The 71202-nt window shown below is 50.5% G+C and overlaps 1 protein-coding gene across 3 annotated transcripts; it reads right to left on the minus strand.

Moving 5' to 3' along the window:
* Positions 1-8718: 8718 nt before the first annotated feature.
* Olfm1 (olfactomedin 1) lies at positions 8719-46396 on the minus strand. Of its 3 annotated transcripts, none has more exons than XM_029474395.2 (6): positions 45927-46396; positions 31442-31591; positions 26983-27138; positions 24841-25060; positions 16768-16874; positions 8719-10397 (listed from the first exon to the last, which is right to left on the minus strand). In XM_029474395.2, the coding sequence occupies exons 1-6, from the start codon at positions 45990-45992 to the stop codon at positions 9723-9725; spliced, it is 1374 nt and encodes a 457-aa protein (XP_029330255.1). In that variant the 5' UTR covers positions 45993-46396; the 3' UTR covers positions 8719-9722. The 3 variants fall into 3 exon arrangements, with proteins under 3 accessions (XP_029330255.1, XP_021040062.1, XP_085691207.1); XM_021184403.2 differs by lacking the exon at positions 45927-46396 and adding an exon at positions 33598-34051; XM_085835081.1 differs by lacking the exon at positions 45927-46396 and adding an exon at positions 32755-32889.
* Positions 46397-71202: the final 24806 nt, after the last annotated feature.

A 71202-nucleotide genomic window follows, 5' to 3' on the forward strand; every position in this document is an offset into this window, starting at 1 on the left:
TCTCTTCCCACAGGTATAGAGGATGCATACAAGGAACACAGCCTTGTCTGGCGACATTGGCTCCTCAGAGGGTTAAGACTGGAGCATTTGCAAGCTTGAGGTCAGCCTGGGTTATATATGAGTTCAAAGTCAACCTGAACAGCTCAGGGAGTCCCAGTCTCAAGCTAAATAGAAATGAGCTAGGGATGTGATCAGCAGTACAGCAAGCAGAGCCCCTCAGCAGCCCTTGGTGTGTCTGACAGGCCTCCCAGGAGAGGACAAGAGCCAGAACCTCAGTATCTTGTGCCTCAAGGGAAGACAAACTATTCCTGGCTCCCCTCAAGTTGAGCGCACAGTGGGTGTCTCTCCAGCTCTAGACATGTCTGTTAAGCTGTAATGAAGGTTCTGGAAGCCAAGTGTAAACTCCTGCTGGATTTCAGTCTTCCCAGTGGGAAGCAGTAGTCCTCCTCAGGGAAGCAGTAGTCCTCCTCAGAGAAGCAGTAGTCCTCCTCTTCTTTTGTGCACCCAGTGGCTACTCATCCTCCATCTGTCCTCCTAATCAGAGGTTGTCAGCTTGGGCCCCACAGCATTCCAGAGCAAATTCACTTCTTGGCTTTCTATTGGCCATTCTGATACGAGTGGCAGAAATCTAACAGCAGCCCTGTATATCCTGCAGGGTGTGAACAGTCCAATGCCCAGGGTACCCTGGGGCTACTCATGAGAGTCTGCTACCAGAGTGACACCTCTGTATGGTGGTGTTTGTGTTTATGTGATGCTGACCTTCCATGGCCATGGTCCTAAAGCAACCATGGGATGCAGAGCAGGTGCCTGGCATCCTTCCAGGAAAGACATAGTAACTCAGGTGTGGCGGGACACGTGCAGAAAAACACAGTCCTCATGGGTGCCCGTCTCCCCTGTAGCTCCAGATCTCACTGTGGGGGTACATGGACTCTACTAATGGGTTGGCTGTACTGAGCCCTTCCCTCAGGCCAGGACTACTATGGGCCCCTGGGAGAGTTGAGGACCAGGAGAGAATTTCTGACTTCTGCTGGGTCGGCATCAACATCTGTAGGGGGACGGGCACATCCAACCACCATCGGGTGGCTGGGTGAGGAGGTGATTGATGGGCAGTAGTCTGTGCTCCTGGAGACTGGTGTTCCCACGAAGGCTGGAAGTGAGGGATCTGACAGCCGAGTTTTCCTTTCCGACCCCTTGCTTTGGGACTCCACAATAGTGCCATTGCTTTGGCAGAAAGGCAGATTCACCCATCAGGATAGCTAGGTAAGTAAGTCTCTGTGTCCACATGCAGACTTAATTTTCTAATGTGAGGAAAGCGGGGGATGTTTATCAGTGGACAAGATATTGAGCGCCAGAGGCTCAGTCTAACGCCATGCATTGTGATTGGCCAAGAGGAAAGGGACAGCAGGTAGCCAGGCCATCCTGCCCAAAGTAGGTTCTATCTACCTCTGCCATCCCCACCCTGTTCCTGGAGATCCCCAAGAGGCATCCTGGGACAGTCTCTGAGTTATTACTTGCCAAAGGGTTGGCCCAAGTACTCCTTAGGAGGGTCTCTGAGTGAGTCCTTACAAATCTTACTGAATAGGTTGCACCCAGGGTTTCACACAGGTCAGCGTGTAGTTGGGGCTGTTTGGTTTTGCAAGCATCCTCCACCCAAGTCAGTGCCCCAGGCCCTCATGCCTATGATGTTCCTTTTAAAAGATCCTGATGGAGAGTAAAAAATTATTTAAGCCCCTAGACCAAATGTGTCCAAAATAGCCCCATTGTTTCAGGATGCCAGGTGTTTGAGGTTTTTGCCAGGTGTTTGTGGTTCATGTGTCTATATAAAGCCCTTACCCCTTGAGCTCATTGTCGGCTCCTCTACCCCCTGCACGGGATACGAGTCGAGTCGTTCCCAGTGCACTGATCTTTCTCGAATAAACCTCTTGCAGTTTTCATCAAGACCGTTTCTTGGGAGTGATCTGGGGTATCGCCTCTCCTGAGTCAGAACATGGAGGAGTCCTCATGTTGTGGGTCTTTCACTTTCTGCTTCCTTCATGGAAGGAGGTTCCCTGGGATATCTGTATTGGTGAGGGGTTGCAGGGTGTGTGTGTGTGTGTGTGTGTGTGTGTGTGTGTGCAGGAGTGTAAGGAGGAAGGGTAAGGACTTAGAAAATTATCATTAGGCAACTGGGCCTCCATTTTAGGACTGATAAGGTCCGGAAGAGGCTGCCTGGGTGTCTCTTACACCACACTTTTATAGCAGTGAGCAGTCTTCATAGCCAATACTGTCAAACTGACTCTCACTATCTTGCCAGGGTAGTCAGGGCCAGTGGATCTAGGAGTTCTCTGAAGACAGGGCCAGTTCTGTCCCCAGCCTCCCTCCGCTGGCGCAGATGGGCATCTTTCCAGAAAGGAAGGGATAGGGAGAAGGAGCGTCCACACGGCCTAGCTCCAGTAAAAGGAACAGCCGTAGCCTTTAATTGAATCTCTCCTCTCCTGGTCCTTCGGAGGTAGCACCTGAGGATGATCCTATGCAGCTGCTGTTTGTCTTCTTTATTATGGCTTTGCCACAGCCAATTTAACAGGGACAGTGCCAGACTGGGCAAGACAAACAGCCTGGAGCTGCTAGCAGACCCATCCAGCTAATTATAGGGGTGGCTTTTAGGGCAGGAAGCAGTTAGAGAGGAGTCACCTGTGCCCGTGTGCATTTAAGGCCTCTTGCTGGTCCGAGTGGGACGAGAGCAAGGGTCCTCCAGAAATCACACAAATTCAGTCATCAGAAATGAGACTACCTGGAACTCGTGTCCAGGACATCATTCTTGGCGACCTTATTTTCCAGGTTTTGGTGGGAAGAAAGAGATCAGTAAGGAAGTCTGTTCATGTCTCCAGTCTGCTGTGTTCTTCTGGTCCCTGTGGGCCTGACTCAGAGTGGAAAACAGGCCTGGGCTGGGGCTGGGGAAACAGTCTTAGTCCTCCAGGACTCCTGACACCGGCCAATTAGCAAGCAGTTGCTGTGTGACAATGCAGCTGGTATCTCCAGCTTGAGCCAAGGCCGGCATCAAGGGACTTGGGTCCCTCCTTGAGTTTGCTCCAAACTAGCTGTTCTAAGCGGAACAGGTGTTAAATGGTCTCTCTGGGCCTTTGTGTCTCCACCGGCAGAGTAAGGACAACAGTGACTCAGGAACAGAGCCAAGCACTCGCATTAGTTAGTGGTGGGTGGGGGGTCACCTTCCCCTGGCTGGCCATGGAGGGGTGACTGTGACACATCTTTCTTGAGACTATCTGTGCAGGCAGAGTACTCTGCCATGCTACTTGGCAGAGATGTTGCAGCTCTACGGCCCACCCTCCTGAAGAGGATGGCTGCTCGCATGGGCCTGGAGCTCTCTCAGGGCCCCTGCCATGAGGCCAACATTGGTATTCCGGGTGTTGGGTGATGATAGGGCCAGCAGGTGGGAGAACAGATGGGCTAAGATGTGGGTGACTTCCTTTACCAGTGTGGTGGTTTGAATATGCTTGGTCCATGGAGTGAGACTATTAGGAGGTGTGGCCTTGTTGGAAGAAGTGTATCATTGTGGGCATGAACTTTAAGACCCTCATCCTAGCTGCCCGGAAGTCAGTCTTCTCCTGTTTGCCTTCAGAACCAGATGTAGAACTTTCAGCTCCACATACACCCTTGCCTGCCTGGATGCTGCCATGCTCCCACCTTGATGATAATGGATTGAACCTCTGAATCTGTAAGCTAGCTCCAATTAAATGTTGTCCTTTATAAGAGTTGCCTTGGTCATGGTGTCTGTTCACAGCAGTAAAACCCAAACTAAGACAACCAGTGTTTCACTACTCCTAGCCATAGCCACATGGGATCAGATTAGACAGGAAGTCCCTGAAGCCCTGGGCAAGTGGATGGTAGGAGAGTGATATCCTGGAAGGAGATGGGTGCCTAGAGGCAGGAGGGTAGAGGGACCACTCTGCTGCTGGGAAAACACAGTCCTGGAGGGAGCAAAGTCAAGATCTATGGCTCACTTGTTAAAATGGATGGGCTCCGCTCCTGGCTTTGCATGGGAGAGAGAGGGGGGAAGAGAGGGAGGAAGGGAAGGAGGGAGGGAGAGAAGGAGAACAGGCAACAGGATAAAAAGGAGTGAAGAGAGGCCTCCCTGCAGAGGCAGAGGAGAAGGGAGATGCCCAGCTCTTGGCTCCATGTTCCTTGGCCAGGATCTTGACACCTCAGTGCCAGGCCACAGTGACTCAAAGGCTCCTGGGGTTAGGGGACAAACCTTTTTGTGTGAAGGCTCTTGTACCTTCTACTGCCTGTGGTGGGATGAGTGAGCAGGTCGTGACTCACCTGCAGAGTGCTCTCCTGTGTAGGGCCCAGAGGCTGGTTGGTGGCTTTCCTACCACCTGTCAGTCTGATTCTGGCTTCTGCTCTATTATTTCATTGTCCATTTCTTGAAGAGGAGGCAATGCAGCCATACACAGGTAAGGGAGACCCTGAGAGATTGCATAGAAGAGAACTCAGTTTGTCTTTGAAGCCCTGTGTAGTCTCAGGAACCTGGCTTGGATCCCTGGGAGTATAGAACACATACTATGTGCAACTCAGATGCTCAAAGCATAAAACAACTGATAATTCTGAGCACAGTAGACAAACCCTCAGTCAGAGCTGGGAAGATGGGCTGGTAAGGTGCTGCCTGCACAAACCTAAGAACCTGAATTCAGATCTTCCCAGCACTGATATAAAAGCCATGCAAGGTGGTATATACCTGTCATCTCAGCCTGGGGACACAGAGAGATTCTGGAATTTGAAGCCCAGCCGAATCTAATTGGTGAGATCCTGTCTGAAAAATAACATGTGGGGTTGCTGAGATGCTGCTAAGCCTGATGACGCAGTTGATTCCACATAATGGAAGGAGAGAACTGATTCCAGGAAGCTTTGGGCTTCTGCCTGCATGCTATGACATGCACACAGGCAAGTGTATGTGCCTGCATGCAGGCACACACGCATGGACACATGCACTCTGAATAAAAATTAAATTTAAAAAGATGAAGAGTATTTGAAAAAGACACCTGATTTTGGCCTCTGGGCTCACATGTGCCTTTGTTCACAGGTGCACATACATACACATATGTGTACACACACAACACATACATACAGCACACACACATACAACACATACATACAGCACACACACACAACACATACATACAGTACACACGCAACACATACAGTACACACACATACACACCACATACATCAGCACACACACACATACAACACATACATACAGCATACACACACACACAACACATACATACAGCATACACACACATACAACATACACACACACACACCACACACTACACACACACACACACACACACACACACACACACACACACACCCATATGTTACCAGAATCAAGAGCTAGATAACAAACCTGACAATATTTACAAGGGATACCAAAGAACCACAAAGGTCAACTGCCCCACCCCGGAGCATCTGATGGCTCAATGCTTGTCTAGAGAACCCAGGTTTGATTCCTGGCTTCACACAGTGGCTTCCAACTTTCTTTAACTCCAGTTCTAGGGGATCCGATGCTCTCTTCTAGTCTCCATGGGCCCTGCATGCACAGATGCATACACACACATGCAGGTGACTAGTTATGCGTCCTTAAGAACACTTTGAGAACAAGAGCAATCTTTCTAGCGCTGACTGTACATTTGTCTACTGTGCTCAGAATTATCAGTTGTTATTTTATGCTTTGAGCATCTGAGTTGCACACAGTATGTCCTGATTTCCCTACTCCCAGCTTATGAGGACCCAGGGATCCACTGGGATATGCAGGCCCCTGTGCTGTGTTAAGACCATCAATACTTTAGAGATTCTGCAATGAAGTGGGGGCCATTCCTTAAGAAACACGTGTTAAGACATGGAAGTGTGCAGTAAACACGACCGACTGCATGACGGCCTGCTGAATCCTCTGCCCTAGATGAGTGCCTAGTCTGTCCATGTCCAAGGCTTCTGGGAGCACCAAACTTCCCCAAGATGGGTCACTGAAGCCAGCAGCTGCCTTCTTCAGCTCCGGGATGGAGCATGGGTGTGGAAACGAGGTCCAGTACATCAGACCTCTGTAACTTCCTCAGGAGCCAGGCAGAGGGGGAGGAGAGCCACAGCGTACATGAGGTGAGGTGGGTGACTAGGCACAGGCTTGCTATGGAACAGAACCCCTGTAGAGATGGGCAAGGGGAACGCCTTGCCCATCTGTGAACAGAACCTGGAGTTTCATGCTCTGATCTCTGAGCATCTCAAAGAACTGCAGGATTTTGATTCCAGGCCAAACTTTTAATAAAGAAAATTCATCCACAGACGATAGGTTATTGACTGATATATCCAGTTATTGGAATACGGGAGATTTAGTGGCAAGGAGCTGTTTTATTTGCTCTTCAGATGAAGCCATTTTTTCTTAGGTATTTAATCTCCTAGCAGTATATTTTCCTTAGCAAATACCCTGTCTGGGACAGCAGATCCATGTGGGCTCGTCATGTCCTTATTTTGTCTTCTGGTGACTCACAAATGGGCATTTGCTTGCTTCTGATTTTTAAAAACTGTGTCATTAAGGAGAAATTACACAGAAATCAGCCCACTATTGGTGATCACCGCTCCAGCTGATGGTGTGCATACAAGACTCCATCAAATCAGGGATCGGGGAGAGGCCTCGCAGCTTGAGTGATCGCTTCATTGAAACTTGGGCTTTTAGATGAACAAGCACCCTATGTGTCTCAGGGGGTGGGGTTCTGCATGCTGTCTCACCCCAAGATAATTTGTAAACGTATAATTCATGAAAGTATGAAAATGCCTCCCACCTCTGGAAGTTTTAACTGGAAGCTCCTCCACTCTGTGGCCTCAGCCATGACTTCTCAGGGAGCCTGCAGCTGACTGTAATGAGGATTAGCTTTCCCCAGACCACCCCCTTTTCTCCTTACTCCCATCACCCCAGTGAATGAATCCTGGGAACCTCTAGGCAGAAGAAAAAGCAAGAAAAGATTTCTTCTTTCGTCTTTTTTTTTTCTCTCCCTCCCCCTCCCCCTCTCCCGATGCCTCCCCCTTTCTTTTTTTCTTTTCGGTTTGCATTTGGAGACTCACCTATTTTGGATACTTGAACTACTTCTCTCAGATCCCAGAATATGGTGGATGAGATTGGCCACAAGGATGCAGAGCCCGTGGGAGGAAGATTCTCTAGCAGGTGTGTGTGGGGGGCTCTAAGATGTTTGTGCAGTGGTGGGATTGATCTGAGGCCAGAAGAGAGGTGGTCAGGGGGCATGCTAGGGCTCTGTGCCTGGTGATCCCAGTGAGAGAGGGTCAAAGCAGGCCCTGTCTCTTACAGAAAGCTGTCCAACCTGCAGGTTGAATTTGGTTACATTCAGAGGAGAACAGCTATGAATGTGGCCAAGACAAACATCAGGAATTTACTTCAAATATTAAGAGATATTTTTGCAATTTCATTTTTGTATCTTGAACCTTGTAGCTAACACTGTGTCAAAATGTCAAAAGGTTGGAGACACCAGATGGACCATCGGTATCAGCAACCCACTGAGGAAGGGCACTGGGATCCAGGTTGTGGCCCCCTGAGTTGTAGCGGCTGGGAACTCCACATCAGGCCTGACTGATCTGTGCTCAGAACCCTCCCAGACCCCTTCCCACCACTGTCCTGTGGCTCTAACTATTGTCAAGGGCTAGATAATAAGAGAGCCTCCTATGCCCAAGCTGGACACAGTCCCCAAATGCCCACAGCTACTTTGTTCCTAGTTGCTCACCATGGAAGTGATGCCAAGTTCTGTGTGAGCACCAGGACTGCTGTCTGTCCTTAGACATCCTCAGACTCTCAGTTCTACAGTACAACCACACATCATGGGTATCAGCTTGTCCTGAGCACCATCAATGTCTTGCTTGGAGACCAACCAGCTGCTGTCCCAGGACATGGATGGGAATGTGGGAGACTAGTTTACTCACTGATTGGGGAACACATAACCTGACCCATGTCACCAGTGTCCACCCTGAGTAGGGTGACAGATGCCCAACTGTGGAGGTGAGGTGAGAGGAGATAGTTCACACCAAACCCACACGTAGAACATAGACAGCAACCACCCATCAAATCTGATGCCAGTCACATCACCATGTACAGGAGAGCCCCTCTCATGCCATCACCTCTCTGGTTGGCATTAAGTTCCAGGACATTCCAGGAAGGCTCTCAACCTGAGGCTGTGACTTGTTCTACAAGAACCTCTGGTCTACTTGGGTGTTCTAGGATGTTATCTGCATGTTGAGTCCTTTGGAATTGCTAGGGTCTACATACACATCTTGGGTTCCCAGGGCACCTCCTCTCTAGGTCTGTGGCAGCCCTTGGTGAAAGGCTGGGTTGGAAGTGGGGTGGGTTCACCATCATGGTCTTATCAGCATCAGTGAGGTCTCGGCTGACATATACCAATGGCACCAGAGCTGTCTGACATGGGTGGGTACCTGCTCCAGGGAAGAAGAGTCAGAGAAGGGGGTGAAGGGATGAAGGGTGGGGTCTCTGGGGCAGCCCTAGGTCGGGGGAACTCCAAGCATTTTTTGGCTTTGGGAAGTAGGAGGTCATGGTCCACTGTCCTCTTTCCCTTCTGAGTTCTCATGACCTAGAGGGTAGCTACGACATCCAGGGTTGCCCATCACATATGTCCCTCTTGCCACAGACAATAAGCAAATCGAGGCTATCTCCTAATATCTTTATTGTTCCTTAGATAACTGAACAGTACAAAGTTGCCCTCTTTGACTTATTTCTTTAAAAAATGATCTTTCCACACATGGCTGCCCTTGGGGAGTTCCTTCCTGTAGGAAACTGAAGTTTCCCACGATGCGTCCTTCCCATCCATGGTTACACAATCCAGATACCTTGACAAGATAAGAGTTCCACTGGGTTATTATCAACATGAACTTGACTATGTCTCCTATAAGGGCGAACACTGATTTTTTTTTTTTCTTTTTAGAAACAGAAACCATCCACTTATCAATCCAAACTACAGCATTGCATGACAACATTCATTGCATAAATTGAACACACGGAGTTACCACCTTGGGGGATAACAGACGGACACCTCACGATCTAGCTACAGGGTACGCAAGTTCAACAACGTGGGTACAGCAACTTCACCTACGCACACCCACCATCGCTTCGGGAAAGTACTAGACACAGGTCCATGAGCTACCGGGAGTCTCAGCACAGTTAATCTAAGAGACAACAACACGGTCAAAAAAAGGCAGCTGCGATATGTGTGGGCTGAAGCAGCCTACACTGAGCGAGCGCCTCGGGGGCTGGGGGAGCTGGTTGGGGAGAATGGCCATCACATCGTCTCGCTGGGCACAACCTAAGGAAATGTCCATGCAATCCTAACAGTGGGTTGTTCTTGGGTGAGAGGGGCCAACAGTCATCGCCTTGCTTCTTTGAGTTATTGGACCAGAGAGGGATGGGGTGGGATGGGGACAGCCAAGGAGCCTTGGGCTGCAGTTCCATCCACGTACATAGCGGTTTCTTCTGAAATCTGTGGCCCACCTGCAGGAGTAGGAGGAACACAGAGAGGACACCATCTCTCGGTGTCAAAATTGCGCTGATTTCTCAAAATCAGGACTGTTAGTATTCTTGGAATCATTTGGCAGCTGTTTCATGGAAATGTCCTCGGGGTGAGGACTTGGACCCTTGGCTTCTGGAAAAGCGGGAGCTACAACTCATCGGAGCGGATGACGTGGAAGAGGGTGACATTATAGAGGGTCTGATGGCCATTGTTCCAGGCGTACAGCGCGCGGTCTTTAGGGTTGTAGTCCAGCATGGAAATGTGAGAGTATTTGTTCTGGAAGGGGATGTCAATGTACTCGTAGGTCGAGGCGTTGGTTTGGTAGGCATAGTGGACCTTGGTGCCCCCCGAGTAACCGTTGGTGACGTAGAGGGTGCCGCAGATGATGAAGGCCTCACCGGCGCTGCGCTTGGGGTAGCTGGTGTTCCAGGTCTGGAGGATCTGCAGTGAGACAGGATCTAGCTTGCTGATGACAATGTTGCCTGCATTCTGGTTTGTGGCATAGACAGCCCAGAGCCCATTCTCGTCCACCATGAGGTCGATGTCTGAGTGGCCGCCCCAGGCGTAGTGATACATATTGTTGTAGCCAGCGTAGTCCAGGCTGCGTGTCTTCAGAATCGTCTCTGTCTTCAGGTCAAACCTAATGATAATGTGACTCTGGAATTTGTTGAAATAGATGGAGCCATTGTAGACCACCTGACCTGTACCTGACCAGGGGTGTGGGAGACGGTGAGAGGTAAAGTTGTCCGTGTTCATGAAGTCCACCATGGACTTGTACTCACGGACGAAGCGGTTGTTGTGATAACCATCCATGTACCAGACCTGTGGGGAGAGCAGACATGGTTAATGTCCCGCTGCAAGTTGAAGACATAGAGCATCCTGTCCTACCTTCAGGAACACTGGACTGCCCCTAGTCTCCACTCAGGACTATTTTCCTACCCCTGGGAAGAGTGGGACACAGTGGAGGGACAGATGTGGTCACAGACAGTTAGGGCTCTCCTACATATACAGTCCACAGCCAGTCTATGTAATATACAACAGTTGGTAGTATGGGAAACCCTACCATGTCCCCAGATGGAGCCCTCACTACTTAGGATAGCACCATGTTATAGGACAATGGCCATGTCTTTTTGCTCACTGTTGGTTCTTGGCCAAGGGATTGAGAGAAAGGAGTGTCATCAACTCGGGGACTCAGTTGATGCTAGAATCAGTGTTGCAGAGAGTACAGCTGCTAGGTAGATGCTCACACACTGGGGAGCTTCTGTCTGCAAGGACAACTGTCTCTCAAGGTGACTGGGAAGGGCCCTCTTCCAGTGTGCGGATGGCACGCTGTGAGTCCTCTCCATTTCACCAGCTGTTACTGATGTACAGTCTGAGTCTCTGTCGGCTGGCGTGTGTGTGTGTGTGTGTGTGTGTGTGTGTGTGTGTGTGTGTGAGAGAGAGAGAGAGAGAGAGAGAGAACACCAAGTGTGAGCAGGGGAAGGTAATTAACCAGGGCTTTGGTTTGCTGTAGGGGGCAATGGTTCATTCCCTAATCTGGGGAAAGCACATCTCAGACTGGACTGTGGGTCTCCCAGCCATGGAAATCACCCAAGTAACAAACTCAGCCTCGACCTGAGTTTGAAGGGTTACAAAGAAAGTGATTTCTGATGACTTGCTTGCATGCCAGTTAACCTGAGAACCATCTAGACTTGGAACAAAAACCTTTAGTAGTCTTGAAGCAATTTTGGAGCATCTGAGAAAGGGGCAGGGTTAGGAGAGAGACCTGGCAGCACGCTCTGCTGCCAGGCTTTAAGACAGCTGCGTTATCCACAGAGAGCTGGGGAAGCTGGGCAGGGATTAGGGCTGTGGCAGCAGCTCCCAAGCTTGGTTCCTGAGACATCTGATCAGATGCCGGGAGGCAGATGTGCCTTTGGTTTTTAATGAGATTAAAAACACCAACAGCAACAACAGGGTCTCTGTCTGAGGCTGTTGCTATCCTGAGTCCATCCCTCAACAATATGGGTCATGGATTAAAATGGAGATAGCAACCTCTAGGTCTCCCGGGGCAAAGCTACCCGCCCCCTACTCCCTCACTGGGCTGCCTCCTAGGATGGAGAGTTCTCCATCTCTCTGCAGCCTCTGCTTTAACCTCCCTCTACAGCCCTCCCTGTCCACCTGTGAAGCAAGCCCCTCCTTTGTGCTTTGGAATGGGCTCTCCACAGCACGAAGCTAGTGATTGGTTTCTGTGTTTCTTCCGTCTAGTGTATAACAAGATGATACCAGTATCCAATTTCTAAGGATTTTTAAGTGGTCTCTTCTCCATATACTGGCAAATCAGTCACAGGACCCAACTGCTTTCTGAAGACACAGACTGGGTTACATTAAGGAAGTAGGCTCCAGAGGCCAAATATTCAACTACAGGCTATGGAGGCTGCTTGAGACATGGGCCATTCTACAGAAGAGAGCCACATGGCTCAAAGCCCAGAGCATCATGGGAAGAAGACCCATTTCCAAAGGGCCGCTCTTCCCCTCAGTGTTGTGACCTCTGCTCTGAAATGCCTTTGTTTTCTGTCCTTTTCAAGGCTAGTGTTGGCTCTGGGAAGTGACTCCAGAGGCAGTTGCTGGCTCCCAGAGACATGGCTCTCATGTCCTCTAGAAGGATCAATGGTTCTTTCCAACTAGACTCAAGGATGCTCGGCTAAAGGTGAAGGGCAGAGTGGAGGGTGTCAGGGTACCTACACCATTTGGCTTTAGTTAGAGGACACAAGTGTCGTCAGAGGAGCCTAAGCGCCAGCGGAGCTGCCTTTGATGCAGGACAGCTGCTTAGGAATAGAGGGGACCAGTGGACAAAGAGCCACCCCACCTTCACTCGGGGACCAGTGGACAAAGAGTCACCCCACCTTCACTCTTCTGGTCCTGATTTCTGTCTCTCAGTAGCTGACCCTGAGAATTTTGGCATAACTGACCAGACCACCTAAAAAAGAGATACATACACTTCTTTTTCTAAGTAAGTTCACAAGTGAGACTGTTAAAATGGCTCGTGTACACGCCTCAAATCCAACTCCACTGTGACCGATGTCTGAGCAAAGATTCCTTTGATCCATGCCTTCGCTCTCATATTACCCTTCTCAGGCTGCAGAGTGGACCTATAAAAAGTCTGCTTGCCAGGGAATGAACTCTATGGCCAAGAAAAAGCTGTAGGTCGACATACACTAACATCAAAACTTAGTTAACAGATTTAGTAGTTTCTAAGTCCCCACATCACATCTGTAGCTGGTGCCCAGGCACACAGGGGCATCCTTCTAACATCTGTGCTTGATTCTGCATGACTCTTATTTTTCTGCCTCAGAATGAACTTGCTCACTTTGCATCTGTCTTACCTCATTCTCTCCTTTGATGGATGTCAAGGGCTTGCCTGCTTGGAGGTCCCCGAGGCTTTGCGGGGCTCCCTGAGCTCTCCTGCACACGTTATAGCTCTGCTTTAAGTCTCCCCATGTTCAGACATGAAAATGGAGGCTACTTAACCAAGTTCAGTTCCTTTTCAGCTGGGAGGGGAACCAGGGCAGAGCTGCCAGGGCTCTACACATCATCTTATGGTGCAGCGAAGGTGTTGGGTGATGCTATTTAAAGGACCGTCTTGCTAACAGGGCTTTAGTTTTGCTCTTCTCTCTGGCTTGGCAAGCATCTGACAAGTGTCCTCCTGAAACCGCTAGCATCAAGGAATTCAGCCTTGGAAACCATGTTCTAAAGGGAGCAGTTAGTGAAGGGGTGGAGAGAACCCCAGTGGGAGGCTGGGAGGAAGTGGCGGGATGCCAGACACCCCAGGAATGTCCCAGTCCCTACTCCCACTGAGAAAGGATTAGAAAGGATGTCTGAGCTGCCAGCAGACAGAGCTGCAGGCACCAGTAGATCTGTGTAATCTAAAGCATTCTGGATAATTCCACCCTCTGTTCTAAGGATCATCTGCTGGTTTTGATGCTGTTTAGATGAGAGGAAAGAGCCTTTGCACACAGAGCTAAGTGAGAGTTTGAGGAATATGCCACCCTTTTGAACATGAGCCTCCTGGGGCAGTGGGTACAAGCCCCCTCTCTGATGTCTTGTGTAAGCTATACTGGACTCCTGAGGTGGCAAGCCAGTTGGAAGCAGAAAGGGAGGTGGGTGGGACACAACTCTGTCAGAGTGTCTCAGTCCAAGCAGACTGTGAGCCTGAGAATCCAGAAGGAAATCTCTGGAACTCCAGGGACTTGGAGGTGTGGTAGAGAGGTAGGGACTCATGCATCCCGCACACAAGAAATACAGCTCGCACTGCTTCTAATGTTGGGGACTGAGGGTCTGTGGCTCACTGCTGAGTAAGGTTCATTTGCATAGCATGTTACATAGTTGGTGTTTGTTAGAGGGGAGCCCATGCAAAGGTGTCCCAAGCTCATTTTGCTCTAACAGTTTACACAGAGGCAGTGGGGACTGAGCTGGCTCAGCACGAGGCCCTCAGTACACACACTGATGTGGGGCTCTGCAGCTTCCTGAGGTCTTCTCGTGGGTCCCATGCAGTCCTCCCCTCCGTTTCACCCCATCCTCCACGGGGGCCTGCTCTAAAGCCAACATCAATTTCTCTTTCTTTCTCTTTTTTCTTTTTTTTTTTTTTTGCATGTGTGTGGCGAGTTATTGGTCTCCCGTGTGTATGTGATCAAAAGTAAATGGGAGATTGGAAGAAAGCAAACAAAACAAACACTGCTGGTGTTGATCAATGGTTGAACAAGGCAACATGTCACTTAGCAGGCTAGGAGCACGTGGTTCAGAGTGGTTAGAGCCCAACATGCCCAGAGCAGCACCCAATACTGTGTGCCTGCTGCCAGCCAGCATCCAGCCACTTCCCCTGCTGTCAGCCCTCACGAAGTCCCCTCCTCCTTCTAGCCACTGCCTGCCACCAGAGCCTCCTCTGCCGGAAGGCAGTCACGAAGCAGAAAATAGATACTTAATTGTCACAGCACCCATGGGTGTCCTGACAAGTTTGTGAGCCTACACCCTTGCTATGCCTTATATCCTAGACACTGAGGCACACATATGTAATGTCAGAAGGCTCCAGACTTGGGTACTTCTCTTGGCCTTGGCTAGCCAGGGTGGAATTGATGGTGGGGAGAGGTCCTTAGTGGGTGGCATCAGGAGCCTCAGTCCAGAATCTCACAGATTCAGTGACACCAGGCACCAGCCTCTGAGGACCATGGGTAGGTCCTGGCCCATTTGCATGAGTAGTGGTTAACAGTTTCTCAGAAGCCTGGAAGGAGGTACTGGTGCTAGAAGGTGTATAGAGAGCTGTGTGTGTGTGTGTGTGTGTGTGTGTGTGTGTGTGTGTGTGTGTGTGTGTATGGGCAAAGAGGCAACTATATCATTCTCTGCAATCCAGAGCTGGTAACTAGACATGACATGGTAGGGGCAGAGCCTGGCATGCTGGCCTGGATTTCCTAGGCATCTTCTGTCTTGGCCCTCTTTCTCCTCATCATAGCATCCACATCTATAGTAAGAGGGTGTTCCTAACCAAACTTTGAGCAGAGGTAACTTTTTCTGACAAGATGTGAGTACAATCAAAACCTAAGTGTCCCAGTTAGCACTAATTGTCAACTTGCCCTAACCTGAAATCAGCTGAATAAAGAGTCTCAGTGGAGTAACTGTCTTTATCAGGTTGACATATGAGCATGCCTGGAAGGGACCGTTTGATTGCCTTGACTAACAGAAGGGCTCATCTCGCTGTGGGCGGCACTATCCCCTGTGCAGTGGTTCTGAGCTATGTTAAAAAGCTAGCTAAGCATAAGCCATCCTTAGCATCCTTCATGGTTCCTGCTGTTATTTCTTGCCCATGTGTGAGTTCCTTAGTCAGAAGTGATGCTTAGAAGAATAGCAGATAGGTTTATCTTCAGGCCCTTGCTGGAGTTCCTGCCCCGACTTCCCCCAGGAATGAACGTGACCAGGAAGTATAACACACAAAAAAACCAAACCAAAACAAAACAAAAAACCCAACCTTTTCTTCCTAAGTTGCTTTCTGTCAAAGTGTTTTTATCACAAGCAACAGAAAATAAACTAGAAGGCTGAGAGACTATATACCACCATGATCCAGAAAACAGTGTGAGAACAACTTATGCTCACATAGCCCTGACCCTACTGTATCTTCTGGCCAGCCCGGCCAGCTCTCCCAAGCTGTCTGTCATGTGGAAGAGCTGGGCCCTTGGTGGCACTGGTCTATAGAGCCATGTCTAGAGGGTCTTTTACCCACCCCCAGTTGCCTCCTGGTTCCAGTTCTGCCTAGCCTTGTTCTGCCTGCCATGGGGAGATGTGAGAAGGCTTAGAGCATCTTGGATTTCAGGCTGCTTCCTCTGGGCCCAGAGAGGAGCAACCAGTTCTGAGTGTGGCTGTCCACTCTCCTGCAAACCTCTGATGAGAAGAGTATTTGGGAGAAGCACCCAGACCCCAGGAGGCTCATCCTGTTTGCAGTGATTAGCACTGGATGGCATCAAAGGATTCACAGAAGCATGGCTTCTCTTCCATCTCTGTTGGAGTTTCCTAGAGACCCTGACTGATCCTTAAGTCCTCCTCCATCCAAGAGGCCTCCCAGCCTGACTCCCCATGCTCAGTTCCCAAAAGGCTGAGACCACAGCCCAGTTCCAAGGAAGGAGAAATAGGCCAAAAAAAAAAAAAAAAAAAAAAAAAAAGGGCGGCTGGCTCATTTTTCTTTTCTGAGGTTTGCCCACGGGGGAAACACCCAGGAAAAAGGAACCCAGTCTCTTCTCAGAATCAAAAGGGAACACAGAGCTTCTATCAGCCATGAAAGGAATGGCAAATGAGTACAAATCAGCTGTCATTAAAACAAGAAAGGCCTAATAGATTCCATCCCTGAAGCAGAGACTGTAATGGGAAACGCCCGGAGCGGTCAGCACGGTAGATGCCTGGGCACCTGCTCAGCCACTGGGCAGAGCTGCTGCTGCTCCTCCCCCTGCTACCACCGTGCTCAAATGGACAGCCTCCCCACCCCATTGTCTGTCACTCGTGCCAGCAATGGGGCCTCCACCAGCTCTCCTTAGAAGAAGCCCTTGGGAGACTCTGGCTCTATCTAGTCCACATCCCCTGGAGTTGTCTGCCTAGGTGATAGACACGGCTGGTACTAGGGTGAGGGACAGACACCAGGCCTTTTAAGTCCCTTAAATCTTGGGGGGACACTTACCCGGTTATCACCTTCTGGGGCCAGCGGGTCTGTCATCCAGGACCCAAACCTTGAGCCAGAGGTCTTGACAGTCACTGGGTCACTTATGCCTGTCAGCTTCCCGCAGGCTGGAACAGAGTGCACATAGGTGAGGGCCAATAGGCAATGGAGAGCCTTGGCCCCCTCCCCCAATGGCACAGCTAGACTCAGAGGACAGCTGCTTCTTCCTCTTCCTCTGAAGCCCAGCAGCTCATGATGTCACTTATACAGGTCCTACTGTTGGCCCAAGAAGAGCCAACCCCTCCTCTAGAGAAAGCAACCGAGGGCAGGCATCAGCAGGACATAGCAGTGAGTGGCTGCCCTCTGGGACTCCATGACTTCTTGTAAGCAAAAGGCCAGGCCAGCCTGATAACCAGTGAGGGTAGGCCTCAGCAAGCCTCAGTCTTCTCTAGGAAATGGAGCAAAAGAGCTCAGTAGTCTTGGCTGCTGGAATAAAGCACTTAGCCAGCATGGTGGGAACTTAGACTCCTGGACCCAGGCAGGATTCACCTCCCCAAACAGAAAGACAATCCTAGCAGCCCACAACAGCAACCCACACCATGGGAGCATCTTTCCTGTGCATGTGTCTGTCTTGGAATCAGCCCCCTGGTGGAAGTGGGTGGAGGCTTGTTGGTGTCCTGCTGTGTGTGTGTGTGTGTGTGTGTGTGTGTGTGTGTGTGTGTGTGTGAGCTTTCCATGCTCTCAAGTGGGCTGGGATCAGAGCCTCATGCTCTGTGGAATCTTGAGTGCAACCTCTGCATGCCTCCTATCTCACAGATGGCCAGAGGTGACTTCAGAGCTGCAGCTTAGTCATTCAGGAGGTGCTGAAACTGTGACCAGCACCCCTGCCTTAGTCTGCAACTCTCCTGCCATCCTATGGACCCCCAGTTTGAGCCTGATATGTAGAACTTCTCCTTTTCATTCCATGAGGTCAGGCTTGAGTGTGACCCCCCCCCCCCCACCTCCCAGTTTATAGGACCCTCAAGGACCACATTAGCATACACACACACAGTCTGCAAAGTTCAGAGAAGATCCAGTTGCTTAGGCAGGATTGTGAGAGGCTTAACCTGAGACCACAGGGAAGCAGAGATAATCCTACAGTGATCAGGGCAGGCCAGGCCCCAGGGAGGGTGCAGTTCGCCCTGCTCCCACACTCAGCACCATCTCCTCAAGCCCACAATAGGGTGGGCATCTCCACAGTGGTGTTGCACAAGGCTGGAAAGAACAATGGCTCGACTTGGCCTAAAAGCCAGCAGAGAGGGGACTCTGGACAGTGGGAGGCTCAACAGGATTAAAAAAAACCCACCAATGTCCCAGCCCTGGTATCCCTGCCCAGACTGGGAGAGGGAGTGCCACACTGTGCCCACTCTCCTGCCCCTTCCTCAAAGGCACCCCCCACTACGAGGAATTTGGGTTTTCCCACACCAACACTTTCTACTGAGGCTCAGGGCTCTATGGAAGTCTTGAGCACAAGGGTCTAAAAGGTATATCGCTGAGCACAGAGCATGCCCTCTTGGCCTCTGTTCACATTGGCCTGCCCTGCCTAAGCCCTGGGCTTGGAGGAGATACCAAGGGAAGGGAAAGGAAAAAGAAGGGGATGGGAAGAGGCTAAGGTTGACCAGTGCGGACAGCAGCAGAAAGGGAGGATCCCAACGGGTCTGTGGAAAAATTTACTTTCCATGAGTGCTGTGACCAACTTCACACACACACACACACACATACACACACATACACACACACACACACACACAAACACACACACACACATACACACACACAAACACACACACACATACACACACACATACACACACACACATACACACACACACACATACACACACACACACACAAACACACACACATACACAAACACACACACACATACACACACACACATACACACACACAAACACACACACACATACACACACACACATACACACACACAAACACACACACACATACACACACACACATACACACACACATACACACACACAAACACACACACACATACACACACACACATACACAAACACATACACACACAAACACACACACACACACAAACACACACACACATACACACACAAACACAAGCATACACACACACAAAAGCATACATACACAGAAACACAAGCACATAGACAAACACAAACATACACACACAAACACAAGCATACACACATACATACCTACACACACAGAAACACAAGCACACAAACACAAGCTCATAAACACAAGCTCACACACACAAACACAAGCATACACAAACACATACATACATATACACACACACACAAACACAAGCATACACACACACACACACACAAACAAACACAAATGCACCCACCCACGTGCACACCTGTATGCCTTCTGAAGTTGTTGTGAGTTCATTCTGTGCTACCTGTAGACACCAGGCAGGGAAAGCCATGTGCCCAGGCGGGACTCTACCCCTCACTCCCAGTTTTTCTTTCTTTGTTCCTGTTCACTTAGCAGGTGGTCTTGGGTTGCCAAGGAGACAGAGGCTCCCTCTTAAATGGGTGGGAACTGAAAGAAGCCAACAGAAGGCAACCTCTCCCCAAGTTCTCTTCCCAGACCCCATTCTGCCATCCAGACCCATCATCCACAGAGCACTGGTCCCTGTAATTTCTCATAGAAGGTCTCCTGCCCATCCTGGAGACATGATCTATGAACTGCTTGGAGGTTAAGGTTCAAACGAATCAACATGCACAGTTGTCATGGCTGGAGAGCTCTGTGGAAAGCATCCTTACTGCCCAATGGCATGCGGTGCTTGTGGTCAACACATGACTTAGCCACACACTAGATTTTCTAAGATGCCACGCACACTAGATCTGTCCCAAATCCACTGGATGTCCTTCCTGGTTGGACATTCTTCTGCAGAAACCTGACGTCTTCCTGTACATGACCTGGACATGGCAGAAATGTTGGGACGCCGCCCACCTCAGCTTGGATGCCTAGCCCTGGTCCTAGCCCTGGTCCTAGCCTTGCCTGCCTCCGTGGCTGGGATTACTGTACTCCCACTCTAGAGCAGTGGCTCACCTTCCTGCCCAGCTTCTCGGACTGGGCCGAGACACATGCCCATCCACTTCTGTGACCTTAGCTAGATCCATATTTTCTGGGGTTGCCAACAAAAGCACCTGGGGCTTGCTGCTGCAGGTTAAGAAGTCTCTTCCACTCATCCTCCTTCCCATAAACAAACAAATGCCTTAGTTCTCAGAAGAGCCTCCTGAGTACATCAGTTCACCATCTGACAAGTGCTGGGCCTCTGGGGAGTGAAGCCCACCTTTCATGCTACCCATGTTGATCTTGGTTACCAGCAGCAACCCCAGGAAAGCACACTAGCATCGGTGCACAACACAGGCCTTGGAGAACACGTCTGCATAGTTCAGCCATTCCACCATGGATTCAGATGGGAATGTGCAGGAAACAAGACTTTGCTCTCAGCCAGGCCGGGGGCAGCCTTGAACACTCCACCCATCTGAACCTTTCACTCTCTCAGAAGTGACAGAGGTCCACATCTGAATTCTACAGGAAGGATGCCCAGCAGGTCCAGCCTGCCAGCCACACCCGCCATCCTCTATGTGCACAGTCACGGAGAGCAGTCAGCCTTCCAATGCTTCAATGCTGAGGAGGGTAAGGAGGTGTGGCTACTGTGTCTCCTGCTCTCTAAGCTGCTGGGCCAGGCACAGTTCCCAGGGCCCATGGGGCTGGAGGCTGCCTGCTCTCCTTGAGTCAGGGAGTTATTTTTGGTTCCCTGTCCACACTAGTTCTGCCAAGACCTCTCGAACTGACAGACTCTAAAGAAGTCCACGGCAAAGGCTTGGCAGTATCTTGGCACTCTCAGTTCTAGAAAGTGTCCCTCTCCAGTCACACACTCAGGATAGTCAGGGGTGGGAACAGGGGTGGGAGTGGGATGGAAGAGGCCTGCTGGAGGGATGGAGCCCAGGTGGGAGGGTATTGGGATGGAGATGCCTGGCCAAGCTGGAAGCTAGACAAGCCATATGCCTTGTGCACTTCCTGGGAAGATGACAGGCTGAGGGCAGCCTGGACCATCTCAAAGCTTAGGTCAGGATAGGCATATCTGGGAGGCTGGGTGAGGAGGTCTGTGTCCACAAACAGGCTTTGGCCTTCATTCTCAGCCTTCAGCCCTGAGACTAGAGAAGAGCCATGTAGAAAGAAGTCTGCAGGCTGGGAATGGGAACAAAGCCCAAGTTACAGGTGAAAGAGCCCTAACCCAGGCCCAGGTATGGACCCATAGCCTACAGCAGATCTGTGAGCATATTCTTAGAGTCATCTTTCCCCTCTTGCCCTAGCAAGGAGAGGCCAGGCCTCTAGAGGACCACCTGATACAAGATATGGAGTAGGCAAGTCTGGTCCAATAGGGGCTGTAGGCTGCAGAACTCCTGGGTTCTCATCCCTTGAGCTTCCACTGTCAAATCACCCTTAACTCTCCTATCTGGGAGTCATCACAGAGCTCTGTGGGCCACTATGTCCACTGGCCCTGCTAGTGGAGGCCAGCCTCTGCCTGTTGACTCTGGCATCTCAAGTATTAGGGAGGTGTCTTTTGGTTCCTCTTGAAGTACATATAGGAGCTCACAGCGCAGCACAGGATGGTAGTCACTGTACCCGACCAGAGCAGGAACCTGCAACTAGAATCCTAAGTGTGGGTGCTAGGTGGACAGCTCACCTGGCTGGCAGGCAGCTTGTAAGTAGAAGCCACAAGCTTTCCTAAGACATATTTTCAGTAGAGTAAAAACCACTCTTTGGGTTGACCCTAGCTGTCTGGGATCTTCCAACCCACCAGCAGAAAGAAAAAAAAAAATCTCACCAGGGAGCCCTTGGCATCAGTGCCAGGATAGTATGACAGGGACGTCATTTAAACCAGCTAGTCCTCCATGGTGACAGTGACCAAGGAAGCCTGCAGTACCACTGTGCCCTAAGTCTGGGGAGTGGCTGGGGAGTGCTGAGGCCCAAGCTCTGGCCTTCCCCAGGTTAGCTGTTGAGATCTGACCTTGCTGCATCCTCTTAGCAGCCACCAGGGTTCTAGGTAGCACTGCCTCTCTCCTGCCTATGGACAAGACTTGCTCTAGGGGGTTGCACTTTCCAAAAAAGACCCAAGACATGTTATGCCTAAGCTCAGTCCAGCAGGAAGATATTTCAAATTCTAGCACCCGGCTGGGATACTTAAAGCATGTCACCCCATCAAGGAACCAGGAGCAACTGTAACTCCAGTCCTTGAGTTGTGATTTCTGCGTGTGTGAAGGAATTTTCACCAACTGATTTGAAGGACAGAGGCAACCAGGGCAGTTCTGATAAGAGACTTTGAGAGACTCAGGGAGCCTTTACCTCTCTCACTCCCAGTTAATGTAACCAACCATCTGCTAAGGCAGACACACCGGGGAGACTGGGGCTTGAGAACTCAACTACTGAGCTTCCACATGTGTAGTTTCACCCACTGGGCCAGCAGTGAGTGCTGCCCACAGCCAGAAGCTGTATCCTGGGATTGTCATCCTGTGAGTCGGCTGCTAGGGAGGCTGGGGGATGACCCTCTCAGCAAGGCTAAAGCAAAGACTGAATTAAGCATCCATAGGGTGTTAGTCCTCATGTTCCTGGACTGAATGAAGGCCTGGGACAGATACTAAACCCATCGATAGACCTATCAGTCAACCATCTGCCACCTATTGCTGTCAGGCATCAGCCAGCCACTGACCAATCCTCTATCTGTCTGTGCATCCACCATCAGCTCTGCCTCCCTCTGTCTCATTATTCTTCCAGTTATTTCTTCTCCCCACCTCCACTTTCCCACACACCCGCTTACTGATCTATCACACCCCCAGTTCCTCTGAGCCAGGCAGTGCAGAGCTGGTAACATGCATAATATCTACACATTCTCAGAGTGACCCCAGGGCCTGAGGATTCTCTGTACCTTTGTGCTGCATATCAGTTGACACCACAATGGAAGATGGCAGTAAGGACCTGGGAAAGGCACCTGTTGTTGAGTGGCTCTTGCTACTTTCACTATTTTATAGATTGGCACCTCAGGGCTGCCCAGACTGGGGGTTCAGAGCTCACTACCCCACCCCCAGCTGCTGTTTCTCTTCAAGTATGTGATTACTGAAGTCCCTCAGGTGACCATGCTGGCACATCCCAGGGCTTTATCACTCTCTCTTCATTCCCAAGTGACATGTCCTAACAGCCCAAGGGCAGCCACGTGAAAGCCCCAAGATCCCAGCCATAAGGTAAATTCACGAGACTACTAAAGATAGGCTGTGGACAGATGGGAAGTCTGGCTTGCCTGGGATAACCTGGAGAGTCGTGTGCACTGCCCCCCTCTCCCAAAGGCCCACTAGCTTGGCAGCCTTGGTAATGTCCTACCATGGTCTCCATCTGGCTTTTCTTGGTTTCTTTGAGGTATGACACCCAGCCTGGTCACCTGGGAGGGGAAACAGCATTTTGGAGGAATAAATAGCAACCCCAGCCTCTGGGCTCTTCAGAGACATCTAAGTGCTTGGCTGGGAAGGCTGGGAGAAAGGCCATGGTGGGAAGCCAAGGGAAGACTGGAGAGGATCCACAGCCTGTTCCTCATCACCACACTCTAGGCACACCTAGAAAACCTGCCCAGGCAAAGGAGGAGGCTCTCATCCAGACCCACACACAGGCTGACTGTTGCTACAGCTCCCTCCACAATGGGCCATGGGTTTCATGACACACCGAAGTAAGAATATACACGGGACATGATTCCTTGATGGCCCTGCAAGTGTCTCTTCAAAACAATTAGTCCCCAGGGCCCAGCATAGTCTCCCTGCTCATCAGGCCTGAGAGCCCCAAACTTTCACTGTTGCTGGGGACAAGCCAGGAGCAGCCATTGAGAACCACCTGGAAGTCACGAGACTACTTGTCTAGTGAATGTTCTCATTTGTCATCTAACACCGAGGACCCGTGTTTGCGTGTTGGTCTGTGCAGGTGCACACATGTATGTACGAGCTCCTATGGGGGCCAGAAGACAATCTCAGGTTCATTCCTCAGGAGCCAGCCACCTCGACAGGGCCACTCACCATATCACTTCCCAAGTGAGCCACATCCGCTGGCCAGCCAGCCCTGACACCCACCTTTCTTCCCTTCCTCCAGCTAGGGTTCTTTTTACATGAGTTCTGGGCACTGAACCCAGGTCCTTGTGTTTGCTCTGCAACAGAACCATTTATTTGGTCCATGCCAAGGCTTCTGAAAGGTTGTTTGTTCTTTGGGATATTTTAAATTTGTAAGGGGTGGATGAAGGAGGGACTGAGTCAGAGCATCACCCAGAGTCCCCAGAAATCTTTCTGAAGGCAAAGTCACCCTAATACGTACACGCTAGGAAAAAAAAAATGAGTTGGTCAGACTCTATGGGGGAATGTTGACACCGAACATCCACACATGCAGTATGGCCAAAGCCACTAGGTAATCAGAGCCCAGATGCCCCCCACCTCAGGACTGTCGGGGAACATGAATCTGAGAGGGAGGCAAACCACCTTGCTCTACCCAGGCCTCTGACAGACGGCTCCCACTTGCTCTACCCATACATAGCCCGAAGCCATACCCACTTTTTAATTCCAACTAAACCTGATGCATAGCCTCAAGGTGTCTTATCAGTTCTCAATCTGGTTGGAGATATGTTTCTAGACCTTTAAATCTATCCTACAAACACATGCATGGACCACACACAGGCATATTAAGCACTCACACCTGTGCACACACGTGTGCACCCACCCAATAGCATGTGGCATCTAATATCATATATTTTTTTTCCAAACGTTAGGTTCAGTGAGGTCTGGGACTGGCCCTGGCATGGGCTTGCACATGGGCGATGGCCTGGGGTGGGTGTGGCCTGCACTTCTTGCTGCTCTTTCTGGGTGGCCCTACCCAGAAGCCCTGATGCAGCCATCACTGCTGAGGCCAGGCGGGCACTGTGGCTTCAGCATTGCTCCCTACACCTGCGTGTGTGGCAGAGTCGGGCCAGACAGTGCCACACCGGCAGGGTGCCGGGCCTACCTAGTTTTTGCATGCATGCACGGAGCCTTTCTTCAAGATTGGACACTCTGCTCTGAAGTTCATCGTAGTCATAGGCGCCAATCTCCTCTTGCAGTTCGTTAAGCACTGACGTCAGATTCTGGACCTCCTCCTTAAACTGCAATACCAATTTGGCATCGGCCTTGTACTCTTCCAACACAGGAATCAAAGGCCTAAGTTCATCCATTTTCGCTTTTATTGCCTGCAAGGTTAAAATAAGCTGGTTCAGTGCGATGCATGCAAAAACTTGAAATACCCTGCCTTGGCCTGGCTTCTCCCTACGAGAGGGAAGGTGTGCACAGTCCCGTTTTAGCAATCCGTCAGTTATCGGGTCCCAGTGAGTCAGGAGAGCGTATTAAACAGTCCTCAGAACACCACAATATTTGGGAAAGGCCTTTATTTGTCAGTTGAGAATGCAGCATCTTAAAGTTACATGCTTTAGGTCACATACACAAACTTTGTGGGGTTTTTTTTTTCTTTCTTTTTCAAAAAGTGCATTGACAAGGGTTCAAACTATTCATGGGATGCATCTAGAGTCGCATGCAAAAGGAGGATCCTGGCTGGATTCAAGGCTCCTTAGTGAAATGGCGCTAAGGACTGGAAAAGAATCGTAAAAATGCATGGTGCAAAAAGCTCTCTGGCTCTCTCATGGTTACATGGGGGACTGCTTCTTCAGTCACTGGCGCATTGAAAAAACTCTTTAAGTTAGCCCTGCAAGCAAGAAAACGAAACACCGTTGAAAAGCTAGCTCACTAGCCTGCCTCAAACAGCCATTAAAAGACATATATTTGCACGGTCACTTAAGAAAAATCACACTTTAATCATAGTAAAACAAGTTACTCAGATGGTGATGGGGATCCCTCACGGTTTCTGCCGAGATACCTTCATGCAGTGACTACAGTGTAAAAGGCAACGGCTTGCTTTTGCTGTCCCAAAGTCTCAGAGACCCCAACTTTGGATCTCAAAGGGTGCTATGTGGATGACTCTCTCCAAGGGGAGCTACCTCATGTCACTGAAGACACTTCTGTCTTCACAGTCTGCCGAGCACAGGAGGACAGATGCTGGCCAGGACAGAAACAAACTCTTTTTGGTCTGTAAGGTCAAAATCTCTTGCCAAGGTAAAGTCATGATGGCAAAGGGGCAGGCACAGCCTTTCCCTGCCTGGGACAAGAATCGAGGCTTATTTTGCCTCAGTGGGATCCGCCTGCTATTATTTTATTTATAACGCAGATTTATAACTTCATTAGCTTGCCATTTTGCCTACCTAATGTACCGCATTTAAAAGGAGGAGTAGTTCCTGCTTCTCGCAGGGAGTGCATCAAAGGATAACATTAGCAGGAGAGGAAGGGAGGACCTAGACGGGCTCAGCAGTTTCCAGCCAAGCGGCCGTGTAATTTGACCTGTTCATTTACATCTGGGCCTGATTCCTAATTAACATGCATGAACACCTTAATTAAGGTGGCAGATAATTTCCAGCCCAGTCCTAGTGGAGAGTCGTGTATATATACATACTTGTACATATGTATATATAATTTCAGGTCAAAGAAAGTGAGCTTTTAACGGCCAGGGTAACACGAAGACGCAGAACACTTAATGCAGCTGCGTCTACAGTATGCCTTGTCACAGCTAAAATTAGGTCAGAAGTGAAAAACTGCCCTGAGTGATCAGGGCCCAGAAATGGCTCTAATCAATTAAGCTAATCCCTGGCTAATGTGATTTACCTACAGCAGCTGTGGAATGCCCAGGGCCTCTAATGATGCTGCCCAGCTAACATGCCTCGGTTAGAGGAGCAGGGGGCTTGGGACCCCTGTTTCCTACTGGCTGACAAGAAGGGAGAGAGGGGCCAGGGTGTGACCAAGCCCTACCCCCTTCGGTGACTGGAGTGGGTGGCTTCTCTGCTCCCAGAGGGGCATGGCTTTACAAGACAGAGAACAATCTTTGCTGGATGAACAATCCCCAGGCCCCTGAGCACTACCTCTGTGGGGAAAGGGAAGCGAGAAGGGAAAAGAAAGTCCTCTGACTTGGAGGAGGAGGAAGTAGGGAGGGAGAGAGAAGGGGAGAGGAGAAGGGAGAGGAGGAGGGGAGGGAGGAGGAAGAGGAGAAGCGCCCCGAGGGGCCTCGTACCTTGAACTGCCTGGCCAGATGCTGCTTATGGCTCTCCTCCACCTGCTTGAACTTGGTCTCCAGGCCTTTCATCTGGTTCTCCATCTTCTCCACGTACTGCAGGTCTCTCTGAGTTCGCCTGTCCAAGACTTCTATGGATTGAGACATGTTTTGCACCTGTCAAGAGGGTAACAGGTTCAAGGCAAGAGCAGCAGCAGATATCAGCCAGTCTCTTCTGTCTACTCATCAGCCAGGCTGACCTTTCCCACAGCACCACCCGAGCCACGAGTGGTCCAAGCGTGATTTACCAGTTAATCACCGGCATCAGGCTGTTAGGACCAAGAACTCCCCAAACACTGCGAATTGGCTGGGTAAACGTTCCCCCATCCTCTTCCAGGAAAGCTCTGACAGCGGGGTACACAGACAGATCAGGGAAGGAGCTCCAAGCACGGGGCTGTGGGCCACTTCACTCTACATTTACAGGTGGGACCTGTTTCTACTCTATGTCTGGAGTGACTGTCCGCATTAGGCAAGTACACACAGCAAGAGATGAACCCAGAGCAATGCCAGGCCCGCCCGCCCTGGGGTGTAAATTCCCTCCCCGCCAGTCTCCTGGAGTGTCCTTGCTGACAGCAGCGTTGGTGTGGAAGGAAGGGATAGAGAGCCGCTCCAGGCTCTGTGCCGAGCCTTTCCCCCACCACACACACCATCCATCACCCCCACAATATCATAGGCAGATGACTGCTCGGCAAACACGCACATTCAGAACGCCGAGTCAGGAATCAATCACCCAGCAAATGAAGAATTGCTGTTTTACATCCTTCCGGGCATTGTTGAATGGAGTGTAGCCTCAAGATGGGACTCTATTATTCAGCACGATTCCAGAGAGCGTCAAAGAAAAACAGTTTTGGTGCGGCCACCTGCCAGCACATTTCATTTTCAGGAAACTGGCTATGGCTTATGTGAGAATGTATGCTCACCAGGGGCGAGGGGGGCGGGGACGCCAAGGCGCTGAGGATGCCGCAGTGGGTTAGGTCATTTTCTCAGAATCTAATCCAATTACTAGCAAGGAAGGTGCTTCCTGAATGGCGGGTCTGCTTGCTGATTTTTTTTTTTTTCCTTTTTGGATTTGAAAAAGATTCCCTCCTAGGAATAAAGTCCTCGGGATAGAGAGAGGTGTAGCTTCACTGCACAGCGGTCAGAACAGGGTGGGGAGGGTTCCCATCTCCCACTACAAATCCTTCACACCAGTAGTAAGTGAAGTAAAATGGGAAGAGAGACTAGAAGCCTTCTCACTGGCCAAGGGAAGAAAGATATCACCCATCTCAGCACTTAAAAACCAGACAGGATGCTAGGGCCTGCAGGCAACACACGTTGAAACCTTCACGTTTCAATGTACAGAACAGCCTAGCCAGGGCCTCCTGATACTCTGCTTCCTTTTTCTTAGCTGCTCAAATCGAGCTGCTCTTGCTGGCCGGCCTCTCTGGCTGCTTGATGCCCCTCTGAATGGCTGGCCGCAGTGCTTCGTGTGGGAAAAGAGGTCGTTTGCTCTTGTCCACCCTTTGAGGCTCAGCCCAAATACCACTGCCCTCAAGGAGTCTTCTGGGATGAACTCAAAGGACACTAAATGACTTGGGAACACCACTGCCTCTTTGGCACTTTGCGGGCGGGGGTGGGGTTGGGGGGGTGGGGTGGGGGCCGGGAAGGATCCTGAATCCAGAATAAGGAGACCTGTGCAGGAGAGCAGTGCAGCCTGCCTGGCCATCTCCACTTAAAGCCTCTTCCTTGAGATTTGACACCGACAACAAAAACAGAGCTCAAAAGTCAGCAAGTCAAATAGTGGGCAGGGCTTAGTGTGGGAAAGGGCTCAGTCAAACACACAAGAGTGCACAGTGTGGCTGGGAGATTTTTGTCCTTCCACCAGGGACCAATGCTTTTATTGAATTTTCAAATGTAAAGATTAGCCTTAACATAAACAAAAACAACACAACAACAAAAACCTTAAAGACGTCAAACAGCTTGGATGCTTTAAGAGAAATCAAAGTCTGACCCCATATTCTGGCTGACCATCCACCATAACAGAACATGGGTGACATCCATATCTTAACCCTCTGGGGACACCCACTTCCCCACACTCCTGCTTCCAGCAGTGTCTCCAGGAGTCAACTGGCACGTTCAAGGTCACAAGGTCATGGGATAGATAATCTTAGCCACTGTGACAGCAGGTGCCATGAAGTGGGGGAGGGGACAGGCACAGCAGCCGTACACCTGCCCCCTATCTGGGAATGACTAATTGCTAATGTTTATTGCTCAAGTAAGCACCGGCCTGAGCCAGCTATGTTATTTATCTCACTTGATCTTCATAAAACCCTGGGGGGTGAGCCGGCTGAGTCCCACGTGCCAACACAGCTATGCCAGCTCACAAGTTAAGAAACTTGGTCTCATCACACAGCCAGCTCAAGGTCTGGCACTACAGAGCCTCTGCCCTCGGACCCAGAACCTGTGTTCTTCAGAGGACACAGTTCCATCCTGGTGCCAGCCTCATCTCCTCCTCTGCCATCAGCCCCTGGAGGAGCTGCTCCAGCATGCCGATACAATCCTCAGGAATGACTCTGGTTGGACCAAACTGGAGACTTTAGGGCCTGGGACCTGACCTGCTGTGTAACCAAGTGGATCTAACAGGAAGCCTGGTGGTGGCAATGCACAACTGGTCCCAGGGTGCAAAGGGACCCAAGGAATCCAGAGCCTTCTCTGCTGTTGCCCGAGATGGCAGGTGCCAGGTCGGGCCCCGCCCCACAGGCAGGGAAAAGTAGAAGAAAAAGGAGGAGTCCTGACCAGGCCCAGCCTTAGCGCAGGAATGGGGAGCAGGCTTGGCTCATCAATGCTGGCAGGCACAGTAAATGAAGCGCCTCTTTCCAGCCATTGCGCAGGCCCTCCCAAAATAGAGTCTGCGCGGCGTGAAATGGGGCTTTAAATTTTTAAGCAGCAAAACTGTGGCCTGCATAGGCAGAGAGAAAAGCCGTGCGGCCTCATTCTCAGGAGCCCCCAGAGCTTTCTGGAACCATTTCCCAGCTTAGCCCTTCTCCCAGGGTCCCTTGGCTTGGGCCTCAGTACCCCCCAGCCCCGCCCCTTTGCTACAGTTCTGAATAATTAAAGGCTCAATTAGGCTCCTGTCTAGTTTGGTGTAAATAAATGTCCGCAGGATCTGTTAAATATATTTTACTTGAACTCTTTTCAAGCTATTTACTCTGGTGGCTAAAGGTGGCAAAACAGGCCAAGACACCAACACACGCTCCGCCCCTTTGGGGGGGGCAGACTCACAGGTACCATGATGGAAATAAGGTCCCAGGTCGCTTCCACACAGGGACTGGCAACAACCTGAGAGTCATCTCAATGCCCAGGCGCTTCCTGCCTTAGCAGCTGAGTCTGCCCAAGGTAGTGGAGCCCAGCTGTAGCCCAGCTCCAGCTGGGAAGGCTGGAGCCTGGCAGGGATCAGGCTGGGCTCCAAAGCCATTCTGCCTTTGCAAAGATGATGTCTGTTCCCAGGGCTTCTCTTCAAGTTACAGAGGATGCCTCACCCCTGCAGATCTCACACAGGTGAGGGCTTGAAAAGTCCAAAGCCAATCAGTAGGGAAAGCCCAGCTTTCTGGTGTGTGTGTGTGTGTGTGTGACACGTGACACTGTCTCTGAGTAGGAAGGGTTCATGCCTGGAGGCATCTTTTCTTGGGAGAGGGGGATGGGCAGGGCGGAACAGCCCCTCATTTTTCCTTCTCCCCATGGTAGCACTCCAGGGACCTGTAATAGTGAAGTCAGCTGCAGAATCTGGGGTCCCTGGGGGCAGCCTATAGGTACTCTTGGCAAGAAACAGAATCCCAATAGGAAGATGACTTGAACCATCTCCCTTTCCAACCAGCTGTGTGGCCTGGGGACATCAAACTGAGGAGTGACCAGTGCCACCAGCTCTGCTCAGGTCTTGTGACAATGAAGTGAGACAAGACTCAGAATGTGTGCATAGAAACATCGCTGCCCTGATGTTAGGAAGCAACCACTAGGAACATCCATGGGGGGGGGGTAGACTCGGCAGGTGGGACAGAGACATCCCCACGGAGAGCCTGCGTGCCATATATCAGGAACCCACCGTTTCCCTGGCAGCATTGTGGAGCCTTTGAACCAGACCCTGAGCATTGCTCAGAGGAGAAATGGCATGTGACGAAGGAGAGCCATGCTTCTGGCTTTCCCAACAAGTTCCTTCTAGAGCCCTCAGAGCCCAGGAAGCAGGTGTACTCATCTCCCAACCAGGGCCACCCTTGTCCTCTCTCCATTCTCCTATCCACTCGGTCATCTGCCCATTCATTCATTCATTCATTCATTCACAAATGTTTAGAGTGTGGGCCATGCCAGTGAAGGCCCAGCCAAGCCTCAGGCCACCACACTGCACTCTGCATGTGCAAGCTCACACATACCCTCTGCACCGACTCACCTTCTCCAGTAGCTGCCTCAGCTGTTTTGTGCGGGCATCCCGCGAACACATGGTCTGCTGGGGGGCGACCACCGTGCAGATACACCTGCCCTCACTGTCCTGGGCAGAGCTGTACACCTGCCAGCTCTCCTCGGGGTTGGTGGGCAACACCTGGAGAGGGGCAGGCAGGGAAGGGCACGAGGAGAGAAAGAGAGAATGTGAGGATGAGGGAGACCTGTACCCGGGTGCCGAGGGCTCAAGGAATTGGAGAGGAACGGTGCCTTAAAATGCATGTTCAACCCTGGGCGCTCAGAGTTTTGACCTCTAATCAAATTAATGCCGGGGGAGGTGGGAGGGGCCGCAGATGCACTAGGTTGGGTGAGGGGGCCATATACAAAACCAGTAGCTAATGGTTTAGGGAATCAGATACCCTCTTCTCCCAGCAAGATGCTGACGAGCCTTGATCTCCTGTTCCCTAACACTTGGAGACAAGCACAATTGTTATGAGTCCTGAGTCGGCACCTAAGAACTGAGAGCAGCAACCCTAGAGCTGTGTTGTCTCCGGAACAAACGCAGCCTGGCTAAGATGTTGATTTCCAACTCCATGAAGCTCCCCCACGCACTAGCCATTGGTGGATGTCAACAAATATATTGTATATATACAAATATATTGTAAGGGTCACCCTTAACCTCAGTCCTGAGGGTTTGCCCAAAGACCACCAAGGACCCAGAGCTGAGTGGCTGGATTCACCTTGCAGGCCTTCTATACCACCCGTGACCCTGACCTTCAGATGTACAGCAGGGGCAGAAGCCACCAAGGCTCCTGCATACACACCACCATGCCCCCTGCCCTCCAGCCACTGCAGCTTGCCCAGTCTCCAAGCCCTTCCCTGGCATCCTGCACTTCCCTGCTATTTTTAGATAAGGATGGGAAGAAGGTAGAGAAGCAGGTAATGTTATACTTCATTTCATTCATCCAACCCCAGCAGCTTAGGACACAAGCATCCAAAGTCCTTATCAGGGAAACTCACGGTGATATTTTCGTTTGGCATTTTTTTTTTTTTTTTTTGAGACAGGGTCTCATTATGCAGCTCTGAATGTCAGGGAACTCACTCTGTAGACCAGGCTGGCCTCAAACTCACAGAGACCCACCTGCCTCTGGGATTTAAGGAGTGGGACACCACTCCCAGCACCAGGTCACTAGAGAAACTCATTTTAAAACAACAGAGGCAGACCCAACAAGAGTGATTGGTGGTGGTGGTGGTGGTAGTGGTGATGGGTCACACCACCCAGATCTTGGGAGCAAACTGGAGGAAACGAGATTGGTCCCTCACCTATCCTTTCCACTGAGAAGGTTATGCCAGGGCCCCTTTCCAGTGGCCCCTGACTTAAGGGTGGTCTCAGCTCAGCCTGCTCCATCTATCATGGAAGTCAGCCTTATCCAGACCCTCCACCCAACCCTCAGCCATAGCTCCCCATCCGCAGGCTGCTGATGACATGGAGATTAGATTTCCGTGTCAGAGGCCAGTAGAGAGGGGTGGGTGAAGACAGATCGGCAGCTGGGTCCCGCCCAGCTCCTCTCAACCTCCTCCGGAGTGCACGCTTAGATCTTCCAACCGAGATGAGACCGGAAGGATCCCTTGGGATTTGGGGGGCTCAGGTGAGATCACAAGCTCTGGTCTTTTGCCTTGGGCCCCACTCTGCACCGATCCAGTCCGTCTTTTACAAAGTAGGGCGAGCTGAGTCCTGGCTGGACCTAGCCCATAAAGGGTTTTAAGCAGCACCTCCACCCCTTACTTGCTGAGTGACCTTGGCTAAGTCCCCAAGTCCCTAGCTTCAGTTTCCTAATCTTTGCAAAAAAGATTTCCTAATATTAGTGAACGAGGACTCTGGACTTTTGAACCCCTCCCACCATTACCAAAGCAGGTGTCCTCAAGCCCCTCCGGGGGACCGGGAGCAAGAAGCATCACCCTGAAACGCCAGAGTGCGAGTGGCGGCCGCAGCTGGAGCCGCTGCTTGGCTGCAGGGCAGAGGGTGGGCTCGTGACCCTGGCCCTTGTGACCCTCCCTCCCAGGGTGACCCCATCCTGTGCCGCACCGCCGGACCAGCCCGGGGCTCGACCCGAGAGGAGGCAGGAGGGAGGAGGGGCCGCGAGGGCTCAAGGCGGGCGCACTTACGCCGGTGCTGCGGTCCAGAGTCCCGCCGCTGGCGGCCGAAAGCCGAGTGGTATTGAGGCCCACCAGCGAGGGCAGCGTCTGGGACATCCAGTTGGTGATCATGGCCATGGTGCTTAGCACGACCCCGATCTTCAGCAGCGGCACCGACATCGCGCCTCGAGTGGCCTCCTGCGCCCGCGCCGCGTCGGCGCCGGCTCCCGCGCCCCGGGCAGCCTCAGGCGGCGGGCACCACGGCGGGCAGGGGCGCCCGGCCGCGTCCCCGCGCCCCCTCTGCCCGCCGCCGCCCGCCGGTCTCTGCCTCCCTGTGCGCACTGGCCATCGCCGCGCCGCCCCGGCGCCGGGAGGTGACCAGGCGGCCCTGCCCGGCGCGCGCTGCCTGCCCGCGCTGCCCGCCGCTGCAGCGTCCCCGCGCGCTCCGCTCTCGAGAAGGGCCACCGGGTTCTGAGCGCGGCGCGGGCTGTGCGCGGGGGCCGCGGCCGGGGGGCGGGGACAAGGCCGGGCGGCGGCCGACGCAATCTGCCCAGGAAATGGGTGGATTTTTCCTCGGAGCTCCGGCTCCGCGCCGCCCCCTGGCTGCAGGCAGCGAGATCTGCAAACCGGTCGGCCGAAGAGTTTGGGTCACCCAGGAGGACGGATAAAATGCCGCCACAAATCGTAAAAAAAAATTAAAACCTCAAGAATCTCGCATGGCACCCATCCACACACCCCCCTCCCCTGCTCTCTCGGTCAACCTCACGGCTCTGTCACGCCGAGGCCCGGCCTGCTTGTGGTCAAGGGTCTCCTCCCCTGCTGCTGGGCTTGCCTTCCCTGGTGGACTAAGTCCAGTCAGTTTGGGGTGTCTCCTGAGCCCCAGCAGGAAAGAGGAGCTTGGGTGGAGTCTCCAGTGTCAGCGAAGGAGTAAAGAGGTGGCTACAAAGTGAGAGACACTGTTGGGAACCTTGGACAACTACCTCAGGAGGGAACAGTTGGAAGTCCTGGGGGGGGGTACCCTGGGCTTGTGGGAGCAGGTTTAAACAGAGAGGGACTGGAGGGGGGCGGTATGCCTGCTGTGCACAGTAGAGGATGAAGGAGAGAGAGTGCGCCAACCTACCGTCAGGAGCTGCTGGAAGCATAGGGCTCAGGAGGAACTAGAGGGGCCACACCCATGATTGTGGGCTATAGTACATGCACGGGGGCGGGGTTAGAGTATCTGGCGTCTATGCTGTAGGCTTAGATGGACAGGGGTCCCTCGCAGGGACCCAGATCAGGGCCAGGCAAGCTTCAGCAGTATCTGTGCCAAGACTTGTAAGTCTCAGCACAACAGCACAGCCGGCAAACACAACTTCATAGTGCTTTTGACTTTGAAGCAGCCCTCTAAGCGGAGGAAAGCCAGCTTCTGCAGGCATTCCTCCAAGTTGTCCCAGTCCCGGGCAGGGAAAGCCAGCCTATTCGCAGCCCCCTACCCCTGCGCTCTTTCCCACCTGGTCAATTATAGACTCCCTAGATGAGGGTTTGGAAGAGATGTCAGAACAAAGGCAGGTCTCCTGAGGTCTGCCAAGAGGGATATGACATCTTCCGGGGGCTTGTCTCTCTGTGTTCAGTTCTCATTTGCAGAGAAAACTTCAACAGCCAAGATGACCCTGGCCCGAGTGCTGGGCGTGAGCCCTGCTGGCCCAAGAAGTCAATTTGAGCTGTTTCTCTGGTTAATGCATGGCATTCATTGGTGCCTCCAGTTTGGGTCAGATGCCAGCGAATTACAACTGTTAGGGAAGGGCGCCATCTCTCCGTGAAATCTGGTACTGCAGGCCAGTCACACCCAGTGGTCCTGATGGATGCAGCAGCCGGAGATGCAGAGCTCTCTGCCCTACATCCCCTGCCAGGCATTTTCTGAACAGAATCAGGGCCGTGGCTGTGTCTACTCACTTGCTTCCTACTACACAAAGGTAAGGAGCGCTTAATGTTTATAAACAATTTCAAATCCAGCCCAGTCCAGTCCTCAAAGTTCTCAAGGCATCTCAGGAGTCATACCTTTTATTGAATTCCTACTTAGTGCAAGATACACAGTACAACACACTCTAAGCTCTGTGTCAGATGCAGCATAGAGACCATAAGTGTCTTTGTTAGGCACACTCCATGGTCAAGCACCATTAAACCTTTCCTGCTCTCTAATGGGCAGAAGTCCCTCCCAGAGGTCAAGTGACCTTGAGGTCAAGGGGAGCTCTGCTATGAACTTGTATGAGACAGTGACCTAGCTAATGAGCTTTATTGAGACTCGGCTCTCTCATCTGTAAAATGGGCTTGACAATAGTAGCTTTCTCCTGTGATGTGTTAAGAGTGTAGGAATAAGACTGGCCCGCTCTAGTGACAGTCATTGTCACTTTTTCAAATGACAAATATGGGTTCAGCCAGCAACCTGTGCAAGGCAGGCTGCGGAGCTGGGCTTTGATATAAGGTGTGATGACCCTGAGCCCTCTGACACACCTCTGGAGCTGCTGTCAGTCAAATATCACAAGCAATGAAAGTATTTCCTCTTAAGGAGAGAGGTGGGATTTATAACCATATAGATATAGCCATATATCCATATAACTATAGTGGTTTCAAAGGGTTCCTGACTCTGCGTTAGGTGGGTGATTTCCACAGAACCCACAATTGCTGCCCTGAAATGGAGGAGCTTAACTTAGCTGGGCTTTGGAAAGGAAATGGAATTCAGAGAGTTTGAAACAGTGAAGCTTTGGTCTGGTCAAGTAGTCCCAGGAATGAGTCGGTAGCCTTTAGTACCACAGGCCAGGAACTGTCTCCCACCCTCACCACAACAGGTCACTGTGGAGTGACAAAGATTTGACCTCCAGCTCATACTTCTTCTAAGCCTATGTAGGGAGCCAGAGGTTCAAGGCTTCCCTAAGAAATGGCTGAGAAGCACTCAATGTAGTTGATCAACTCACATAGAATGCATCAGAGTGGAACTGGCTGTTGAGAACTAAGCTGACATCGAAGGGCAATCAGTAGGCCAGGTGGAAGGAAATTCTAACCCTACCCACACTGATACTTGTTGAAACTGGTCACCTCAGAATGTGTCTAAATTGACAGAGAACTGAAGAAACACACATCTGATCATTTCGAAATGCGATTGGAACAGAGGTGTACAGTGAATACAGAATTACCCTTTCAGCTCTAGCCCCACCCCCACTCCCAGAGCCTGCACACCTGCAGCCACACCTGAGCCTCTCACTTGAATCCAGGTCTCTCGACTTGCACCTGCATTTGTGTCTTTCCACATGTACCTGAACCTCTCCACTTGCATCCATACCTGAGCCCCTCTCATGTAAATTGAGCCTCTTCACTCATATCTGAGTCTTCCTGCTCTACCTGCTTCTGTGCGTCTCACCTTTATCAACACCTGAGTCTCCCTTACCTGAATCTGAATCTCTCCACGTGTATCCGAACCTCTCCACCTGCATCTGAGCCTCTCCACCTGGACCTGAGCCTCTCCACCTGTATCCCAATCTCTCCAACTGTACCCTAGCCTCTCTCACCTGTACCAAATTGCTCTGACTTTACCTGAGCTGAGAGGTTCAAGCTAATTTCTGCCTACTCTTCCAAGCCCAAAGCAAAGTCCTGCTCAGTCTTTTTACAGATTTGGCAGGAGGGTCTACTGTCCCTAAGGCATTTGTGAAGATCATCTGAAAGAGTTGGCATTAAGTGCCATTTGATTTAGTGTTCTGCACAGAACTCCCAGAAGTGATCCTTGGATTGTGGAAGAATACAGGCATTTACATTAAAGCATCCAAACTCAGGCCCCAATCTCTACCTGATTTTCTTTGAAGCAGGGGCTAGCCCACATTTGCCACTGAATAATCATCACAGTGACGGACTAGGTGCTGTGCCCAGACAGTCCTACAGATTTGGCATCCAGGATGTTACAGAATGGGTCCTCTCAAAAGCTTACAGGGGAGTGCTACCCCCAGCTCTGCCTGCACATGAGCTGCCTGGCTTTGGAAGATGAGCAGATTTGGCCTAGTGTGGAGAGACAGCCCATTCTCAGGGCAGAGACCATGAGCATGGTAGTGCCCCTGCCCCTGGTCATTCAAGACCAGTCTCCTGTAACCCACACAACTCTCATCCCGATGTCCCTGGGAATCAGTCAGAGCTCTCTGCAGCTCCTGCTCTTGTAGCTGGTACGGTCTCAGAAGGCCTGGGGTTCTGTTCCCTGTGTGATGAGTCACACTGCCAGATCTCTAGTCTCATGCCTTCTCCTTACCAGTCTTGGCTTAGAATTTGCACAGTTGTATCAACAACCGAGAAACAAGAACACTGACCTCCCTCCATAGCCTGAGTTCCTCAGCTCTGAAAGTGAGGGCCAAGTCTACAAGCTGGCGTAGGACACTTGCCCAGACACGTCCCTCCTGCCAGGGGCTAGCATTTGCTATGCAGAGGATGAGGGATGCTAAGGAATTACCTGGCAATGACAGGACCATGAAGGATAGGCATTCACAGTACACTAGCACCACCTCATCCCCTGAGAATGGAGGCCCCAGGGCAGGAGCCTGCTCAGGTGTCAGGGCCAGCAGTGACCACCTGGAGGGAAGCCGTTTCTAGTTCAGTTCTTGATGTTCCTTAGCCAAGGACAGTGCCACAAGACCAAGGCTGGATGACAGGGTGAAGTATAACAATGTCTGAGTGGCCCATTTCCAGATTGTTTAAGAAGAACAGGAGAGGGGGAAGAAAAGAGGGAAAGAAAACAACTGAAAGGAAGGAGAGAGAAGGGAGGTGGGGAGAGAGAGAGAGAGGAAGAGACAGAAGAGTAACAGAGACAAGAAGAGACTGAAATGGAGGGGCTAAAATAAAGACATGGAGAAATACAGAGATAGACAAACAGACGGGGATAGACATTGAACACAGAGAAAGGAAGATAGAGGCAAAGAGGCATATCGAGAGGGATGGAGAAAGAGAGGGACAGAGACAGAGAGGGACAGAGGCAGAGGGATGGCAGACAGACAGACAGGGCCAAGAGACTGATGGAAGCGTCCCCACGTGGAGCTCCTTCTGTCCCTGTCTTTCTCATCTTTCTCTGAGGCAGACAGAAATTTCTGGAAATAGGGAAATGATTGCACTTATCCCAGGACATTCTCTGAGCAGCCACAAAAGGCCCCATAGGTAGCCAGGTCATAAGTCTTCCACATGAGCCCATGGGTGTCCTCCAGAAGCACAGGGCTTTGGGAGCACGGATGGGTAGAGCTGTGCTCCCCACCTCAGCCTGGCTCCTCGCACTCTGGACCACCCAGAGGCCAAAGGTACATGACTGCCATTGCTGGCCTCTCTGAGCAGCCCTGGGGGGCTACTTGCATCTTGGTGCCCTTCTCTCTGCCTATATCATGGAAGTGATGGAGAGAGGGGCTGTCCTTCCCTGTGGCCTTGAGTGAGAAGGCAGAGGTTCCAGGTCTAGCCCAGCCATGGGCAAGAATCACATGGCAGCCACCAGGAGCCATTGAGTTTGGAATTTATCAGTAGAGCTAGCAAGACAGCTAATCCAGAGACCTGAGGTTTGTCCCAACTATTCATCTCCCAGTGACCAAGTGCCACACCCTCCTAGCAAAAGACTCCACGGCCCTCAGCTGTCCCTAAAATAGTGTCCCCCACTGATACCTGATCTTCTCTATTTCTGGCTCATTAGGTATGCGCTTGCTCTCTGTTCATCCAGAGAGCGAACTGCCATGCTGCTCCTTGGGTCTTAGCAGTGCCTCTGCCTCTCTCCAGCCTCTCTCACTAATGTCTGTGGGAAGGCTCAGCCCACATACCCGGAACTGTCCGGCAGAACTGGAGTCAAACCCCGGGAGTGGCACATCCCAGCGGACACCTTTCCCTTGAGGCTAACCTGCAGTTTCCGGGAGCTATAAAGACTCCATTTCCTCCTTCCCAGGAGAGAGGAGTTGCCATAGCTGAGGATGGGCTGACTTCTCTGGCAGCAGCACCTGACCTAGATGTGAATTAAACTATGCATGATTAGAGACAACACATTGACTGGGGGTGACCAGCAGGGAGTGGAGGAATATCGAGATGTCATAGGTCTCAGCAGCCGACCCTGATGCTGTCAGACTCTGGAGACCAAGCTCCTGCTTGCCAAGCTAGACTTTCTCTGAACCCTGTCCCCTCTGCTACATGGCAGCCCTCCGCTACAGAGCCAGAGCTGAGCTATGAAGATTCTCTGCTACCTCTAACAAAGATTCTGCTATCTTTGGAAAAAAAAAACTCCTGCCTATGAGTTTCTATGCCCCCGATAGGCACAGGACATTAGTCAAGCCTTCTCTGTGACTGCCACACACATCTGAATCACAAGAATAGATTCAGGCCAGGCAGTACCATGTAGGAGAGCAGGGGCAGCCATGTGATGGGTGGGTGGCTGGGTGTAAGGACTCACATACTAAAGGCACAATTGCTGGGAAAGCCTCTGTCCATTTCTTTCAGTTCTGCTATGCTGTCTAAACGTAACCAGTGCCCTGAGATGCACTGAGAAATACATCCGTGTTCTCCCTTTGACCCTCAGATACCACCAGGTATCACTCACAGCCAGTGGAGTGTTCCCTTCTCAGAGCCTGCAGGAGAGCCATTCTGTACCCCAGGGGCAGCTCTGAGCAATAATGTAAGTCCTCAGGGGTGAGATGTCCACTCAGACCACAGGATTGGATAGAATTGTTTTAGGTAAGTACGGTCACTACTGGGCAACTAATGAGAGATGCTAAGGAATTAGCATCCCCCACCCCGTGTGTGTGTGTGTGTGTGTGTGTGTGTGTGTGTGTGTGGTGTGTTAAGTGTGTTATAGAGAAAGGGTCTTATTCTGTAGCCCAAGCCTCAAACTCAAGGCAATCCTTCTGCCTCAGCCTCCTAAATACTGGATTGTAGGCATAAGCCACCACACCTGGCTTCAGACTTTATTTTGAGATGGGGTCTTGGGTATCCTAGACTGACTCCAAACTCACTATGCAGCTGACACCAAGCTTTGGAGCCTCCAGCCTTTACTCCTTCTCAGGTGTCCTCCACCAAGCTCAGGTTTAAGTGGTGCCAAGGGCAGAACTCAGAAGGGCTTGCATGCATGCCAGGCAAGTACACCACCAACCGAGCTATATTTTGGGATGTCAGTTCTGTAGAGCAAGAGATAGCTATGTTCATTTCTGTAAAGAAAACACTCTCACCAGCTGTCACCTGAGCTGTGGCCTCGAGCTTTAACCCAGGTACAGAGAACAGAAGATGGTCCGAGGCAGAGCACGTATTCCCGGGAAGCCTGAAACAAGGGTGGTCACTCAGACAGTGCTGATCCTTCTGAGGAGGCCCAGGTTATCCCTGCACTGCACAAACTGCACAGATCATGCAAGTGATGAGGCCACACCCACACAGAGATTGGGTGACTCTAGAGACCTGAACATAGGTGACATCTGTGGCTAGGTTCTACTTGAGACTCCTAGGATCTCAAGATTCTGCACAAATGCTAAAGAAGCTCAGGACTCTCGGCAACCCCTGGCATTGCTATGAGACTGAGGCAAGGAGCCCCAGCATGCATTATCAGACGTCCCTGGGTCTCGGCAGGTGAGAAGACTCAATGAGGGCTGAGCCTTATGGGAGGGCAGAAACCCTGACCATGGGGTTCAGACCCTGCATCCGTCCCCTTCGCTGCTTCCCCTTGAATGTCAGCATCTTGTCCTACAGCTACACCCACAGCTCTGCGCCACAGAGGTTGGTGTGACCCAGGGACACAGCAGGCACCTTCTCTCTCAGGTGCTTCACGACACAGAGCTGTTTATTTTTCTCTCTGTTTTAGCAGACACCTGAATTTCGGGTGTCAGACAGAGCTGGGGCTGAACCTCAGTGTCCTCATTTTAAGAACAAGGACAACCCCAGGCCACAGGGACACTGTGGTATGAAAAGCTCAGTTCCCCTATTTATGCCCGATGGAAGGATGACCCAGACTGTGTTAGCCCTCAGCAATGGCTGATCTACCCATACCCTGAGCTTCTCTAGCTGCAACAATGTGAAAAAGAGTAAAGGGGGAGGGGGAGGTCTTACTTTCCATCTCACACCTTCTGTTGGACTTCAGTGCTAACTTAGGTCACCCGGAGGTGGAACTAGCCAGTGGCTGCTGGTCTCTGCCAGTCTCACAGAAACAGCACCCACACCACACCCTCTTTCAAGGCTGCAAGCTGCTTCTCTCCCCATCAGGCCAGTTCAGGCTCACAGTTCCTCGAGCATCTAATTCAGTGTAAGTGGTAATTAGTTTTGTATCACCTTATGCGGTGATGCTAATACTGATTACAGGACCTGATAACTTTAATAGTAAATGCTACCCAAGGTAGACAACCACTAACTAGCTTTTGATTGTGGAGGGCTGAAGTGGGAACGGGAAGCAAATTGCTGCCTGTGAGAGGGGTTTACAGCACTCTGTCCATCTCCCCTGTCCCCATGTTCTCCAGCCTCCTTTTTAGCAAGGTAGGCAGGCCCGTGTATCTGAGTGCTGTGTCTTAGGAGCTGGGCACTTGTGTTCAGAGCTATCACCCACCCCTGAGTAGTACAAAGAGTGAGTTCTGAGATACTGTAGGAAAAGAGCCCAGTCCCACCTGGCTCCCTGTCACCCTTATCACACAGTCTGTGTGACCAAGACAGATGTGAGGGGAGGGCTGGGGAGATGAGCAAGGTGTCCATGGAACCCCCATGATGCAGGCTTCCTGGGATTCTGGGAGATGAAGTTAACAACTCCTGCTGTGGTTCTACAAGTCCCATCCACAGAACTACCCAGGTATGGCCCAGTGCCCTGTGTGGCCCAGGGCTTGTTATATCTGCAAGCACCTACAGTGACAGCCCACCAGACTCCAGGATCAAGTACACAGAAGTCAGTCAATAAAGACAGAAATGGAGCAACAAGCACGGTAATAGTAGGCATGAGGGAAGCTCTCTAAGCATTTACAGCTCTGGCCTCATGAGGATATCAGGGACACTGGATTGCTAGTGAAAGCCATGCCGAGCTGGGTGTGATGGCTAATGAGGAGCTGGCCCCCAGTAGTCACTGGAGCATGGGATACAGGAGAAGGGTTCTGGGCCCTTTGTCTACAGCAGCCTCTGCAGCCCCCTTTCCCTTCTCATCTTCCTCTTTGGGCTCACCCAGAAATGACTCTAGCACCCAGCTGGGATATTACCCTTCTTCCATTGACAGCTAGAGCACTTGGTGCAAGCCACTCTTGTGTTAAATGACATGGCAGAGCCTCAAATCTTCCCACAAAGGGTATTGCCTCAAATGACGGTGACAAGGACTTGGATTTGTGTGTCACCATAAGCTCAGATATGAAAGGGGCTAAATCCAACCAGTTGGTGGCCAAGGAAGGCTTGTTACAGAAAAGGGCCCCTGAGTGGAGCAGATGCAAGAATGGAACAGGCTGGCTGTGGACAGATAACAGAGAACTTGATGAGATCATCCCATTAATCTTCCTTCTAAAAAGAAGGTCAGGCTCAGAGAGGTAAAGACCTGACTCAGTGCTTACTTAGTGTGACTAGTAAGAACAACCTCCCTAGGTCAAGGTCACTGCTGCAGAGCTTCCCAGCCCTTACCGAACTCCCACAGATCAGGATTCTATCTAAGCCGAGGCTTGGGGTGGGCTGTGTGTAGGCCTGGAGACCAGGGAGCCCTAGTCATGCCCCCAACCCAGGACTACAATAAACAACCCAGTGCCCCACTGGGAGGCCCAGGATGGTGTCACCGACGCTAGCCTCAAAGAGCACCGATGTCATCTTTTTATTAAAAACCACAGAACAAAGCCACACCAAGAAGCCTTCTGTCTGAGGACAAAGTTCAGGAGGGCTACGGCTTTGCATGGCACAAACTGTCACTCAGTACTTGGCATTTGATTGAATGGATCAGCTTGAGCCAGTTGCTGGGAGAACAGATGGCCCAGCACGTGCTCCATGCCCCCACCTGCCTCCCGAGATCCTGCAGGCAGCCTTCATTATGGGCTGGGCTGGCCTATCCATCCCCAGCTGGTTCCCATGCCCACCTGTACCGGTCTACACTCACCATCCTGGGATCTTATGTCCCCACTGTTTGCAAGAGCTGAAAGCAAATGTGGCTATGAGGAACACTTCCTCTGTGGCTGTGAGGAGCACCTCCCCTGGCCTGGATGGAGGTGGAAGAACAAATGTGGCTGTGAGGAGCACCTCCCCTGGCCTGGATGGAGGTGGAAGACAGATGCTTTCTGAGGCCCAAAGGTGTCTGAGTGTTTCTTGTCACAGTAGGATTAAACAACAGATTTCCAGGCATGGATATCCTAAGGGACCAACTGACTCAGTGCAGCCCAGCCTACCATCTCAAGCTGTCACTACTGACTGTGAAAGCCACCTGTCCCCATCCCAATGGGGCCCCTGACCGCATAACCCAGGCAGAGAGAACTGAGCCTTCCTAGACTCAATGTGGTTGGATGATTTGAGAGCTCTTGGTTCATGAGATTTGGACCTGAAATCCCATCACTGTCAAGGTGACAGGTTTCCCAGTCAAGGTTCTACAAAGAAGACTTTCAGGGGCTCTGTTCGGAGAGGTGAGGAACCTCAGAGCTCAGATTCTAAGAAAGAACCTTCCAGGCAAGCAAGTCACAACTTCATTGCCTCTTAAACACTGGCTTGGGGCCTCGGGAGCTGGCCACGGTCCTGAAGGCAGCTCGCAGGGAGGGAGACCTTTCTGGAGCCCAGAGGTGAGGTTCCTGAGTGTGCTGGGGTCTGTTGAAGGGCCTTGCTGGAGCGAATGCTCTGCTAGGACAAATGGGCAAACACCATCATAGAGACAAAGCGTCTAACTGAAGTTGAACTAAGTTTTCTCCCCATAACAGCAGATCTTTGAAAAGACAGGTAGGGGATTTAGGAAGGAAAAGCCTCTTGCGATTGGACAATTGAGATGTAGAGGTTCTCAGAAGGGGGTGGGGGGAGTCATTAGGGCTAAAGGGTCTATGAGGAGAGTCACCTCCAAGACCACCCAGGGCCAGCTGTCTTTATGCCAAGATGTGATGGAAAAAGGCACTGCCCTTTGTAAGGCTGGCACTCTGCTAAGCAAGATCTGTGTGGCTCTTTTTGGCACACAGGTGTATGTGGTGTGCATGGTGTGTGTGTGTGTGTGTGTGTGTGTGTGTGTGTTCATCCATCCATGCATGCACCATGCCCAGTCAGCACCCTCCTCCATGCTTTCTCCAGACGGACCAAGGAAACTCCCATTCCAGAGTTCCACAAAGACCCTCTCTAGGGCTAACTGGATGGCAGTCCAGGAAGCTCCAGGCAAGAGTCACAAAGGGCGAGTGGGGGACAACAAATTCCACTGTCCGGTCGAGTTTGAACTGTGTGTCCTGGACATAGGCAGCTAAGCCTGCAAGGGCTTCCTTGAACAAGGGAAGCTCACTCTGAGTCTTCTGCCTGTGGTCTCCCAACTGCTTTCTGGTCTCTCCTCTTTCTTTTGTTTCCTCTTTTATTCTGAGAGATGGACAGAGGGAGGCAGGGAGGGTCCAGGCACCTGAGGTTGGGACTAAAAGGTGGGCTGCCCATCAACATCCTGGACTTTTGACTGCCAAGAGTTGGGGGGGGGTTCTTAACTCAGACACAAAGGGCATTTTAATGTCACTCTTAAGCAGCCCAAAAGCTGGCAGACTCTTCCCTGCCAGCCTGAACACCCTAGTAGCAAAGCGGCCTCCCAGCTGGGAGCGCACAGCCTCCCAAGCTGCAATTTTAAAATGGAGAATACCCTCTCAGACACACACTCCGGTCGGTACATTGTTCTGGGCAGATGAGCACTGGGCATCTCCAGCCTTCCCACATGCATACAGCGCATCACTGGTGTCTCTAGTTGCATGTGGTCACAGTCCCCAAATCCTCCACAGCCAGCCAACAATGCACCCGAGTGCCTTGCAGCTGCCCTTCCAGGGCTTAGTGGCACCATGCCCACCGCGCAGAGGGTAGCATTGTTCCCAAAGGGACAGTCGAGCCACGGAGGGGGGTGTGTTGGGAGGCAGGAGTTAGGTACCTCCACTGGCAAGAATGCCTAGGGGCTTGGCTGTCGCCTCTGTGTTCCCTACTAGATGACAAACCCAGGAAAGGAAGCCCCCAGTTTGCCCTCTGAACTTCTCGGGAGTGGGGAGGTGGTCTTGGGAGAGGGGATGCTGTAACCCTCTTATCCAGAGCTGGGGGAAACCAGTATCTATCATTCTGCACCCCTCCCTCAAGCCCGGGGCGGGCCGGCACTCCAGTCCCCTCCTCAGTCCCAACCCCGGGGACAGCTCCCCGACTTTGCCCGGCTCACGGTGGCCCTGGCAGAGGAAAATGGCGTTGGTCACACGTACTTGGGTGAGTTCGGTGCCCATCACCAGGAGGACCAGGAGGCTGAGGAGCTTCCGGGCCGGTTGCATGTCTCACGGCCACTCCGACGACCTGGCGTGCGGGGCCTGGGTGCTGGCGACCGGCGGCTGCGGGGATGTGAACGCGCTCCCGGCTGGGGTTGGGGCTGGGGCTCCGGCCGCGGCTCGGGCTCCGGCGGCGCCTGCTCAGCAGCCGGGGCGGGCGGCGCGCGGGCTGTGCTGCGCTGAGCCTCCGCTCTGCATATTTATGGTCCCGGTTCCGGCGCGACTGCCTCTCGGGCAGGGCTGGGCTGGCGGGGCGGGGGCTGCGCTTGCTTTCCCTGCGCGCCAGGCGGGTCCCCGCGCGCCCGGGCTCGGCGGAGAGGCGCGCCCTGCGGAGCTCGGCGGCGCGCCCGGGCTGCAGCGGTGCCAAAAGTTTGCTCGGTGAGGGGCACTGGCGGGGGCGGCGCCGAGGGACCCGTGCGCCTTGCTTGCCCGGGGAAGGGAGGAGGGAGGGCGGCGGCCGGCGAGGAGGCAGGCTGGGACAGGATGTGACATCAAAAAGGCGGGGGAAATTGAACTGAGCCAGACAAGTCTATCCTGGCCAGTCTTAGACCAAGGGGAACTCAGGGACCCACTCTGGAGACTCAGCCAGGGACCGCTGAGTGGTGACAGGATGGCACCGGGAAAGTACCCAAAGAGGAGGTGTCTAGAATGGGTGGAGTGACATCCTCAGAGACAAGGTCCCATAAGATTATCTGCACAGGTCCCTCCTAGATGGCCCTTAAGGATCAGGGTGACAAAGATGTTGAAACATGGAGGGGAAGTCAGGTCACCTGAGACGGGAAAAGGCCTTTCCCATTCCTCTAGGGTGGTTGGCTAGGGGCTGAAGCGTGCGCAGGGAAAGGTGCTGTGTTCCATACCCAGGTGGGGTATGTTGGTGTGTGTGGCACCCACAGAGGTGGTTATACATATGTTGTGGTGTCTGTCTTCAGGTTGTCACTCTCTTTACCCCACAAACCTATGATCAGGAGAGGAGTACCAAAGAGGGTCCAGAAAAGAATCCTCCAGTGGGTTCGGGGCAACTAAACCCCTGTGGGCCTTACCTGTCCTGGCCCTGGAGTCCCCCAGCTAGGGTGGAGATACCCTTTTCTCGTACCCAAAGCCTTAGACTGTAGGGGGCTTGTCTCAGGGCCAGGCTTGTCTTCCATTTAAATTGTACACTTTGAGGGAGGAGTTCCCAAGCTGTTTGCCGAGAAGCCTAGCTGCCGAAGGCTTTGGAATCATCTCAGATGATTTGTTCCCATTGTTTTGCTTTCAGTCTTAGGAAAATGAACTCTATAAAGAAAATCCCCAATAGCAAATAGCAGAGCAGTGAGGGAATGTGGCTCCATGCTTCTATGTCACAAGAGAGGATAAGGAGTGGGCTGGGGTGGGTAAGGTAGGTGGGAGGGATTGGGGGGACTGTGGTGTGGGACCCAGGGAGTTCCAAGCAAGATGGGGTGTGACTTTCTGTGTGGGTTTCAAGAGGGGCTTTGCAAGGACCAGTTCAAACCCCAGGGAACAGACTAGAGGGAAACAGGCCTGGTCTATGCTTTGGAGCATGAGTGGGCCACAAGGTGGCCTCTTTTAGATCCAGTGGCACAAAAGTGGTGTCATTTAACATCATTCCTTCTGTGGCTGGGCGAGGCTCATCCCCATGGTAGCTAGCACCTAGCAAATGTCTTTCCTTGTCACTGTAGAGAAGTGTTTCATTGGGTGTGGCTATGAGGATGGGCGTGGCTATGTGAGTGGGCATGGCTATGAGGATGGGCGTGGCTATGTGAGTGGGCATGGCTATGAGGGTGGACCTTGTTTCTCTGTGTACTTGTTCAGGGATTATTCACGTTTGGGTGTTTCTCTTCTTGACTCTTGCAGAAAGCTTTGAGTGTAAACACCTGTCTTTGGTGCAGTCTTCAATTTTGAAGAGAAATGGGCCAGATGGTTGTGCAATTTGAAAAGTAAAGGTGAGCTGAGGTGATGGTTCAGTTTGCAAAGCACTTGATGCTGTTGGAACAGGACGACCTGAGTTTGGATTCCCAGCATGCTTCTAAGAAGCTGGGCATACCTGTAGTCCAGTGCTATGGAGGCAGAGTCAAGGGGGTCCCTCAGTTTGATGGTCTGTCAATGAGAGCTCCAGGTTCAATGAGAGGCCCTGCCTTAAAAGTTGGAGAGCAGGAGATGGAGATAGCTAATGTTATCTATACATACATCCTACACAGACAAAGTCCACACACACAGACACACGTACATGCACATGTGCACACACATGCATGTAGACATGCACACATAAGCACACACATACACATACATATATGTCCACATCCACACTCACAAACACACATGTACATGTGCACACACACATGCACGCATGCAAGCATGTGTGCACAGGCACACACTCATGCACGCTTGCACACACACACACAGGACAGGAGAGAGATTAGATGTTACCAGGACTAAAGGGAGAGAAGTAAGGAATGATTACTGAGAACAAAGTCAAGTTTGAGGTTTTGAATGAGAAAGATTTTGAAGATGGAGGGAGGGAATGACTGGACAGATTGGTGACTTACTTGTGTTGCTAAATTAGACACTTAAATGTTACATATTGGACATATTCTTATCCCAATAAAAATACAATAATTTAATAGACCCCAAACCTTTGACTTGATCACTTCAGGTTTATTTTTATTTATGTGTACGTGTGCATGAATGTGTGTGTCTGTGTGTGTGAGTGAGTGTGAATGTGTGTACCATGTATGAGAGTCCCCACAGAGGCTAGAAAAGGGTACTGGTTCCCCTGGGGCTGGAGTCACACAGGTGACTGTGATCCCCCTGGTGTGGGCACTGAGAACTGAACACAGGTCTCCTGGAAGAACAGCAAGTACTGTAAATGGGAGAAAATTGTGGAGTCGGCATTAGTGTTGGATAAAACTGTTTTTTTTTTTTTTTTTGAGTTACTTACATTGTATAGAGGAATACGTCAATGATAGAGCATGCACAGGGCCCTGAGTTCTGTCACAGAAACACACACACACACACACTCCTCCTCCCCCAAACCTAAACATAGTCATTATTGCACAACTTTAAAAAAATATGTAATACAACGAAGAAAACATCAAGAAAGCCCACCCCTGGGACCACTGAGGTAGCACTCTGTCCCTGCATGTTCATTCTCTCATGCATATAAACAGATAATTGAGAATCTGTTGTCTTTACAGCCACCTAGCCTGGCTTCTGATCCAAGTCTGCCTCTCAGGAGCTGCTGTGATTCTGGCTGGTCATCCCTAGGTGTCCCTCCCATCCCTGTCAATAGAGTGATGATCAGTCCGCCACTCTGTGCCAACCTAGTGGAGCAAAGACACTGGTGAGCGTCAAACACAGCCCTGCCTGGCACTCAGGGATGGCTTGAAACGGGAGAAGAGAGTGAGATTGTCACTTGGCCATTCAGTCTGGAAACTGCGTCCCGTGGCACAATGGTGTGCTGTTTGTCTACAACACAGACACGTTTTTCTTGGATAGCTTATTTTCTTGCTTATTTTAATCAATGTTTCTGGTTTTGTTTATTTTAATTTTAAATTTTTATTTGTATTATTTGTAATAATACGTGTCTGTGCAGGAGAGCATGGGAGTACCCGCTGGAGACCAGAAGAGGGTGTCAGATCTCTAAGACTTATGGGTGGTTGTGCGCCACCTGGGAAGGTTGCTGGGAGCCTAACCCCAGGCCTCTGAAAGAGTAGAACTGCTCTTAACAGTTGAGTCTCTCTAGTCTTATTTTAATTTGTGAATTTTTAAAAAAAATTTTAATTGATGCATAATACGTGCATTTCCTCCCACATACTTCCAGTCAAATCGCCTCTAGATTGTTGCTAATACTCAGTGTAATGTAAAACTGTATAAACAGTTATTATATGTATCATTTAGCTCACTTCTGCAGCCTCCCATTCCTGCAAGCTATTTTCCATCTGTGGACTTGGGGACCTGCAGACCCAGAGGCCAACCGCATTACACTGTAGCTGAATATAAAGCCAGGACAGAGTTACCCAGAGCCAACGTCACTGGCTACCCTGGAGTTCGTCATCATGGGGAAAGATCTATGGAGATGGCATCCTACGTGCTCACTTGGACCATCACCTGTGTTGAAGGCTAGCAGCTAGTGTGCTTAGTTCCTCCTCCTTCTGGCCTCCAGTGTTCCACTCCTGCCCCTCCTCTAACCTTGTACTTTTGTTGCTTGGCTCAGTTTCTGTGTTGGGGTGGAAGCAGGGTCCTCCAGGTTGCCACACCTTATGCAACTCTCTGGGCACAAGGCTTTCCTGTCTGGAAAGGTGTAGGTCCAAGGACTACCGTGTCAGGCAGACCCAACCTTTCTGTGCCAGCCTTGAAACCCTGAGCTGTCTCAGACACGACTCAGTGGTTCCCAGCCACCAGGGTTACCGAGCACTGGACTGGCTTGGTCCGCCCCACTTCCTAGCTTCCTAACTACCTCACCCGCTGTCTTTCTGATGGACCAGCCAGCTTTCCTGGTGTGTCTCCTCAGGACACCCAGAGAATCGATATGTTTTGTACTCCTTTAAGCCAGGCTTCCTGCTACCACTGAGCCTCGTTATAACGTGACAGTGTGTTACCAAGGCAACAGCACTAACTCCCTGTCCTCTCTTTGAATTTCCTAACAAATGGGGCCTGAAACCTCCCCAGCTGTCCAGCTTCGATGTATCCTGCCACCAGAGCCAAGACCAGAGCCTTCAGATGGCCAGCTTCCCACTAACGTGGTGCAATTGAGCTGGGTACCCCATGCAATCTGCTATCCCAGGTCTCTGCACTGTGTCCTCTGACCAAGCTTGTTGAGTGGCGTCTCATGAATGACATTTGCTTATTGGGAATGCACTATTTGACAGGCACTGTGTCTAGGGCAGTCTGGAGAGAGGGCCAATGGCAGACTCATACCAAGGACAACATCTTGAGCATTATGACCAGTTGTTTCTATCTGGAAGCCATCAGAGAATGATGTGGTGTCTGCATTCATTCTTGTGTGTCCTGTGCTGTTACTGCAGGATTGACAGTTTCAGTCACGAAGACTCAGCCCATCACCCCAATTTGCAATCCTTAGCCCTTCTTCTGGGTGGGACATGAAGCAATAATAACCTTTGTGCTCCTATTAAGCCCTCGGCCTGAGGGAGGCCTGGGATGCTGCCATTCTTCTGAGCCTCTGTACTCTTCTCGTCCCACCCAGCGATGGCACAGCAAGCCCTGGCTAATCTCCATCTTTCTTGTCCTGATCATATCAGCTGTGTTAAGCTCAGCTTCCCACCCACCATCCCCTGCTTACAGACAGCAGAGCAGGCAGGAAGCCCACTTTGATGTCCTGGCTTCCTAACTCAGGGAGCTCAGGGGCTCCTAGAAATCACTCAACCCTCCTTCTCACTGACGTCCACCTCATCCGTCCCAACTCTGTGTTCTTTCTACTGTGGGGAAAACTAACTGAGAGCCCTCTGGGGAGCCTGATGCCCTGCTCTATCTCCAATCTGATCACAAGCAAGGTCTTCCTCCACTTCCTCCTTAGTGAACCAACCTTTTGTCTCTGTGAACCTGTCCTCCACTTCTATCAGCACTAACTCATAGCCTGCCTTCAGCACAGAGTCCGCTTTTCCTGCCAACACCAGCCATGTTCATTCACCTCTTAGTGCCTTGTGCGGAGCTACTGGTCATCGCAGACTGAGTCTGTTGCCACTCCTTTGTTCTTGTTGGTGGCATGTCTTGCTCCTCAGGTGGCTCTGGACAAGGTTACCAGTGATGTTCACAATCTAGCAATGGCTTTATCAGTAGTGTCTCCACAGTGGCCACACCTATTCCATGGAACCATGACTGCTTCTGGCCTGGACATAGCTTTCCCTTCTATACCCTCAGGTCCTCTTAGCCCTTCCCCTTGTGGTCTCACCAACCAGTCATCTTTAAAGATTGAGGTGCTCCCTGCGGATACTCCTCCCTCCCCTCAGCACCTACATCCTCTCACACGTGCACAGTCTCTTCCATGAGTTATGTGCACAGTTGGCCTGCAGTTGGCAGCTCTCTTGGACTAAACTCCCAGGTCTTCAGCCCACCAAGTTGACTCTGCTCTGCTCTTTCCCATTCCCATCAACAGTGAGTTTGTTCTTCCTGTTCCGGGAACTAGGCTTACTGGGCTCAGCTTGGCTCCCAGAGTCCTCACATCCAGCCCAGCAGCAGATCCTGTGACTTGATCACCCAACTACCCAGAGTTACAGCCACAGCCACCCACTTCCTGGTCTTCATATTTTTTTAAAAAAAGATTTATTCATTTATTTTTCTGTTTGTCTTCTTGTTGTTGTAGTTGTCTTTTAAATCAGGGTTTCCCTGTGTAGAGCTGGCTGTCCTAAAACTCACTCTATGATAAAGTTGATCCCCCAGCTCAGAGATGTACCTGCCTCAGCCTTCGAGGTGCTGGGATTACAGTGCATGCCATCACACCTGGCTTTTTTCTTACTTACTTAAGACTGTGCAGGTGTGTGGTGGTTTGTATATGCTTGGCTCAGGGAATGGCACTATTAGGAGGTGTGGCCTTGTTGGAGGAAGTGTGTCATTGTGGGGATGGGCTTTGAGACCTTCCTCCTAGCTGCTTGCAAGACAGTTTTCTCCTGTTTGCTTTTGGTACAAGATGTAGAACTCTCAGCTCCCCCAGCACCATGCCTGATTGGACGCTGCCATGCTTCCTGCTATGATAACGGGCTGAATCTCAGAACCTGTAAGCCAGTTCCAATTAAATGTTGCCCTTATAAGAGTTGCCTTGGTCATGGTGTTTCATTACAGCAATGGGAATCCTAAGACATCTAGTCACTCGCTTGCTTTGTTTGTTTGTTTGGTTGGTTTTCCTATCTTACAGTCACCTTTGTCCCTCGCCGGGACCCTTTGGTTCAGATCCTCAATGGCTTCCTTCAGACCGCAGGTTAGATGTTTCCTTGTTGGGAAGTTCTCTTTGCTTTTTTGTCAGCATGACACAGGCTTGGGTGTCATTAGACTGGCCTGTAGGCACGTCTGTGGGGCATTTTCTTGATTAATGATTGATGCAAAAGGGCCCAGCCCACTATGTGTCATGGGTTGGATAAGAAAAACAAAAGAAAGAAACTAACAAAACTGACCAAATCAATAACAGTGTCCCGCCATGGCCTCTGCTTCCGTTCCTGCCTCCAGGGTCCTGCCTTGGCTTCCCTTAGTGATGGCCTGGATCAGGGTGGTTAAGTAAATTAACCATTTTCTCTCTCAGTTCCTTCTGCTCATGATTATTACAGCAATAGAAATAAAGCTAGGACCTCAGGGCAAGAGAGTCATGGCCGCCTTGAGCCTCTTCATTTGTTTGCTTAGCATTCTGTACTGCCTGATGTGAGGCTCTCCTCCATCAGCTGCCTGAAGGCTGAGTGGCCAGGCCTGCATGCTAGAGGATGCTTAGTGTTCTCCAGAGACATGTCCGTCCTGCCTCCTTCACTGCCTGGTGCCCATGCTTGTGACCATTTCACTCCATACTTCACACCCTCAGCCTCTCCCTCTGCAAGGCATCTGGGTGTCAAATAGCCTTTGCCTCTCCGTCTCGAGGATGTTTGTATTTCCATTTAGGGCCCATGTCCCATGCAGTGGTCTGGTTGGGGTGGCTGTGAGGCTTGGCGGCTTAGTGGGGGAAGGGGGGAAGCAAGACTGGACACACAGATACTGAGACACACACACACACACGAGAGAGAGAGAGAGAGAGAGAGAGAGAGAGAGAACATGAGAACATGGAGACAAACATAGAGAGACAGATCAGAGACACATGATGCAGAGACAGACAGAGAAAGACAGAGACATAAACAGAGAAAGACAGACAGGGGGACAGACACAGAGACAGACATAGAGAGAGATAGACACACAAGACATAAAGAGACAAAACAGACAGTAAGACAGACAGAGACAAAGATAGACAGACAGGGACACGGGCACAGAGATAGAGAGAGAGGTAGACACACAAGACAGAGAGACAACACAGACATGGAAAGAGACAAGACAGGGACACAGAGACAGAGACAAAGACAGACATAGACAAATCAGAGACATAATACACAGAGCCAGAGATAGACAAAGACAGAAAGACATGGTGACAGAGACACAAGTAGAGAGACACACAGAGACTGTGGTGAAACAGAGGCAAAACCACAGACATAGACAGAAAGGAGAGACAGCGAGACAGAGGCACAATGGGACAGGAAAGGGGTTTGAGATGAAGATGGTGACTATGGGGCCAGAGTGTATGATCTGTGAATTCTGCTCTTGTGAGAATGCAGACTCGGGGCTCAGCTGGGTGGGGGAGGAGGGGTCTGGCTTTCATGTTGGGTCTCTGCTCCTCAGGAGAGAGTGGGGACTTGAAGTGAGGGAGGACATCATCCTGGAGCCACCAAGTTGGCTGATGTGAGGGGTGACCATTCCTGGGGGCCAGTAGAGCGTCAGAAGGATGTGGAGTGTATTACAGGTTCTGATGGAGGTCGGGGCTGGGCTGCTACAGTAGCCAGTTGGGTCACATGCATTGGCTTGAGGCTCTGCTTGGATAATGGGGAGAGACAGCAAGAGAAACAGGGCAGGGAGGAGGCCAAGTCAGGTTCATCTGATTTCTGACTTCTTTCTGACTCTGTTCCCAGAGAAAGGGTTAGGGTTAGGGTTAGGATTAGGGCTAGGGTTAGGGTTGGGGCTAGAGGGTTAGGGCTAGAGGGTTAGGGTTAGAGGGTTGGGGTTAGGGTTAGGTTTCCGGCTAGAGGGTTAGGGTTAGGGTTAGAGGGTTAGGGTTGGGGTTAGGGCTAGAGGGTTAAAGTTAGGGCTAGAGGGTTAGGGCTTGAGAGTTAGGATTAGGGTTAAGGTTAGGGCTAGAGGGTTGGGGTTAGGGCTAGAGGGTTAAAGTTAGGGCTAGAGGGTTAGGGCTTGAGAGTTAGGATTAGGGTTAAGGTTAGGGCTAGAGGGTTGGGGTTGGGGTTAGGGTTGGGGCTAGAGGGTTAGGGTTAGGGTTAAGATTAGGGTTGGGGTTAGTAAGGAGGCTCTGAGCAGGATTCCCTGTGTGATGTTGGCCCATTCTTGTGTAACCTAGAGGTTCAGTGTACATGGAGATGAATTGGAAGTTTGCTCAGCAATGAGCCCCCTTTACTCAGGCATCAACCAAGATCAGAAGTCTCCATAGGTCATGCCACATAGACCAGCTTTGAGCCATTTATTTTCTGAGAATGGACAGGATAGGCACCCAAGAGAGAGGGACCTTCATGAATCCCACTAAATCCAAAACTACAGAGAAGCCAAGATCAGAGAAAGTTGCTCAGGACATACTTGACACTGTCACTAGACAGACTCAGTGGGCTCCTGTGGCTGGCTTCATGATCAACAGGCAGGGCAGAATGGCTCAATATCCCGAGCAGAGGCCTAGAGCCTCATTACACAGTGAAACACTTCTACTTCTCCACATCAAATCAGAGTCGGACACTCTGATGTCACCTTTGTCTCCACTTGGTGGCCCTGCCTGGGAGCACAGACTGCCTGCAGGAGGCAGACAGGTTCTGGGGATGCCCACAGTGGGTCTTCTAGGTTGCACGTTTTTCTGGGTGTGAGGAGCAGGAAGGAGACGAGGGTCATGGATCACAGTCTCAGGACTCTGTGCATTTGGCACCTTTGCGGGACACATATCTTCACTTCTATATTTGAGCACACCATCTCCACCTTCTTCAGCTGAAGAAGCAGAAGCTCCAAAGTGTGAAGTCTGTCTCAGGTTGTGGCAGAGCCTGGTTCTGCAGGCTTCCAAGGCTCACATTCTTTCCTGGCCTATGGTGCCTCACTTTGATTGGCCATTTCCCTACCAGGGCAGGACAGCAGGTCTGAACCCCACTCCCAGTTGTGAGTTATCAGGGTGCAGGAAGAGTTGGGAGCAAGTTGCTCCACTGAACATCAGCTTGTGCCAGGCTCCGGGCTAAGCTCCTGCTATACCGCCTGAGTTAGTCACTCATGTGGAAACCAGGGCAGACATGAAGGCAAGTTCTGGCTCAGTGTTACAGAGCTGAGAAGTAGCAGAGGCTGCCTTAACTCCAAGGGCCACAGAATTCAGTCAGGAAAGGAGCTCTCTCACCTATCACCCCTTAGCTCTCCTGGGGTTCTTACCTACCTCAAAGGTACAAAGGCAGTTCTGCAGGTAGGGTGCCTTAAGGAGCCTGGCACCTCTTCTGCTGTCTTCCCAGGGGTTCAGGTTAAGAACAAAGACCTAAGGAATTCACAGACTATTAAATGGTCATTCATGTAGAAGAAGACAAAGGCAGATAAGACCCAGTCAGTCCCCCTCTCTTTATTGCTTGAATTCCATGTTCCGCCAGAATTAATCATGGGAGAGTGGGCAGGGGGAGGGGGACAGGCAGGGAGAGGGAAAGTCAGAGACACAGGGGGCAGAGAGGTCAGACATAACAGAGAGGAAAGACAGGGAAAGAGGAGGAGGGGAAGTATGGGGGAGAAGAGAGGAAAGAGGGAAAGAGAAGAGAGGGAGGAGGAGAGGGAGGGAAAGAGAGAGGAAGAAAAAGAGAGGGGAAGAGAGAAAAGACAGAAAAGAGGGAAAGAAGAGAAGGGAGGAGGGAGAGAGCAAAGATAGAGAGGGAAAGAGGATAGGGAGGGATGAAGGGGAGGAAGAAAGAGGGAGAGAGAAGAAACAGAAGAGGAGGATGAAAGAGGAGAAAGAAAGGGAAGAGACAGGTCAGGAAGGGAGACAGAGATAATGGAGAGAGGTAGGGGCAGAGGAAAGATAAACAGAGAGGAAAGAGAGAAGAGAGAAAGACACAGGAAAGAGAGTGGAGAAGGAGAAGGAGAGAGAGAAGATGAGAGAGGAGCAGTGAGGAAGAGAGAAGAGAGAAACTAAAGCTGCTTCCAGGAGCAATCACCCAGGATGCCTTGGCATGGTCCACAAACATGAATGAAGCTGGGCATCGCTTGTTCTTCACATTGATTTACACGTTTCTGGGCATGAGAAGTGATGGTCACATGAACAGGCACATGAACAAGGACCCTTCTGTGGGCTTTGGCTCCCCAAGTGACCATCCAGAACCAGCACAAAGCCTGAGGGCACAGGGTGACAGCCAAGGTCTCTGCCTCCTTAGCCATGTGGTGTTAGCATCATGGGCATGGAAGGGTTGTGGATCCCATGCTGGGGCTGGATCCGCTTGGCACTACTGATATAGCCATGCAAAGAAGGACCTCCTTGGTCTCCAGGTGAGGGATGGATGGCTGTGCTGGGTCTGGGACTATTTATCTGCCATTGTCACCAGCATCTCACCCAAGCCTTTCCAAGTGCCCACCCTAGCCAGGAGAAGAGAAAGCAAGAGCTAGACTCCAGGCGTGGTCAGTGTGCTGGGCTCACCCTCATCTCCACAGCTCAGGGTTCACCTTGCCAGCTAGATCTGCCCGTCTCTCTGCCTGTGCCTCTTTGATAGGTGTCTGGGATGATCAAGAGCATCCTACTGTTAACTGGTGTTTTAGGGTCAGAGCCCAGGTTAGTGAGCTCAGTCATTTATTCTCAACAGGCCAATTGAAGAGACAAGGCAAAAAGCAAGAAATGTGGGGAGTGGTATTCAACATTGTCTCATAGGAAGCCAGACAGAGAGGTACAGTGACACTCAGATCCATCTCCAGGGTCCTGACACAAGGTTCAGGTTTAAATGGAGAGCACGATGTGTGTCTAACTTAGCAGTCCTGGTCAGTATGTGGTCCCTCATTACTGGTCCGCCATTATGTCAGCTCCAGTCTCTCCTGGGTGGGTGTCATAACAATATGGTCACAACACACATCCTGGTATCTCACTCAGTAGCTGTAGGGGTGACACACAAGAAGGCAGTTTAACAGGAACTAAGATAAATTAGTTGAGGAATCTTGGCCTCTGATCCTAGAATAGAGTTAGGTGATTGTCCACAGGACCTCCATCAAGGAAATTAGGTTCTAGCTAAACCTGAAATGGCCTCAGCAAGAACACAAGATGGAAAAGCTCTGCACTGCCTTGCCTTAGTGATTTGTAAAATTTTTATGTATTTTGGGCCGAAAACCTTTTGTCAAATACATATTCTGAATATTCATCCAACTCTGTCCTTTGCTTTTATTTTATTTTGTTTTATAAATTTTGTCTACCTACCTATCTATCTATCTATCTATCTATCTATCTATCTATCTATCTATCTATCTATCTATCATTGTGTCTGTGTATGTCTGTCATACACATGTTAAGACACACGTGTGAAGGTTGGAGGAAACCTTCCATCAGGTAGATTCCAGACATCAAACTCAGGTTGTTTGGCACGGTGGTAAGCATCCTTGCTCACTGAGCCATCCCATCATCCCGACTGTTTTTCCTAGTGCTGTTTCCACCTAATCCGTTGCATGCATTTCTATGGGTGTGCTTTGCATCCAAAATAGGAAGTTGTTGCCCCAAAGGTGGAGCTTTTGTGGTCTGGCCCTTGCATTTTGGTATGAGGTAGGTAGGGGTTGATGCCGATAAACCAGCCTGCTTCCATTTTGGGCTTGGAAAACATCTTATAGCAAAGTCAAACAATGTTCCTTCCTATTTATGATTGCCTGTTTTTCAAGGATTAAGCTACAGCCAGACTGTACTCTTAACTACAAGTGATTCTGTACCGCCTGTTCCAGGAAATGGCAAGTGAGCTTTGTTTCAGGAAGTTGTTATGTGACCACATAGTTACGACCACCTTGTAACCACATTGTTGTTTCAGGAGCTTGTTATGACCACGCTGTTAGGATCACGTTGTCATGACTACATTGTCCTGACCACTGCACACTGTGCCTTTGTTTCAGGAAGTTGTCATGACCAACTTCTTATGCTTATGTTCTGTTTATTTTTCAGCCAAGACTCTGATTTGAAATCCCCTACTCTTGTGCTATAAAAACCTTATCTTCCCCCATGTCCAGTGCTGCTCCCTTGAACCCTGCCTTAGGGGGAGACAGCCCATGGACATGGACACAGTTTACTTTAATTTGGCCATGATTTGGGTCAGTAGCCTTTCTCCTTGAGTCTGTGGGATTAACAATGCCTGCTTCTCACATCCTTTCTCACTGGCTCAGGAACATTTATTTGTCCAAGTGGCCTTCCTTCTGCTTTGAGACATGGCCATGCCCCATACAACGTCTGTGTGACATTACCAGCAGGAGTGCCACTGGACTGTGTTAGGCATTATTAGTTTATATGGGAAGCCTTTTGTGAAGGTCTGTCTTTTTCAAAAAAATTCTTTCTGTATGTGTACATTCCTGTGCACATGAATGCGTGTGGGCTCATAATGACGTACTGCAGGTATCGAGGTCAGAGGACAGCCTTGTGTTGGCCCTTGTCTTCCACATTATTGAGGCAGGGCCTCTTGTTTACTGCTGCCTCCCAAATTTCCAAGGAGTCTCCTGCCTTTACCTCCCATCACACAGTAGGAACATGGGAATCACAGGCCTGTGCTATTGCATCCAGGTTTATATGGGGACCTAAGGATTTGAATTCAAGTCCTAGAGCTTGTGTGACAAGAGCTTTATTCACTAAGTTAACTCCCAAATCTCTTTAGTCTTGTTATTATTGAGACAGGTTATCGCTATGTAGCCTAGCCAGACTGGAACTTTCTAAGTAGTTCAGACTGTCTTTGAACTCCCAGCGATCCTCTTGCCTCAGCCTCCCAATTGTTGGAATTATGGGGGAACACTGAAAGGCTTGGATGAGGAGGTTCCAGGACACTGAGACAGATCACTGTAGAGAAAGGCGTTTATTAGAAGAGTTCTCAGTGCCACAGACAAACAGGCACAGGGGTAACAGCATGGTGGGGGCTCCAAGGAGAGTCAGGCCCCAGCACTAGGAACAGAAAGAATGGCAGGGGTGGGGTGGGGACGCTCCGAGGAGCAGAATCTGAAGCATGGGCAGAAGTAGAGTCTTCTTCCACCTCTCTGAGGATGGCGGGGGGTTCCAGGCCTGCAGCCAGGCTCCCAGATTCCCAGGCAGGAGACTGAGGAGTGGGATAGGTGGCCACCAATAACCCCTTTGATGTAAACTCACTTCCCAGGTGAGACACCCTGAGGTGTCTGCGAGCTAGGGACTCTCAGAGGCTGTCTCTGTAGAGAGCCTGTGGGGGGTGTGAAAGGAGATGGCTGCTGCAGGTATTGTGGCTGGAGCAGTTGGATTCTGACTCATCCTTATCTGCACCACGTGACCTACTCTCCTGTCTTTAATAATATATACTCATGGTGAATCTTGATGCCCAGTGGACTTCAGTTTTGTTTTGTAAAACACGGCTTTGGATAAAGGTTGTTTCTATCTGACCCTCTGCCTGCCAGTTCTCCTAGAATGATGGCTGGGTCTTCACAGCGCACACTGAATCTCCCCTATGGAGAAGCAGCCTGCCCAGGGTGCTGGAGTCTCATGGTATAGACAGGATCTTTGGGTTACTTTCTGGAGTTACAGTTAGCTTCTCTCAGCAATGCCCATGGGCTGCCTGCCGCAGGAATCACCTGCTTTGTTAAATTTATCCTTCTGTGGTCTTGGGTGGTATTCTCCTAGGAATTTTTAAAACCTCCTTTCCTAATTGTTTGCTGACTGACACAGTGGGGCTGGTTTTTGGAGCCCTGTATGGTCATCACTGGATTCCCTGGATTTCTTTTCTATATGGGCTTGTTAGCAATTTTTACACAAGCAACTCCTTGCTTATTAATAAAGAGGGCTGACACCTCTGCAGATCTGTATGTGCTTATTTCTTGGTGTCTTTCTGCAGCGACTAAATTATCCTATAAATACCAAGCAGAAGCAGCCAGTGCAGCGGCCCTCGATCTCAGGAGAGTCACACAGAATATTCACTAGCCCCCGTCCACCCTGCTCCTCCACCCTTCCTGCCTCCTCTCGACTCTGAGTGTTTTAGTTGGCTTACTCTATTATATTTAATCATGCCAAATGACTTTTTGTACCTATTGAGATGACTGTATGGCTTGCTTCCTTGCTCCTGTTAATATGAAGAATTAATTGGTCAATTTTCAAGTATCGAAGCCACCTGCATTCTGGTACAAACGCACCTGGCTGAAACAAATGATCATTTTGTCTGCTGTTGTCTCATAACTCATGGACATTTCATTGAGAACGTTTTTTCAGTGTGTTCATGACAGAGAATGGTTAGGGAGAGTTTGATGCTTTTCTGGGGAATTTTTCTATCTGGTTTCAATGTTTGCCAGCTCCACAAATGAGTAGTGAGGTCTCCTTCCTTCTCTATTTTCTGAACGAGTTTGGGTAAATTTGTGTTAATTTTCCCTGGGACACTTGAATTTACCAGTGAAACCAGCTGGGCCAGAGGTGTTCTTGTTGGGGCTGTTTGTTTGTTTGTTTTTAAACAGGAGAGGCATTTTTCAAAATAGCTATAGAAGGGCTAAAGAGATGGCTCAGCAGTTGAGCCCTTACTGGTCTTATAGAAAACCTAGGTTTGGTCCCTAGCATCCATCTGCCTCAGAGGGTACTGTGTGAATACTATAGCATGCATCTGTGTACCGCACCCCAACAAAATAGATAATTTAAAAATGCCTATGGAGATAGCTTTTTCTCTTTTGACAGTATATGGTGGTTTGAATAGGTTTGGCCTGCAAAGATCCTTGCATTTCCACACTTGGCCATATGGAGCCACACTACTAGGAGGTGTGGCAGTGTTGGAGTAGGTGTGGCCTTGCTGGAGGAAGTGTGTCACTGTGGGGGTGGGCTTGAAGGGCTCATATATAAGCTCAAGCTCCACCGAGTATAGAAGACAGAGAGTCTCCTCTGGCTGCCTTTGGACGCTGCCATGCTTCCCACCATGATGAGAATGGACTGAACCTCTGAGCCTGCTAAGCCAGCCCCAGTTAAATGTTTGCCTTTGGAGGAGTTGCCTTGGTCATGGTGCCTCTTCACAGCAACAAAACCCTAACCGAGACACGGAATAATTTTTGGTAATCTATATTTTTTTTTTAAAAAGGAATTTGTCCTTTTACTATCGTTGCCAATTTTGATGGCATAAAGTCATTTGTAGCATCGTCTTTTTAAGGGGTTGGCCTCTGGCCTCGCATGTTCTTGGCCTCTGGATGTGTGTAAGATACAAAACAACCATCTTGAGTTTGTGCTGGTTTTTTCCTTTGGTTTGCCTAGTTGTTTTCAGCTGCTCCAACTTTTCCTCTTCTCCAATGGTGCCGGCATCCTCGTTTGCTCTTGGTTTCCGGTTTGGTTCCTTGACTATCTCTTCGTTTTGTTTTTCTAGGTTGAGGCTGCAGAACTCTGGGTTGCAGGGTTTAGAGGTAGAGCTGGAGTTACAGATGGTTGTGAGCACGTGGCTGTGCTGCTGAACCGTCTTCCCAGCCCTGAACTGCTGCCCTGGCAGAAGACCTGAGTTCAGTTCCCGGCCGCCACATCAAGTAGCACACAACCATCTGTATGTCCAGCTCTAGAGGATTTGATGCCCTCTTCTGGCCTCTATGGGCACTGCACTTATGTGTGCATACCCACCCACAGACCCATATACATATAAATACTAAATATTTTTTGAAGTGCGTCTCTACTCGACAGTACACAAGTACATTTTGTTCTTCAAAAGTCCGCGTTGATGAACTCTTGCTGAAGTCTGTTCTTGTTGCTCTTTGAGTATATCCGACCCTATCCCTCCCTCCAGCCCTCTCTTTCCTTTCTCCTTCCTTTCCATTGACAAGATGTGGCCCAGGCTGGATTTGAACTTGTCATTTTCCTGTAGCGCCAGACATGTCTTTATTTCTGATGAAAACTTTGAGATCATTTAACCTGGGATTCTCAGTTTGTCTTTTTTCCTCTGCTTCCACTAATAAGGTCAATGGAGGGAAAAGCAGAGGAGGGAGGGAGCAACCCCATGGCAGTACAGGCTTTTTAAGTTTTGGAGAAAAAGTGCAATTGGGGAAACCCCTGGTGTGAGAATTAGAGCCACTGTCTGATGGATGTTGGGATACCTACAGGGGTTCCTGGAAAGCTTAAAATCCTTCCTTCCTTCCTTCCTTCCTTCCTTCCTTCCTTCCTTCCTTCCTTCCCCCTTCCTTCCTCCCTCCCTCCCTCCTTCCCTTTGTTTCCTTCTCTCTCTTTCTTTATTTCTTTCTTTCTCTCTTTCTTCTTCCCTTTCTCTCTCTCTCTCTCTCTCTCTCTCTCTCTCTCTCTCTCTCTCTCTCTCTTTCTTTCTTTCTTTCATTGCTAGGGTGACAGGGAGTGAGTTAGAAGTAGGTGATGGATAAACACTTCCAGTGGCCCCCCTTTACAGAGCAGGGGAAGCAGGAACCAGGGAAAGGCACCACTTTAGTCCTAGACATGCAGATCTCTGTGGTTTGGGGAATTATCACCATTTAAACCATAAATAGAAGATATTTACAAAAAGCTGTGACTCTGGCTAATACCAGCCTTTTAACTTGTGTTTTATCCCTGTGACAATATTGTGCCTTGATGTGGCTTTCTGTAGATGGGTTCAGTCTGTGTGAACCCCTGAGTGCTGTCTTTCATGACATTTGGTGACTTTGGCAACAGGACTCTGTTTTCCCCTCTCCTTCTCCACTGTTTCTCTCCCTCTCCCTCTCCCTCTCCCTCTCCCTCTCCCTCTCCCTCTCCCTCTCCCTCTCCCTCTCCCTCTCCCTCTCCCTCTCCCTCTCCCTCTCCCTCTCCCTCTCCCTCTCCCTCTCCCTCTCCCTCTCCCTCTCCCTCTCCCTCTCCCTCTCCCTCTCCCTCTCCCTCTCCCTCTCCCTCTCCCTCTCCCTCTCTCCCTCTCTCTCTCCTGCTCTCAGATGTTTATGTATAGGAGTTTTAACTGCTCACAGGCTTCTGAGGTACTGGGTATTTCCTCTTTCCTGCACACTGGGTGACTTGAGTGTTTGCAAATGTAAGAATGCTGACTCTTTCCTCCATAGCCTCCATCAGGCTGCTAAGTCTGCCAAGTGACTGTTTCCATGTTCTATTATTTCTTCAATTCACTTTTTTCTCTCTTTGGGACTGGAAAAAATGTTTTAGCAAGTAAGGCTTTTGCTGCCGTGCCTGGCAACCTGAGTCTGATCACCAGGACCCACAGAACAGAGAGATCTGACCTCTGTAGGTTGTCCTCTGACCTCCATACTTGGGTCTCTCTCTCTCTCTCTCTCTCTCTCTCTCTCTCTCTCTCTCTCTCTCTCACACACACACACACACACACACACACACACACACACAGAGAGAGAGAGAGAGAGAATAAATGTAATAATTTTTTTAAAAATTTCCCCTTGAAATAAGATGTTTTCCTCTTCCCATCCAGTATGAGAACATTTTAATTTCCTCACACATCACAATTAAAAATAGCAGTCTTTGTCTAGTAATCTCAACATTTGCCTCATCTCGGGGCTGATTCATCCCAGAGCCTTTTCTTCATAGTGACTCACATGGTCTTGATGCTTTAAATGTCAGATAATTCTGCAGACTGTTATCGTTATGCTGGGAGGCTGTTAGATTGCCCCCTAAATGGTTGACACCATCGTTTTCATAACCAATTTACTTGGTTAGATAAAATTTGGAAAGAAAGGCAAGGAGAGCCACTTCCCATACTTCCACAGGTTGGGAGTCACAGGGTTGACAAGCATGGGCATCAATTGAAGTTCAAAGCCAAAGGCCAGAGAGCCAGGAGCCATGGTGTGACTTCTAGTCCACTAGGAGAACACTGGTGTCTCTTTTTCCTCTTCTGGTTCCTTCCAGCCTTCTGTAGACTGGTCTTCCCACCGCACCGTGGAGGGTCCTCAGCTTAACTTAGTCCACCACCTAGTTAGACTGTTCAGCACCCCCACGCCCCTGCACTGTGATTGCTAATCTTCTCTGTCAACTTTAGATGAGATCTAAAATCACCAGGAAGTGGAGGTACACCAGCCATGTGTGTCCAAGGACGTTTCTACAGATAACCGAGAGCAGAGAAAAGACCTCAGAAGGCTGGTGGCGCCATGCTGCCAGCCGGGTGCTCAGACAGAACAGAGCTGGGGAAAATGGAAGTAGTGTTTCCTCTCTCTGCTTCCTGGCCATCCTGAGGGAACTTGCTTTGCCTGGCCATACGCCACAGTCCCTTACTGCCATGACAGCCCTCAGAAACTGAGCCAAAATGAGTTCTGTCACTATACTAAAGAAAGGAATCCTCAGGGTGAGGCAAGCTGACATCACAGTGGGAGCTCAGGTCCCAGCACTGACTTTTCCCTGCTCCATGTGTCACCTTCACAGCGCAGACAAGCTCCAGAAAGCAATTCTGAACAGGAAGGCGGCAAGGTTTCCTCCCGTGTTTCCTTCTCTCCTGGGCCCCTCCACTCATCTGCTTGTCTCCATGTGCACCCCGGCTGAAACCTGTGGTCACACAGCTCTCTGAACAGGTCACAGGAAGGTGATGTGGTCGGAGCACCACATCCACAGCTCCCCCATTGTCACAGCAGAGTCTGCTCTGTGTTTCTCCCAGAGCGTGCTGGCCACTGCTCTCTCATTCACCTGCCAGCATGGATTTTTGAGGGAAAGCTGATTTGTTGGGTGTTGTTTGTATGTACTGGAAGAGGACCAGGACAGGATCTGTGGAAGTCATTTCCATGTTTCAGATCTCTATTGTACATGCAGGAGGGCAAGCAGAGTGGGCCAGTCTCCTGGTGCAGCTGGACTCAGCCCTTCCTGTTCAATGGGCTGGCCTTTGGTGTGACTTTCTCTTGGAATGTTTTACTGTGGGCACTAGATCTGCCTATTTACAGATCCACTCCCCAGCCTCATTATGGTTCTGGGGTCATAGGCATGGACCACCACATCTTCACATGGGTGCTGAGGAACTTACATGGCAAACACTGACGGAGCCACCCCTGACAGAATCCCTGTCTCACATGTGAACCCGAGGGAAGAATATGTGTGACTTTGAATATTTTGTTTAAAGCTTCTTACACAGTTTATACGTTCATGAAGGTAGGTTGTGTCCACAAAGCCATAGGTCACAGTGGTATCAATGTGACAACTGTTCAGGTCATCCAAACCTTGAATAATATTTTTTATTTCCTCCCCTCCTTCGCTGTCATCCTCTCCTTTCTCTTCTCTCCTTTTTGTCCTCCATCCCTTTCTTTCCCCTTTTCCCCTTTCTTTCCCCTCCCTCTCTGCTCCTTTCTCCCTGCTCCTCTCTTCCTCTGTTCCTTCCTTCTCCTTCTTTTCCTCCCTCTCTCTATTTACCTCTTTCCTCCCTCCTTGCCCTCACTATCAGCATCTGGAACCTTGAGGCATTCAGTACCGCATTGAGGCTTCTGTTTCAATTTTTTGTTTGTTTGTTTTTTTGTTTTTGTTTTTCGAGACAGGGTTTCTCTGTGTAGCCCTGGCTGTCCTGGAACTCACTCTGTAGACCAGGCTGGGCTTGAACTCAGAAATCCACCTGCCTCTGCCTCCTAAGTGCTGGGATTAAAGGCATGCGCCACCACTTCCTGGCTTCTGCTTCTTGGCTACAGTTCTCCTTAACCACAGTTTTCCTGTTTCCTCTGCTGAACTCTGTCAAAGCCAATGGTGCGTTCCTCAGGCCTGAGTTCCAGCAGCCCATTCCTCTCCTGCACCAATCATAGGGAACAGGTCACCCCAACTGACCCTAAAGCTACAGTCAGTGCTGACCTTGCTCATAGGTCTGCCATGATGATTGGGGTCTGAGGGGACAGTGTTTTTCTTCTCTGAGGAGGCCAGACACTCATCTGGAGTTACAGCCTCTATGTACTAGCTTCTCACGTCCTTGTCAGCAGGGGCCACAGCCAGAGACCCTGGATGCAACCTCAGCCTGGTGATTCACGGGGCGGGGGCGGGGGCGGGGGGTGGGGGCGGGGCTGCCTTTCAGCGCAGGGCACCGAGGGAGGTAGTCCGCGCAGCAAGGAAGAAGGAAACACGTGTCCTTTTATGATCTGGTCTTAGAAGTCACACCCAGTGTTCTCCTGCTTTTTGGATAGCATTGGAAATGTAATTGAGGAAATTACCTAATTAAAAAAATAGATAAATAAAAAAATAAAGTAAAAAAAAAAAAAGAAGAAGTCACACCCATTGTTTCTTGGTGTTGTGTGGGCTTCAATGCCAGAGAGAGCCCCCCAGAGAGAGCCCCGGATCTAGGGAAGGGGACAGGGGACCCTCCTATGGCAGAGGCAGAATGAATGATGGGGCCTGTGGAGGTCACACTGAAGAAGCTATCTGTCGCAGTAGCCATTCAGTGCTGGATTAACAATAACTAAACGATCAACTCTGTTCTTGCTCATCTTCCAGGGCTCACAACACATCATCTTAGTTGTCCTTAAGCACTTGGCCCGTTTGTAGGGCTGAGTCAGCTCCTGTTCAAGCTTCCTGTTCTTTGCCTTTACCTGACATGATAGAAAGTCACCCACACACAGTGCCAGTGGTGGTATGTTGTGGTGATACCAGCTCACTTGGTCTTGTGATCCACCTGTCATACCTGAGAAAGACAAAGTGTGTGTGTGTGTGTGTGTGTGTGTGTAAGGGCAGAGGTTGATATTAGGTGTCTTCCTTATTTTTGACACAGGGTCTTTCACAGAGCCCAGAGCGTACCTATTCACTGGATCGGCTGGACAGTAACTCTGGGGATCTGCCTATCTCCAAATGCACCCTCACCCCATTATGGTTCTGGGATCACAGGTGTGTGCCACCACGTCTTCACATGGGTGCTGGGGAGTTGGACCCTGTTCCTTATGCTTACATGGCAAACACTGACAGAGCCATCCCTGACAGCATCCCTGTCTCATTCTTGAACCCGAGGGAAGAATGTGAAGCCTGCAGGGCAAGGGTCTGTGCAGAAACAGAGCTGTCACTCACAGGACACTAGCTGAGGACATCTGCATGGCTCTGTCTAGCTTTGCTGCCATCCAGAATGAGTGAGAATGGAGGACCTGGGAGAGAGAGGCCTGGAAGTCAAGATGCCCTCAGCTTTGCCTTGTGTATCATTTCCTGCTGGCTCAGTGTGTGCCCAGCGCCTTACCTGCTCCTACATCTGGAACAGGTGCCAGCAGCTGCTGGTGGAACAAATACAAATCAGTAGACAGGACCCTCGATGATGAGCAAGCTTTCTTAGAAGCTGCAGGTGGTGATGGGTGAGGACCGGGGGTTGAGCATATGTTGTCCTTGTCATTCAGTGTAGCCCTGTGACTGAGACTGAGAAAGAGTGTCAGATGCTCTGGATCACTGAAGTCAGCCTGGTCCTTCTGGCCCTTCTTTAACCGGCCACTCCCTCCTTCCCCATGATGTCTGCCTATCATGCTGATATATGCCTCATGCTCTCTTCAAAGACTCACCTCATCTACCTGTGTCTAGTGGTCAGGCTGTCTCAGGCTCAGAAGACCCAGCTCTCTTTCAGGGATGGAGGCCTCTCAACTTTGGCTTGGAAACTAATCTTGCTGGATGAAGGGTGCCTTGTGGGGTCTGAGCAAAGGCCCTCATGGCTACTGCACCCTATGATGCTCTTGGTTTCTGGCCATCCTTGCTGGGGAGCCAGAAATAGGAATGGGCAGTGAAGGCGGGTGGCACGGGGTGATCGATGACTGAGGAAAATCAGAGTGTCCATGGTTACTTTGGTCCAGCCCATCTGCTCTGGAGAGGCTGAGGGAATGAGGTTTTGGGTAGAACTGGTTTTATTCCTGGAAATGAGAATGTGAACGGTGTTAGCACCCGCTCCAGGAATCTGCCCAGTTCCCAGCTGAGGCAGGCTCAGTTGCAGATGGCTAGTCCTGCCCTGCCTCGTGCTGTCCTGGCCAGGCTTGGGTACAGACAAGAATCCCTAGGGTTACTTCTGTAAGTTATTGGTGTACCTATCCAGGGAACAGCAGTGCTTGGCTTCCATTGTGTCCTACATCTTGTCAGAGAGAGAGAGAGAGAGAGAGAGAGAGAGAGAGAGAGAGAGAGAGCGCTTGATGCTCTCAGCAGGGGTAGTTGCTATTTCCCATTGTTGAAACAAAATGTAGTACCTCAGTAGATCCCCCCCTTCCTCTGGCCTGTACCCATTCCAGGTGCCCTGGGAAGATGCAGGTACCTTGTATACTCAGGAGTCAATAATTTCATACCCCTTCCTTACTCTAAGCACCCCCAATGCCAACAGCCTGGATTCTCCAAACATCAGATGAAAATAATCCTTTAATTACCCATGCAAGCAAATTTAGGAGTGCGAAGAGAGGGGGCGAAATGGAAAAAACGGTGGACTCAGTTGCTGCTGACATTGATTTCTCAGAGCTTTGCTGGGCGGGAGTCGTGCTGAGAGAGTGTAGGCTGAGTGTTATGCAGAGAGAATGAAGGCAGCCCTGCATCGCAAGCTGGCGTGTGGGCAGCTGTGTTCACAAGCAGCACCCCCCTTACAAATGTGTCTACACAGCAGGTGTCTGTGCTGCCCTGCTGCATGTGAGCCCTTCTGTTATATGCACCACCCAAGTAGCCCTACATGGATCTAGGATGCCAGGGCAGAATCATTTTCTCTGGTCTGTCGTAACTTTCATCTGCTTTCAAGGTTTGCTCACCCTGTTTCCTCTGCCCCCTTGACTTTGGCTGCAGGCCCAGTCAGCTCAGCCACTCACCAGAGAAATCCAGGTATCCACTTCTAGCCGGATGACTACATCAGCCTGGGGGCAGAGGATTGAGAGGGAAGCGCTGGTGGTTGGGCAAGAGATTTCATTCTGCATAACAGCCATGGCCCATTTCTCTGAGATGTCCACCAGTCACCAAGCCTGCCCGGTAGGGAGCACTTGGGAGATCATCTCACTCCCAGCTAAGCTTCTGCAGCTGAACTAGCATTCTAGGCCTTGTGCAGGGTTGTGTGGGACCCACTGCACCAGGGGGATGGGTTGGTTGATTGGTGGGTGGATTTATAAATAGGTGGACAGGAAGGTTAATGGATGGATGCATAGATGTGTAGATGAACAGGTGGCTGGCTAGATGGGTGGGTGAATAATGAATGGATAGATGGATTGGCTGATGAATGGATGCACATATGGATAGATGAGCAGGTAAATGAATGAATAGATGAATGGACCCATTGAAGAACCAATGGATGGATGATGGATGGTGGATGTATGGATGGTGGATGTATGGATAATGGATAGATGGATGGACAGATGGATGGATGGATGGTGGATGGATGGATAGGATAGGATAGGCAGCAGGAGGGATGGGTAGGTGAACACACAGAAATGAATAGATGGTGTGCTGGTTAACTTTATGTCAATGTGACACATACTAGGCTTCTTTTGGAAGAGAGAACTTCAACTAAGAAAATGCCCCCACCAGATTGACTTGTTGGCAAGCCTGTGGTACATTTTCATTCACTGATGGTTGATGTGTGAGGGCCCAGCTTACTGTAGGTGGTTCCACCCCTGGGTTGGTGGTCCTGGGAGGCTATAGGAAAGCAGGCTGAGCAAGCTGGGAGAAGCAGGCCAGCAAGGAGCACTCTCCAAGACTTCTGCTTCAGTTCCTGACTCTAGGTTACTGCCTTGAGTTCCTGCCATGACTTCTCTCATTAATGGACTGTAACCTGAGGGTTATAAGCTGAAATAAACCCATTCTTCCTCAAGTGGTTTTGATTATAGTGTTTTATTACAATAATAGAATCCTAACAAAGACGGCTAATCTGATAGGTGTGTATCTTTATATACATACATATGTAACACATGCTAATAGGGACATGTTCCCATATATATGCACTTATATATGAGAAAATACACACACAGTATGGATACATGTGCACACCTTCACACATGCTCATATGTATATGCACATGTGCTTATGCATGTACATACACCATGCACGTTTGTTTTGCAGACACAGCATGATACACCCCACACACTCTGTTTCCTCCATTTCTGTCTGCTTCTCTGTCATTTCGGATGGACTTTTCTCACTCTGAAATCACCACTGCCCTCCCACTTCACAAGCTGATTTGCTACTGAGGATCCCAGACACTGTTTCTAGGATCATCTTACAATGGGAAGCATTGCTTCGCACAGCCTGGGTTCGGTGCACAGATGCATGTGCAGGATGGAAAAGGCCTAGCCTCGAGTTACCAGCATCTTTATCCTGGTAGGCATCCCTGAATCAGTTTCCAAAGAGTCAAGTCTGCATTTCTTCAACAATCTCACCAGCTGTTCTAACCCCTAGAAAGCATTGCAAATTGATACTTCTAATGTAATTAGTGGGCTTTCCCTCGGCGTTCAACGGCCA

Source organism: Mus caroli, unplaced genomic scaffold (assembly GCF_978045245.1).
Source record: "Mus caroli unplaced genomic scaffold, Mus_caroli_1 scaffold_2, whole genome shotgun sequence".
NCBI lineage: Eukaryota > Metazoa > Chordata > Mammalia > Rodentia > Muridae > Mus > Mus caroli.

Coding starts and splice junctions, on each gene's coding strand:
- Olfm1 (XM_021184403.2), bottom strand. CDS start 33,747: ATGTCGGTGCCGCTGCTGAAGATCGGGGTCGTGCTAAGCACCATGGCC. Junction 25,061..26,982: donor ATCTGGCCAGGCAGTTCAAG/GTACGAGGCCCC, acceptor TTAACCTTGCAG/GCAATAAAAGCGAAAATGGA. Junction 10,398..16,767: donor CCCCAGAAGGTGATAACCGG/GTAAGTGTCCCC, acceptor CTCTCCCCACAG/GTCTGGTACATGGATGGTTA.